Raw genomic sequence first — 72,089 nt, forward strand, 5'->3', positions numbered from 1 at the left:
CCACCCTAGCTAATCCATGACCCTCAGCAGGGAGGAGTGTTAACAATTTGGTTTAAAACTCACACTCTCAGACAAATGCATCAAAAACGGCTTTTCTTCTTTGATTTATAGGTATTACTTGTTTTTCCAAGCTCCATTAAGGACTCTTCATCATGTACTGCAAGGGGCATTAAGCACTGAAAGTTGTTCCCAGCTCTGTATTATTCAAAGGCAATTTACACTAATTATTGGAGTCCATGGTGTTACCCATACTCATAGAATGATCCATCTCAGCAGGCTAAAGTACTTTTGAAATGTTAATTTATTACTGAGGTATAAAAACGTCCTTACATTAAAGCTCAATTCTTCCTTAAATGCCAAAAGTTTTTCTATTACTGATATATTACGTACTTACTGTTTATCTTAGATACAAGAATAAAGATATAATTTAATTTACTATATAACAGGGCCTGTAAAAGCCACTATTAACACAAATTGTGCTGCATTTAAACTCAGTTATGACACAGATATTATTCTTGTTTTTCTTGTTTAGTGATTTTCAATACACACATGCAAACAGAGCTATTTCATGGAGACAAGCTTTTCAGGCAAACAGCTGCACAGCAAAATGAAAGAAGTGATTAACTGGAGAAATATTTCACCAATTCCAAAATAATCTCATTCATGTTAAAGTACAGATATCAGTGATATCAGTGCTCTGAGGAAAATGCATTCATGAACCAGCATGAGAGTGCACCCCTCTATCAAATGCCAACAAAAACCTGCTAAAAGTACCTGGTGTTCAGTTAAATCTTGGCACAGAAGGTGCTGATTTTAGCAAGAATTGTTTTGCCAGTGCTGAGCCACTGCTTGCAGGTTTTGTTTTTCTTGGTTGCAATATGTGAAAATAGAGCCACGCCAACAAAAATTTATTTGACCTTGTGTTGACAAAAGCTCTTGAACAATCAAGGGGATTATTTCTTAACTAGCTCAATCAACAACTTTTACTTCACTTGAGAAGCCACTGGATTGCAGTCAGTGGTTGGAGGAATCCCTGCCTTGGAAGTGTCAGCGCCTTGGGATGCACAAAGAGTTTGTTGTAAATAAAAAAAACGCTCCCTTTGCCTTCCTAAATCCTCTCCAGGGTCTCAAAGATAGTCCTCACCCATTAAATTCATACTGCTGGGAATTAAGACCATCTGCTTTATATCTGAAAAAATCTAAATAATATCACATAAACAAAGCTAAACATGATAGGCTAAAATCCTTTTTTATCCAAAAATTTTTGGCAACTTGAGATTTGCTTGTGTAGCTGAAATACAAAGCACAGCTTTGGAATAGAAATTCTCTTGCTCCTAAACTCTGTCAAGATTTCATACAACCTTGCCCTAGATTTCATGTACTTCTCCAGGTCTCTGTCTAGCGATGCAAAGAACTCCTTCCTTGTGCACAGCAGTTCCTGAAACAAAAGGAATTATGAAATAAAGTTTTATGCCAGACTAAATCTTGATTGCCACAATCAGTTTACCCAAATAAATCTGAATTCCAGAGCAATGACTTGGCTCCATAAACTACTCCATGCACTGTAGGTGCTCAGGAGTGAGATGATTTTCAAAGCAGGAGCAATTCCATGTGGGAAGCACTGCACTCCTTTGCATGCCTAAATTCCACATGCAGGGCTATAATTTGCATGCACAACAGTTTGCATACATTAAAGATTTTTCCTTTTTTGCATAAAAGGCCCAGTAGATGCCAAAGCAATGACTTGTGTACAAAACCACAGTAATTCTACCTGCAAGTCAGACCTTTAGATAAACAAGCTTTACTTATTTAAAGCAGCTCTTAAACTATGGAAATCTGCTTTAAATGAACACATGTTCTCACAAAGCATGTAACTGGTCATGAAAATGATTCCCATCAGAAAAGGCAACATCCCACAAATTTCTCCTATAAAATTTATGTCATGAATTAGAAGTGAGGCATATTATTATTTTGCAGCACAAGCAGGGAAAAAAACCTATACTTTTCAGTCATGTTTAATCTTCATTTAGTCACAGAGTATGTATTACCTATGGTATCTCTTTTATTTTGGGAATAGGTGGGCACAGCTAATCCCAGGCCACTGAGCCATGGATCACCACAAATGTTTTGGAGAGAAGTCATCCTGATGTAAACACCCATTTTACAGAGTAATCCCATTTTTCCATAACACAACGACTTTTTGCTATGCAGATAAGCCTGTAGGTTATTCAAATTTCTATTTTATTCCTCACTGAAAGTTTGCCAGCCCTTGACAATTAGGACCATGGGTTGTCTCCATATAGAAGTTACTGCCAAATATGAAAAGCCTTTTGCTTCTGCACTCTAGAAAAGCAATTTGTAGGAACCCCATGTCCCACAGAAACCAAATCAATTCTCTTCAGCAGAATAACAGTTTGGGAGATAAATATAGCTCAGGTGTCCTTTTAGGCAATGAAGTGAATTCCATGCTGGTCCAGACTCACCTTTATCCAGATAAAAGTCTAGCAAAAGGAGTTTTGTGAATTTTGAGTTGTCACTGGCATTGGCTTAGCAGCACAAAGGGTAATTTAAGCAATTTGTGATGAGTTAGACAAATTTAGGACCTATGAAAACCATTCTGCACATCTCTGTAGGAAATAATTCCTGCTTTTGAATTAGTGGAAATTCCCTCAGAAAATCAGCACAAAACCAAATCCTCAGCTTTGCCTCTAAAAGTTTAATTTTAAAGATAATGTACCTTGTTTACTGGGAATACATCCAGGAGGTGACACACACCTTGGGCTGGCTAAACATTCAGCAAATTGTAACATCTGGGACTTAGGGAATTTTAAGTAGCAAACTGGAAATCGATACCTTGTTTTCCCCTATAATCACTGTCCATGGCTCAATCCCCACTCCCCTTCCCCCAGCTGTGTTTTTTTGTAATACCAGCAATGGCTTAAAATCTTCTTAGAAACACCTCCAAGAAAACAAGATTCAAGCTAAAGAAAGTGGAAAATTCTCCTTAGTTCTCAAGAAAAACCAGGAGTTTCTCCCAGGTTTATGCACTCACTGCAAGCAGTGACCCACCAGTTTTCAATGGCCTTGGCTTCATACAGATAAAGATCTCATTGCAGGGCCATATGAAGCATTTCAGAAGAGACACAAACAGCAATCTAACCTAGATTCCAGTCAGTCAAATGGCTGTCAGATCAGGTACCTAAGGAATATGTTTTGTCTTTATAGACAGAACAATTTTTTTATAAATGCAGTCACCTGTTAGCACTCTTACTTGTATTCATTTAATTTTCAGCCATAGCAGCACATTTCATTAGAAGGGTACATTTGCCTCAGACTATATCAACAGGTTTGCCAACAGCATCAAGACAGATATTATTTTGTAAATTCACCAGGATATTGCCATGATGCCGTTCAGATCACATAGCACCTATGTATTATATATGCAAGGCTAGTGGCACCAGGCAGTTCTTTTTCCAATTAATACATGTCAAAGCAAATTGTTTGGAGGAGGGAAATAAACCAAAAATGAAAGAAAAGGAGATTTCTGCACAATTGCCCATTGCATCATGAAAACTCACCTCATCTGCATAATATTAATGATATGAAATATGCAAACAGATGTTTCTCTCATTAAATGCTGTATGCAAATAACACTAGGAGGAGTGCTAATGTTGTTTCAGGGTTGAGAGATCATGGGGGGTAATTAAAGGTTAATCCAGTTTTCAGTTCACAGATTGTGAGACATGAGTGGTTGTAAAGAAAAATTGTCACTTAACCTTCATTATCCAGAGCATATGGATTTTTCCTCTAGAATAGCAAAAACATATATATGTATTTATCTGTACTCTAGTCCCAAGTATGGTGCATATCATTAGAGAAGAAATTATTTGTTGAAATGAATGTCATTAAGGAGGTGCCGGAATGCATTAATTAGGAAAAGCAGGATTTGGTCGGAAGTTCTCAGACAGCAATCTAAACCCTGCAATTTCACTGACTATACTTCAATTGCTGAGATGCTGTCAAATGTTAATAGAAAAGCACCTGAAGTACTCGTGGAACAAGTCCCCTAAAATAATTAAAAGCCTAATGTTAGAGATCCCGTGCAGTTTCCTCATCAGCCCTGTGAGGCGGATGGTTCCATCAGCAGCAGGCTCACAACCCTCTCTTTCTCTCAGAGCATCCTGCTGGGCAGATTGGAAGCAGTAAACATTTTAGCACTTAGATCTGAGTTCAACATGCCAGATGAGACATTCCCACTCCGTGCTCATAGGAGAAAATAAAGTGATAAGTGCCTGCGCTGCAGTCAAGCCCTGCTCTTCAGCAGTGAGGATTTGTGCCGAGGGAAAGGCAAGGCCAGTGTGAACCACAGCAGCCACAGGTGGGAAGAAGTAGAAAGAAGCAAAGAAATATCTTGATTTGTGCAACCCTCTCTATACAATATCTGGGTGAAAATCGATGTGGGCTTGGGATAGTGAGAGTGAGAAATCAGAGAGGAGGTGAGAGTTGGTTCTGTTCACCCTTGTGTCCAGGGACTGTAGCATTCTCTGCTTCCGAGGCTATGTGGCATGTTTGGATATTTTGGTGTTTTACTTAAAAAGTAGTCTTGCAGTCTCAAAGTTCTACAATCACCTTTAAGTATGGAACAAGAGCAAGGGTTTCTGTGTGTCTCTGCAGTGTCTTTCACCATCTGGCTGTCCCCACTGTCTCTGACACTCCTCCCCCAGTAACAGCACTAGACCTTCCATCTGTGCCTCACTGGTTCTTTGGGCTCAAAAACCATTTTCCCTCCCTTGTGACATCGCAAATTCCTTTTTGTGCACTACACAACATCAAAGAACCACAATCACACCAGCCTGGCCTCAACATTTACCTTGGTTTCCTGAGCTGAATAGCTCAGATTTGGCCCAAAAGTTTCAAACAGCACTGAGTAGAATATAGCCTCATTTTGAGCTATCATGATCTTCTAGCTATAGAATTTCTCTACAGAATTAGGTTTAAGAACTCCTCATTAACCGAGGCTACAAAAAAACCCAACTATTAAATTGTATTATATGAGATAAAAATCAACAAATTTATATATCTGTGTCTGCATTCATGTGACATCCCGTCATAAATTGTGCTTTGTAGAAATTCCCCTTTTCAATGATTTTTCACAGCTGTTTACAGCCTGCTCCCATTTGAAAAAGGTCTGATTTCCAAGAAGAAAAAGTCTGTGAAAGTATCACTTTTTCTGAAGCTGAGCACTGCAGAAAGATTTTGCTTTATGCTACTTTGCCATGAATGGCTGCAGTGAAACACCAGTGTTGTCTTCCTCCTCTTGAGCGTGGGCCTTACCTTCCCTTGGGTCGCAAACTTTTGTAAGGATATTACATTTAGCCAGCTGCAAATTCAAGGGCAACACAGGGCTCATCTCCAGCACCACAGAAAAGACTTTCAAACACCAAAAGCCCACAGCAGAAACAAGGCACGGGGGGAAATCTCACCTTCCACCCTGACCCTGTGCGAGCCATGGCCGCCTCCAGCTGCACATCCGTGGCCACCAGCGGCAGCTGCTGGCCCTCGGCAGCCGCCTGAACAAACAGGGGGATTGAGGATTACCCTGTGCCGGGAGCAGCCTGTGGCACGGTGGGTTCTGTCACCCCGGGCTGTGGGGCAGGACGTGGCACCGCCACAAAGGAGCGGGGCCGGCAGGTGCAGGAGCCCCGCGGGTCTGTTCGGGGCTGATAGCATTGAATCAGCACAAAGGTGCTCCCACGCCTTCCCCAGCAGCCTCACCGAGCATGGGGAGAGACAATTCCGCCTGGAAATCTCCCCATCAGCAAAAGGGGCTGTCAGCCTCATCTCTGCCTTATCACAGCCGAGGGCCGGCCCAGCGCCCGGACTCTGGGAGATTTAAACTTGCACCCGTGAAGTCTGAGCGAGTTCTGGTAAACACCACCTGATCCTTATTAAAGCAGATTACAAGTATTCCCCATGAAATGTCAGTGTGCATTTACAGAGACAGCCCTACAAAAACACCCGGCCATCAGATTTTGCCCTGCAAAATGTATGTTCAGGGAAATTGAAGGCAGGTAGCTGTGAGAGCAAACGGGGCCTGGAAAACACGGAGGACCAAGCTGAGGGTTTGGTCCAACACTCACAAAAGCCTAAGGAAAATTCTAACAAAATTTGCATTTAAATGGCTCTGTGCAACCCCTCATTAGTGTCTCACACATGTGTGTGCACACAGGTCCTGACAAATGGAAACACACTCCAACATCTCACCTGCAAGGACCTGTGGCTGAAGGGTGCAAGGGATTTGGGCCTGCAAAAAGAGAATAAAAAGGTATTAAAATCTATTTATCATGAGCAGAGTTTTGGACATCTAATTGCTGCAGTTTGTTAGAGGAACAAAAAGATCTTCCCTGACTTCAGCCATATCCAAGGGGATTAATTTGCCACTCTTCAAAAACAACTCATTGGAGGAATGCTCTCTTTGATTCTTTATTCTCACATTAATTAGGAGCAATAAGTACACTAGATACACTCAGCACTTAAAACATTAGTAGAAATAAATCTGCCACACATCTCAGGAGGGTAGCAAAGATCTGCCTGTTTGGGGTGGGAACCTCCAAAGTGAATCCTATTAATGGGAGAACCCATCCAGCTCCCATCCCTTCCAGCACGGCCAGTGCTGCCCCATCCCACCTGCCATGGCCACAAGCTGGGCGTGACCGTCCATCAGGGCCGTGGTGGGGGCTGCAGGAGGCAGAAAGGCCATGAGTGGGGCCCAGAAGGTCTCTTCACCATTTTTAAGGACCATGCTTTCTTCTGCACTGAACCCACAAAGCAGCATGTGCTCCCTATCAAACCTCCCAGCCTGTGTCCCGTGCCCAGGTCCTTTGTGGTGGATTTGCTTCTGTCAGCAAATTCCCCATTGCAGAGAAGCCGTGTCTAGGAAGAAAGGGAAAAAATAAAGAAGAATATTTTGTTCTGAAATATGAAATTAAAGTCAATTTGATCCTTATTCAAGAAAGAAAAAAAAAAAAAAAACCACACCAAAAAGTGAGGTGACTGAAGATTTCTAAAGATAATTATTCTGAGAGGATTGAGCCAAACTCTGTCTTCTCCACAGCTGATTTTCAAGATGCTTTGTCATTTCTCTCACTCAAGGACACCCTGCCCATCAGTGGGATCGCTCACCTGAACAAAGCCATCCACTGGCTCTGGGGACCAAGGTCCTGCAGTATCCCAGCCAGGACTCCTGCCCACAGGAGAGGGCTGGAGAAGCAGAATGTCAGATTTCCAGCCTCTTGTCCTGGGCTGTGAGTGCTGACACCTCAACCTTTCCTCGTACCCTTCAAGCACCCGGCTGGAGAGGCGGCTGCCTTTATCTCCTGCTTGTTTAACGTAATTACTACTTGTATTTCCTCCCTGCTGGTTCTGCTGGAGCGGAAAAGGCTTTGGCCTTCACTTCACTATACAAAATAAAGAAAAAAAAAAATCTGGTTTATAAACACCACTTTTTCTATACTTTCAAAGGCAGGTTGTAGGGTGAGAGTCAGGAGAATGGTCCCTATTTGGGAATCAGGCTAATAATAATGATGAAGTTGCTGCAGGGAAATCTCTTGTCGAGCCTCCCTGAGCACTCTTTGTTCCCTTAGTAGTAAACAATTATCTTTTAAAGATGTTCTGCTGTCTCCACCACTCACCCTGCTATGAGATATTAAACAACCCCAAAAAGCAGCCCAATTGTGTGCAAAGAGTGGATTTCCTTTCAGAAAGGGTGGGAATTTGCAACTCTTTAAAGACACTTAGTGTTAATTAAAAGCTATGCAACCCAAAGAGAAATATAGCACCGTTTTTCAAGGAGGGATGAAGTCAGTATGATTAGCAAGTGTTTTGTTACCATGCTAAAATATGCTTTTTGATTCTTAAAATTCAGTGCCTGCTACTGATGGAAAACAATTGTTTGTGCTCCATAGCAATGAAAGTTCAAGTGACTTAAAAATACTCCACAATATGCTAAAAAAAAAAAAAATGTATGTTTTACAAGGAAATCTTAAAACTAAGACTTCTTTTTAAAGTACATTTTGGAGGAAAACATATAAGCAATATGGAATATGGCAATACTTAATTTAAAATCTGCCTCACAGTCAGCAGTGTGTTGATTTGAAATGCTTTGCCCTTCTAACTGTTCCCTTCCTCCTAATAAGCACTGCATCCAATTTGTATGTTATTCTGATGAAATGGTTTAAGCGAGAGAAAATGAGTAGTTTGAAAAATAAAGGAAAGTTCTACAGAAGAAATGAAGTGCTATCATTGAAATCTTTATTTATGTGAAAAGAAAGGGCTAAAACATTACCTCAGAATTCAAGATTACAACATCAGTAGGATATAAAGTAAATCCATTCTCGTAGTGAAACATCAGAAACCATAATCCTTTTTCAAAGACCTTTTGTTATTTTAATGTCTGACAAATTATGCTTTTTTTAAAAGAAGAAAAACACTTAGATTTAAGAGGTTTCTTTTACTTCAGTAAAAGTAGTTTCACTATTTAAAAGTTTTAATTTTCTGTAACCAATAGTATTTACTATGCTGGCTAAGTATTAACACAAGAGCAAGGTTATTTTAGCCTCAGAAGGACCAAATACAAAGTTGCCACCAAAGACTTTTGCATCAAGTTGTTATGGCAACTTAGTGCTCTAAAAAGTATTAAGTTTGAGCAAAAGGTTTTGTTTTGTTAATTTGGTTGCTTTCCTTCAGGTTTTGAAGTCGCTAAGTGTTATAAAAATGTTACATCATTATCATTCAAATGATGGGAGCTCTCAGAACATATTTAAAACTTGTTTATGTTGCAGGACTTTCCAGGATGATGTCCAAGGACCCCCAGCCCTGCCTTTTGGGGGAAACCCTTGACCTCAGTATGAGCACAGGAGTCATTCCACAATGATCCTAGCACTAAGAAACAAGGATAAGAAGAAAAAAAACCTGCATTACTTGCCTTCAATGGCTAAATTGGAGCCATTTAGGAGAGACAGGACGGATAAAGGGATGGAAGGAGGTACCCTTCCCTTGTGCATTCAGCACCTCTCTTTCATGTGTTCATGTTTAAAAGCATAAACAACAAGTTCCTCATGGTATTCTGGACTCTTGAAATCACATGAAGACCTGGAAGAGTGAAATAAGCTCCAGAGAGCTCTGCAGCCAAAGGACAGGTTTTGGCTGGTGCAGACATGGCAGGAAACTGCTGTCAGAAGCCTGTTCTAGGTCCCGTGCCACAGGTAGGGAAGAGACCGAATTATGGGCTTAAAATGAACAAGAGCTCAGGATCATCAGTTTTCTGTCACAGCCATTCCTCTTGGAATGTTTCCAGTGCTGGGAGTCCCAGCTCAGACCCCAAACCCTCACCCTGCCCCAGATTGCAGCACAAATCTCACAAACCCGAGTGTGCTGTGAGCTCTGGCACCATCCTGACTCCAGCACTTGTCCCACCCTGCCAGTTTGGGCAGGGGAGAGCTGGAGTTCCCCCAGGTGAGAAGGAACAGCCATGGCAATGTGCAGGGTGGCCTGGGCTGATCTGCCTGGGCAGCCTCATGGGCCTATGGCCAAAAGGTTCTGCTGCTTCCTCTCCAACTGGGTCTGAGGGCTTTCCTGTATGTGGTAAAAGAAGGGGAAATAAGAGCAAATTTTTTCTGTCCCTCATGAAATGAGTGCTTCTTTCTACATTGACCAGTTTTCTGAGTTTTTAAATGAAGCTGGACACTATGGAGATGTTGTGTTGCTTTAATTAGAACTTTGATTCATTGTTTTTCCTCGCTATACCTCTCAACTCTTTCCTCTCCTAGTTTTCCTACTCAACTCTTTTTAAAGAGAAAGGTGGGTGGGAATAAACAGGGGAAATTGAAAAGAAAACCAAAATTTTTAGATATAAAATCCTGACATTCATGTGACCATAACAGATTTAGAGGACAAAAAAATAAATTTATTTCTTAAATCTGAAATTATTTTGCCACTTAAAACCATGCTTACTTTCTTTTGCACTACCTACCTACATGGCAAAAAAAAAATAAAAAAAATAAGAATTTCCTGCCAAATTCTGCCAAATCTCACATGAACTTGGGCAAATGATTTAATTTGCCAGTTTCTCAGTGCACTGTTTGTGCAGTGAGAACAATACCAATTCCTTTTTCTCATCCCTTTGTCTTGTTTGTTGAGATAGTCACTACTCCAGGGAGTACACAATCTCTAATTATGAGCAACTGGCACAATAGTACCCTGATCTCTAGGACCTACCGCAATACAAAGGACTAATAATCATCACAAGTCTTCTGTTCTGATGCATGGTCTGCAAGAGTTATGAATACTAACATATGCTGGAAAGTTCTGTTTAATTTTATGTCTTTGAAAGAAAATAAAAGCCTATTTTTCCCATTGGTGCCATTTATACAGGCTTCTACTTTCCAGGAAGCTTCTGCTTTTCCATGTCTTCCTTCTCCCTTTCAAAACAGAAATAAAAGTCTCACTAAATAAAATAAAGATTATGAATGGCCAGTCTTTTCCTTCCTACTAGTTATTGTCACCCAGGAACACACAGCAAAGGATGTCTACGTTACCATTCAGTTTCACAGGGATCTGCCAGCTGCTGGCCATATGCTAAATCCTAAAAGGAATTATCCATGTTCTGTGCTGTCTGTACATGTCTGATTCCCTGATTATGTGTTTTTACTTGATTATGACATATTATAAATCCAGCTAACTTAACTTTTATGGTTAGAATCCAAATCCTCTGGTTGTTGAGGGTGTTTTTTTTATTCAAATTAAGTTCCACTGCCGCTGTGGAAAGTTTATGCGGCAGTAAACGGGATGAAAACAGTCAGATTTCATAAAAATGCATCAAAAAATCTGTGGGGTTTAATTTGCAATGACAGCCCTTCTTTAGAGTTTGTTTTTTAATGATGTGATAGCATTTCACAGCAGACAGAATTTCCCATCAGCTTCCATGGCCCTGTCCAGAACCTCTGTCCCCAAAGTGACTCTTACGGTTTCCACCTTGGAGATCCCATCACAGCCACTGCAAGGCCAGGAATACATTCCTTCACCCTCCTCACCATCCTTAATGAGAGGGGACAGTGGAGCAGGGAAGGATGAAGTGAATTGCTCACAGTCAGAGGAAATAGCTGACCTGGGAATTGAGCTCCAGTTGCTCAGCCCTCGAACAGGAGCCAAACCACAGGCTATTGTTTGCTACAGAATCCTCTGGACATCCCCAGATATTTGAAGTTGGATCTTGTGAGTGATCTCGCTATGAACACACTCATCTTAAAATGATACAACACTGTACAACACCGAGGCAGGCTTTTATACACCCAGGCCATGGTAAATCTTTACTACAAAAGCATTCTAAAATGCCTTTTACATAGGAGAGTTATTTTTCAGAATGCAGGAACATATCCCTTGGGGATGCAGATTGTTTCCTCAGGACTCAAACATTCCCACGTGGTAAAATGAAGTAGGAGGATCCAGTGAAAGGAGCTCTTGCTTCTCATTTAATTTACTACCTAATACTCAGCAGCCCAAGATTTATAAGACACCACAGAATTGTCTACACGTTTCCCCTTGTGGCAGATAGCAGATAACTGTTAATAGACTTGCTCAGAAAGTTTATTTAAAGGAAGAACTTAACTGTATTATTTTTCATGGAGGTGTGAACATTGCTTAAGGAGCTTAAGTCTCCATGTATAAGTATTATCAGATAGGTTCATGAGGATGCTAATGTGCATTAATATGAAACTCCAAAACCAGCTTTCACTGGTGTACATAGATAGGGCCATTTTGTAAATAATGCCCTTTCTGATATTGCAGAGTTCTGGGATTGCTGAATGCATTATTATTTCCAAATACAATAATATTAACCCATACTACACACCTTCTCTATCCTCCTTCTGAAGCTCCTGTTAAATCAACAAAGCCACTCATGCAGAATCCAGTCTCCTCTACAGCTGCGCCTGGCATCTGCCTGGGTAAGATTTTGTCTGCCCTTCTACTCAGGACCATGAAGATGTTGTAGAAAAGCCAAGGTGCTGAAGGGGCTTCACATCTCATTTTCACTTTTCAGATGTACCCACATATTTTCCTGCCCTGCCCTGCTCCTAATTTAAATCCTTTACCACAAGAGTCAGTAGCTCACCGAGCAGGGCTGAGCTCCGGTTTCCAAACACTGTGACAGAGATGTCTGACCCCTTTCCATGCAACTGAGCACCTTTAGAACCTTTGGCCTCCAGTGAGGGGGGAAGGCACACACACCTCACTGCTCAGCACTTTCCAGGATTTAACCCGCCCTGCACATGCTGTGTGGTGATGAAAACGTGATTAAAGAAGAGTATATTACATTATGTCCAGCTTAAGAGAAATATTTTAATGGAATAAAGAAAGAGCCATACATTTTCTTTTTCTGGTTTAGATGTAAGGTTCACCTCTTGGTATTTACAACCTAAAGCTCTCCAATATTGGGTTAGCTAATAGGATCCAGACAATGAAGCTGACTACAGGGAAAAGCAAGAGACTGTTTTAGTTTCACCAGCCAAGGAGAAGAAAAGACCCAGCTTGATAAATGGTGAGAAGTATATTAGATGTTAAAAAATATTTCATTTTTAATAATCCTAGGTGTTACTGACAACCCAGGTAAAAAAGCAAAGTTCATTTCTTCAAAATATATTTAATCTGACAGTATCCCTTTAATTAAGTAGCAATTTAGATTTTCTTCTCCTCCACATACAAAGCTTTAATGAAACATGAAAGCCACAAAAGAAATTTGAGTGTGTTTCATGGCGAGGCATGAGGAATGATTTTCTGTTTAAATTCACAGACAGTAGCTATACAAATAACATTTAATATTTGTCGGAAGTATTATCTGCCTTTTTCCCTCACAGCATTCCATTACTAAGGTAATAAGTACATGAGAATACACGATTTCCTGGCTACTGTATTGAATATGCACCTTTAAACAAAGTTAGACTTGGGAATTTACCCATATCTTAAAATGCTAATCTAACACTAATTAAAAGGCCAGTGAATACGCTTTGATGGATTCCAGTTCCTGGAATATGACAAATGAATTCCGATGGCATGCGCGACTGCAGCAGAATTACAATGGCAGAGCTGCAGCCACCGGGGGAAGCCAGGAAAGCACATCCCTGCACTGGCACAGGCCAGGGAGCAGGCACTGCTGGAGCTTGCCGTGGTTTGTGTGGGTGCTGCCATCCTCTCAAGGTGGGGCCAGCCACAACCCTTGTTTCTCATTTTGTAGCTGCTTCCAGGCTATGCTGGAGCAAAAATTTGGCTGTTTCTGCACCCCACCCTCCCTCCCTCTAATACATGAACCTCTCTGATGTTCCCTGTGCGCTGCTGGGCTCTTCAGGGAGGACAACAGCCTCCCTGGGGAAGAAAAGACAAGGTAGCATTACCTTTCTCCCACAAAAATAGCTCATTTCATAGACTTCTACAACCCCATAAGCCCCATTGTTAAAGAAGAATAAGGAGATCAGATAAATATTCCTAAATGAGATTCTATGTCCAATATCTCCTGCAAATAACCGTCTTGTTGATCTTCCTGTCTTAGAATTAGAAGAAAATTAAAACCCTGGTTGCAATACAATTTGGAAGTATGGCCTATGAGCTCTCAAGTGCAAGCCTCTTTTGAACTGAGTGCAGCCCTCTTCAGAGGTACTTATTGCATGATGATATCCAAAAATTGCCTTTACATTCCTTCTTCCCACACAAGCAAATCCAAAATTTAATTCATGCTAATTAAAAAGTTTGCTTAAAAAAAAATAAAAGGTCATATTTTTTGAAGCAGTCTTCTTAGATGTCATCTTGAAAGGATTTGAAAGTTGAGATTTCCGTGAACCTTTACTTGCCTCCCTGTGTAAAGCAGACTCAATTCTACCTTCTTCCACAGATTTTTGTTTAAATCACGGCAGAATTGACCATGTGTCCCCCTTACAGAGAACCTGAAGAGCTCAACTGTGGAGAAAGCAGTTTGAGATCGTACAAATAAGCCTGAAAACAGGCATTTTGCTCAGACCAAACAGGAGGTCCTTTCTCACCAGGGTTCTCCCTATAGGCAGCAGTTGAATTTTCAGCTTCCCATCTGAACTGGAGTCTGGAGGACACCATTTCCACAGCTAAGGAAATATCCAGCCACTGAGGCACCAGATACCCAGGGTTGACTGATCGTCCCTAAAAGTGTCAAGTTGGTTTGTGTAAATGATTAAATTTCCAGCAGATCTGAACAAGAACACCAGTGCTCAGGGGTTAATGCAGGAGTTCATTCGTAGCCTCCCCTGAGGCAGTGTCAGGGTTTGAGTGGCTTTGCACACCCCTCTGGCAAAACCAGACTGCAGCTGAGCAGGAGCGTTTAAAAGATCAGCAGAATTTCACCAGTGGGCTCTGAGATGGTTCTGTGTGCCTCAAAACCTGGCTCAGAGCACTTTTTCCAGGGTCTCACAGTGAAATGGTGCCAGTGCTGGATACTGAACTGTGCTCGAGGAATGTCAATCCAGATTTTTTCTCAGAAGGTTTAATGGAGTGGACACAGCACCACATTAATAGAGCTGCACAGACTTGGGAGTGGAGCTGGCTGGTTGCCAGCTTGGACAGAATGATCTGTCCATGGCCCACAAAAGACCATGGAAAAATATCCAGAGTTCCAATCCATACCTTAAAAACAATATCAGACTGTCATTTCAAGGGGGTGAGGAAGACTTTTTATTTTCCAGATTGTTCTTTTTTTTTTTCTTTGTGAGGGAAGATCTTATTATGAGCACAGCTGAGTTTCTAGATGAGGTAAATTCTCCCTGCTACAAGTTCTGCTTGATCTCACTATCACAAACTGTATACACACCTCTAACATGTTCCTTGACTGCCACTTCTATGTTCCCCTGCTCTTCAATCAGAGATAAATAAATGAGAGGCAGCATGATGCCTGTTATCTAAAAAGATTCAGGTAGAGCAAGTATCATAGCACAATCAGGGCGCTTGAAAATTGTATTTTCCTGGAAAGGACTTCTACTTGCCTTCTTGGATCATACACAGAGGAAGTCCAAGGTCTAGAGGGAGAAAATAACTCTTAGTAACCAAATGTTTGAACATGCATACAGGATTAATTACTTGTTTTATTTTTTTTCTTTAATTTTAAATGACTGGACTGCTAGCAAAAGTGAGAAGTAAAGACTCTGATCTATGCCAGGCACTTAGTACATGCAAATACTCCACAAGTTTTTTCCTATCTTGAAGAATTTCAGCATAAACTACAAAGGCAAAGTGGACTGAACTGATCCCTGGAGAAAACATGTGCAACTCCACTTACATAAAAAGACTGCTTGCTTCAATAGATCTGTGCCCATTTATCCTCGGGATGAATTCACACATTTTTTTCTATTATTAGATGGACATCCTATTTCTAATGGAGTCTATGTGATCTAAGCACTTCTACTTATTTTTTCTAGAAGTACGATTCTGTGCTTAGAGGATGAATTGCACTGCTGAGCAGTGCTGGAAGGATCAATTGAGGTGCATTAACATTTGCAGTGCCATTATGCTCCACCTGAAATACTGGGCTCTGTAAGAGATTTCAAACAAAGCATCTGCTCAGTCTTGGTAAAGCAAATCTTTTGTCTGTGGCATATTCCACCAGCAAATTAGTGCAACAAGGATTAAACAGCTCTTGAAATGTCATCAGAATGGATGAATTTCAAAACAAATAACAAAAGAATTGTGAATGTCTAACAATTATTCCCCAAAACCGATTTCAATAAAAATTTGCATCCTTGCTGTCATGATGGCTCATAAAGTTCCAGTTAACATTTACTTAGGACAATAGTTAAGTCAATTGAAACACTCAATACAAGATGCAGCCAGAACGTGTAAGAGGGTTAGGAGTGGTGGAAAATAGGTGCTCACTGCAGGGTAGGTGTGAATCACGAGAGCTGCAGCCAGGTTTTCACCATGTAAAAGTCAAATGTCAGAGTGCCTATGCTTGGTTACAATTATGTGAGATCAACTCTCTCTACCCTGTGAGTCATATTCTCCACAGCCTTGGCCAACTTTCCTAATCTGTCTGTGCTATTATTTGGGAATTAAAACAAGGAGTTTTCACTACAATACTTGGGCCCTTGTGAGTGAATGGTCCTGACTGAGCTGTGGGCATGGCCAGTGTGGCAGCAATGAACAGCACTAAGGGGCAATCCAGCTCCAGGAGTATTTAGCTCACTTCTGTGCAAGCAGCACAAGTTCTGTCTACACCAGAGGGAGCTCAGGGACGAGGTTATGCTACAGCTTTATTTTCCATATTGCATGACCACAGGGAGACATTTACAGAAATGTTCTCACTAGATTGCACTGACAACCTGAACAGTTTGTATAATCCATGAACGTCCTCCTAAATTAAGGGGCTTTGCTGATGAAGGTGCCTGCATTTCACATCAGCACCAAAAATGTGTCCCGCATGATCCTTCTGGGAGCTTTTCCAGCTCTTCCCAGTCTCTCTACAGAGGTGGCAGTGGTGACTGGTAAGGTTCTGCTAGCAGTCATCTGGTTATCTTATGTGACAGTAACAAAAGTGATGTGTCAGCTGTGATAAGCTCTCGTTGAACAACAAAAAAAACATTTCTGGGAAGGTTTTTTTTTTGTTATGACAGCAGTAGTTGTGCTGAATTTCACAGAGATCACATGCTGAAGTATAAACAACATCCAGACAGCCCTGAAGAAGGTGTTTAGTACTGTCCTGTACCTAAATAATACAAGTTATGCACCCCCAACTTGCACAAAGGATTCATTTTTTTTTAACACTCACCATTGACATCAGTGCAGCTGGAAGAGTTTCCACAAGACATTTGCCTTTATCTCTGGTCCTCCAGCCTTTTCTGATCTCTGTCACTCTCCACTCCTCCCCCTGCTTCAATATATCCTTTTCCTTGCATCAAAGAAATAGGATCTGAAGACATCTCACAACAGTCTCTTCTCCAGAACTCATTCCACTTTGGCTTCCTCAAGACTGTGAGAAAGCAAATATTCCAAGAACTTCAGAGCTGAGGCACAGATTTTTTGATGGAGCCCCTTAAATCCACTGGGAATCTCAGTCTGAGGATCTGTAAACACCTGCTAGAACTCTGACAACATGCAGTGCTGGGACCAATGAAAATTAATGCAGAAGAAGAGCTCAGACACCTGCAGGCAGTTAAAATGTGGGAGAGCTCTTTCTATACAGGCTGTGTCAGCACTGAAGTGCTAGATTATTTAGCAGCACCAAGTACAGCACTGCTTAATTTTCTCCACCTAACAGTTGCCTTCAGATTTTAAAGATTTATACACCCTTCTGCAGTCAGCATTGAAATAGGAGCTAATATCCACACCCCATAGCAAATGCAGGTCCATGTCTCCAGTCCTTTGTTTTCATACAAATTTTGTCACTCTTATTTGTTCCTAGTTTGACAAGCTTTGGAGTAAAGGCTCTCCTTGATTGAGGGCAGCAGAATATGATCCCCAGAGATTAGTCTGTGGCTGAATTGTGCCACTTCCATCATGAAAAAATCCAGGAATATATTCCTAGAGCTAAGGCTTTTTGATTAAATCAGAAAATTAATTACATCAGATAATTCTATGCTTCAAATCCATAATTATATTTAACAACAACAGTGTCCAGCATTATCATCAGCTATCCAAAACAATGAAGGTGACTCCAGTGGGAATGCTGTGAGGCTAAAACTGAGCACAGGGCCCTTGAGTACAGTATGACCTGAAATAATGCCAGTTTAAGACATTTTTCCCTCCCTCTTTCCTCTTCTACAGGAATCTCATCTTTTTGCTCTCACTCCTCAACCCATTCTCTACCACTCCCCAAAAAAGCTCTGAGCAATTATTTGTGGATGCACATTCTAAACCATATCACTGAAGGAGTGTCTTAAAAGAAGACACTTTTCCTTTAGGAAGAGGAGATTGGAAAGGAAGCAGTGACTGCTCAAACACACCCGAGACAGCTAACCTTGAGGCCTGACGCCAGTGGCAGGCAGAGCACACCAGCCTGTGAGATGTGTCTGTGATCTCTAAAAAGCCTGCTAAAAGTATGGCATGAAACAGCAGCCCCACGGAGCTGGGAAAAATGTGCTGTTGCTTAAAGTGCACCCAAATCCCTTCCCTGAGCTGATCTTTAAAAATTAAAGTGACCTAAAGCTAAGCATATTTTAAAGTGTTGTTTGTTAAACAAACAAACAAACAACATAGCAAGAGAAGCAAAGGCAGTAATTCTTAACAAAGAGCATTCTGTGATGTCTGTATTTCTGTGAGAACAGCCCTTGGCATTGCTGTGCCGAGAGCAGAGGACATTTTATAAATGTATTTCTAAAAAGAGGAAGTATTCAAATTGAAAATGCCTGTTTGGCTGACTCTCCCCCTTCGCAGCTTGTGTACTCCTCCAGCAGATAACAGAGAGGACAGCTCTTTCTAGCAGGCTGCTCTCAACATTCTCTTAACTTGCAAAAAATAAAAGCTCCATCCTACATTGTTTGATAGTAATTAGAAGCTGAATCATGAGATACGTCAACTTTCTGATGTTCTTTGTGTGTTTACACTTTATACAGCACATTACACCTAGTTTTACTCAGGGCTTTCTTACAATCCTGTGCTATTACAGAGTGAATTTTGAGGAGGTGGTGACATACTTCAAATAAAATTGTGGAAAACGTATTTTTGTATGTTCCACAGAAGAGGAATCAATGTTAAAACAATCTCAGTGATCCTTGGTAATGCTGGGAATCTTTTCAATTCATAAAAGAATGCAATGATTCTTTTTCATCACAGGTGCAGATGACTGGACAGAATCAGAGTAATCAGAGAGGATGCAGATTATTTTTCTATCTTTGAGCAGTAGTGATAAATTCAGGGCACTACTAGTTTGGAATTAATATTGGTCTGTACCAGCAGAGGCCAACTGGCATTTCAGCATTAAAGATCTGACAAAGTCAGCAACCACTTCTTCACAGAGAAATCCTGAAAATACCATAAACACTATCTAGAGAAGAGACTCCACAGACACCTTTACACTTTGCTTGATATCTGAATTTGCAGTTTGGGCTACATGAATGTATGGTTCACTTAGAAAGGCTGTGAAAAAAGGATGAACAAAATTCCCTCTTTTGCTATCAGAAAGCAGTCCGCTCTCATTTGGGTAAAAACTCTTATTTCTGTATCTATCTTTTCTCTTATATCTCATCTGTTTTCCTCAGCAAAAGCTGCCAAAGGCTGACCCACCAAGACACATAACATGGAAATACAAAAGCTCATTTCAATCTGTGGTCACTTCATGCCAGCCTGAAGTCACTTCCATCTGTGAATCAGGCAGCCAGCACACCTGGGAAACTCCAAGATAAATGAACATACTATTTAAGTCAGGATGATGATTCAATATCAGAGAATGAACATGACAAGCATCACATGTAAAATAGGTAGGACTCCTTTTATAAAGCTGGCTGTTTGCATTCCTCATGTCTGTTTAACTCCTATGCTTTTTCAGGGTAAAATGTTTTATTCCAGGTCCTATTTATTACAAGTAAAGAAATTGAAACTCAACTCTGTTACAATCCCACGGAAACTGGGAAGACAAGATTTGATGATAAAATAAACACAGCTGGAGACAGATCAAAGCAATGCAGACATTTTTCAACAAGAAAAATGACAACTTTTCTCAAATGAAATTTGGGCTTTTACTTACTCTTGTGATGCTCAGAACATCTGCATTCAATATCGCAGTTCTTTTACTCTCTTGGTGGGACAGATGGTAATGAGGTGCCCAATTCCCAGTGACTTTCAAAGAGGTTCAGGCACCTGCCACAAAATTGTTCAAGACTGGTTTCTCTCTGTTATTCTCAGCTTTGACAAAACAGCAAAGCAGGACATTCCTTCCACTCACCACTTTGCTGCCAGCCAGGAGTTTGCCCTCACATAAACTGCTCAACCTTTGTACTCCTCTTTTTAGTAACCACATTTGTGAAGTAAAAATCCCACCCTATTATTAATATATTTAATACTTTTAAAGATGCTTTGAGCTTGCATTAAAGGTACACTATGAGCACATCTATCTGTACCTAAATTACCAACATTCAAATATAACAGGAAAAATACTTGTTGGTGGATTAGCTACATATGATCAATGCCAAATAAAAATCTACTCTGGTTTTGCTAAGGTCATTTAGTGCTGTGCAATTCTCATGAGGTAAATATTTTTGAAAGTGGGGAATGCTTTGAGATTTAGCAATACATTTCAGTTTTTGATCAAATGCCAGAAGCCATAGGTGAATAGGAAACAGACATCAGTAATTACAGTTTGTACTTCAGCTATTTCAAAACCCCTTGCTTCAATGAGCAAGTATTAACTGGACAGACACTCCTTCACAAATTAGAGGCTGCAAAGACTTATTACACACCACATTTATCTTTGAAACTTGTCCAACAGAATTAAACTAAAAAAATAATGATACAGATTATGGTTGCAGGCAAAAAACTATTAAAACTCTAACAACTATATATATGTTTTTATCTGTCAAACTGTCCCTGCAGCCACTCTTTGGTTAAGGAGCTCAGGAATGCGGTATTAAGAAATACAAGTAATTGTATTAGCATGCTGTTGTCAAACTTCAAACTGGCTGTATTTTATCACAGGAGCTGATAAAAGAATTTCTTGTGTAGGCCTTAAAACTCAATAGAATTGCAAGAACATGAGATGGGAGCAGAAATGAAGACATGGCACCCGAGTGAGAAGTGTTCAAGGAGCATCAACACTCAGTGTTGATCAACAGTGAAACTGTGCGGAGCCATCCAACCTGACATTGTTAGGGCTGCTGAAAACCCCAAAGCAAACCCCTCACCCTGGCACAGCACCTGAGTGATAAACCCAGCTCAGAGGCCAGACTGAAAAAGCTTGGCCCAGAACAGAGCAAGGCTGGAGCAGGCCAGGATGCTCCAGAGACAGCCTTGCTCAAACAATAACAGAAATTGTGAGAGCACGTTCTACATCCCAGGCAGCTTCATGGTTTACTCCAGAGACACACTTGGGAAGCTACACTTTTCTTCAAAAGACTTAAGGCTACTCAGGATATCCAGGAGAGTACCATGATTGATGCTGGATGAAATATGAAATTGTAGTGGAGAAAAAAACTGGAGCAAACCCAGTGCATGCATTTAAGTTTTTCAGGACTTCTGAGAGGACAGAAGCACTTCAGCGAGTCTTTAAACAGCTGCCCAACTCAAGACAGCATCAAATGAACTTCTAAATAAATATGTGGCTTCACAACAGATTTGTACTGGTACTTATAATTTAAGTACATTCCTCTAGATCAGTAATTTCACTCAAACAAGGAGATATTGTAAACTTTTCATCTGCTGAAAGAATTATATCTCAAATTTAGTTTAGTGTAAGAGGTTATATATTTAAGCTGATTAAAAAGCTTTTAGTTAAATAAAACAAGCATTTGCATAGGTTTAACACTGTTAAACAGGAAACATTAAGTCTCAGAATGCACTTTTACTTGTTGGCCAAAATTTACATTACACACCAAAACTACCAAAAAAAAAAGGTGTCAGCACAATGCAAGAAATTTAAAAACAGATCAACAATTCAGGCAGATAATTATTAAAGGTACAGTTCTCCATTAATTTATTTCTTATGTATTTATATGAACACTATAAAGCTGTAATAGGCTTTTGCATTTTCCCCATTAGAGATTTTTGAACACGGTATAATTCTGGAAATCAATTAATATTTTAAGCAAACACTTTAGCTGGATAAAATAAATGTGGTCATTTTTAAATTCATCACACAGGTGACCTGATGCAAATATTCTGCATACTTCCTAAACAGTTCCATCATTAATGGCCTAACATAAAACTAATTGATTTAGTGTAAAATATTACAGGTAGCTGGGCAATTGCTCCTTTTTGAGTGCTTAGCTTTCTGTTAATGCACTTTTTCAAACAAAGAACACCAATTCTTGCAATTAGATGAAGACCTTGATTTGACAAATACTGTTACTCTTAAGAGCAACTACTGCAAAAAAGAAAATTTTAAAAGCTGAATGGAATGCTGATGTGTTTGGCATTAATTATCAACATCATTCTACTTTTCAGTATATAACAAAGATTAACGGTATCTAACACCCATCTTCCATCTTCCAGATGCTTAAAAAAACCCAGAAATTATGGACAGAGTGCCTGTAACCTCTCGACAGGAACATTTGGAACTGAGAAAGATCCTGATGTAGGGTCATGGTGCAACCTGTGTGTTTACACATGCAAACATGCAATTTACTTTCATTACACATTTACACTTCATTAGAGATAGCACTTGCTTCCCTCCACACCAAAGTTTACAAAGCAATGTAGTTTGTAAACCATAGTGTGAGATTTATGACGTTATGCTGCAGAAACCTGTTTAGCCCCCAATTTACAATCCTGGCAATTGTATTTAACTCTGTCATCATAACTAATTACAGCTAACTGCAGATTACCATATTGCAAACTCTCATCTGTGTGAAAGAAATATGATGTTAAAAAAAAGAACTAAATATCCTGAGGGCTACTGAACAAAAATGCACTATTCCATCTTGGACTACAAACCTGAACTCTTCGAATTGCTGCCGTAAAACTTCAAATTGCTATTTGTTGGCAAGTTGTTTTAGCCTCAAGTACTTACACAGTAAATCACCATTACACTAATACCATACCTTTGGCCTGAAACATATTAATCTTGGTTAACAGTAACTGACATTTACATTACCAATTCAATTCAGGCATTGTGGTGACTAAACATATATGCAAGAGCTTCGGGGAGACAAGTTATTAGTTTTGAATGTGTACTTACTTTTCTCTGAGAACAATTTTGAAGAAACATTATCATCAATTCTTGTTATAATCTTATAACATAAACGTTCAAATCCTAATTGATCTGTAAAAGGTTTGACTTGGCGTAAAATCTGCATTTGTATCTTGGGTGCAATTAACATTACAATGTAACAGTTCAGATATTTTTCCAAGATATGTATTTATATATTTTTATCTGGAACTTTTAAAACCTGTGTTCTTAGGAAGGAAAGAAAACTGGGAATCTGAAATATTCTGAAGAACATCGCACCAGGATATGACCAATAGTACCAGAACCTTCCAGGAGAGGGAGGATGGACTTTTTTTTAAGCTTTTTTTAACAATAGTTTATATTTACTAAGGCTATAAATGCCCTTGGTTTAAAAAAGATAGGTTGGGTTTGCTCTTCCTTATTTAGTGTCTTCCCCCAACTTTCAAGCAGAAAAGAAGTACTTACTGCATTGGTCTGTGCAGCCCCAGAAGAAACATACCCTGGTCTATATACCCACACGTAATTGCAGTACAGCACAAAACACATTTGGACCAAGGATTTTATTTCAACTTCAGAGAGTTCTCTACCAGACTCCAAATGCATCCTGAAATGCATTACCTTTAGGTTTCACATCTAGAAGGAAAATTTAACACATTATTGATGTTTAGATAATATTTTTGCTGTATTATTTATAGGAGAGTGCTAAAACAAGATAGTGCAGTTTAAAAACATTAAGATAAATACAAGGCATTTTATGTGTTGTGTTTTGTTTTGGGGGGTTTTATGTTTAGCTTTAATAAGCTGCACACAAAAATTCTTCAAGTAACAACAGGTATTTGACTCCTGAGCAAAACAGGATGGATTACATGTATCCCATGTTGCTTTTTGTTTCCCATCTTTTCTTGGCTTCAAATCTGAAACAGAGCACAAAATCCACATTAGCAATGATGAGTGTATGTGTTTCAGTTATTTAACCACGTTAATCTTAACAACAACAAAAATAAAAACTTATTTTTAATACTGTAATAAAGATATGAAGACAAATATAGTGATACAACCATCACTTTATTTCTGATAAAGCCTCTGTACTTAAGTCTGATACACTCCCAAAAAAGCTCACCATAACCCAACAATGTTAAACTAAACAAATAAGATTAGCAGAAGCCTATTTCAACTAAGAAAACATTTAACTGAGAGTGTATTGTACACACTTAGTGCCAATGAAACCACAAATGTTTAATTCCATACTCAAATGACTTACCCCCAAGCAAGCTTCTTTTTCTTTTGAGCTTCTTGGGCAGCCTCTGCTTCTTGCTTGGCTTTTACAAAGTTGCGGCAAGCGGCAGCTTTGGCAATTTTCACACCAAGCTAAGACATGAAAAGGAACAAAGGAAAACTGATTAGATGCAAATGGTTCATATGAAATTTAAGCCTCACAAATTACTTAGTCTGATATTGTTTTTCGAAAGTCAATAGATACTAAAATATCTTTTAAATATTAGGCTGATGATGCACTATTAGACTGGACAAACAAGAATGTCTCTTGAGGGAAATACAAAGGCGTGTAGGATCCTGGGGCAAAGCAGTCCTTTTCACCAAATCCTTCATTTTCAAAAACAAAAGCAAAGGGCAACAGCTCACTGGATCCTTCTGTTTGTTTCTTTTACATAGACAGACATATTCAAATACAGTCTCCATTATTGGGACCAGTCTGTGACTTCAGCTATGCTAAAACAATAGAATCAGGTCTTACCAGTGTCAAAAACACCCAAAAATACATTTTTATACAGGAAGAGCTGCTACCACCACACATTTTTTAGCAGAACCACTAGACATGTTTTAATCAGTCTGTCCAAAAATAAATTATGCAATGTCCTTAGTGTCTATCTCCACATTACAAGCTTTTAGAGGTAAGGGTATGATATGCCAGCTTTCCATGTAGGTGAATAGCATTTCCATAAACTGATGCAAACTGTAAGAATTAAGTTCACTTCAGTGAATGTCAAGCACAGGAGGGAAAGGCAGGGAAAAGTAAAATAAAAAAAGATGGAAGATACAGTGAACTATGAACAGTTTATTTCCCTTAATCAGCATTCATAACTTGTAGTTACATTTTGTGGTTGCTGCCTTGACTTGACATTATGAGTTATGAAGGAATTCATTCTCAGAAGTTACTGCCATTCTCCAAGACAAGCACGCAATTCATTTACCCCAAATTGCTACAAACTGATGTGGACAAACAGGTTTTCTTTCAATCTACACCTAAATCAATTGAAAGTAGGAAACAGTTTCTGACTGGATATTCTAAATTTCCCCCAAAATGTCATGGGAGCACCAAGGAACAGGAGACCCAAGGAGAAGAATACTCTTTAACACCTTGGCTGAAGTTCCACTATTAATGGTAATATACTTGAATAATCTGCAGCATCTATGCAGACAAATATTTACTCTGAGAAATGCTTTATTCAGGTAAGATGAGAGAGAACTCAAGAACACATCTGCACTGACACATTTTCCACAACTATCCCATCAAACACACAATAGGTAGGTCATCATTCTGTTAACAAAGCTAAAAACAAAGCAACCCTAACCAGCATCACTACAAGCTCTTCTACCTTATGGTCCTCTCAGGGCTCAAGAATGAAGAAAGCAGCCTTTCTGCAGCAGCCTTTAAGGAAAGGCAGCAAGCACATCAGCTTGTGCTTTGTTTGAGGCTCTAAACACTGGCAACACGAGCAGTTAGGAGCTGAGCATAACAGTTTAAAAGGAAAATAGATATTTCCATAAACATAAAATTTAAAAAGGAAAAAAAAAAAGAATGCTGAATAAGTTTCTCATCCACTATTTGCATGTGTTATAAGGTCATAAATATGTACCTTTGCAATCACCTTGATGCATAAAATACTGTGAGCAGTTATTTCAAAACTTTTCTATTGTCTATACAATTTTCCCCTGAGCATTAACATTTTTTATTAACAGTAACTCAATGCTGACATCTGAACTGCTACATTTCAGGTCAAAGACTAAAACATAACATTCTTTTAATTGCATTGTCACTTAATAGTTAAGGGCAGCTATTAACCTTAATATAATCACAGTATAAAAAGGCTTAAGAAAACTCACCTAAAATATTCAAAAAATGTTTACTTTTAAATTGAAACAGGAGTAATTATTAGTTTAAACAATAGAGTAATCTGATGGCTGAAGTCAGTCAGCAGAACCATACCTTTATTAGAGGTATTTTACCTACTAACACACTTGAAAATTAACTTTTACTGTTTGATTAATAACAGAATCTCCTTAAAATGTATTCTAGTTGCCTATTGAGCACTTGTACACGTACAAATATACACAAGCGAGCTCTAACAGAGTGTTGCAGAAAATTCTTTTTATCTGCATTTTTGGAAGACAAGAATGAGTTCTTCCATCTTTGAAAAGTACAGAAAAAAATGGAATAATAAGATCCTCTGCAGTGTATCTGGAAGTAAAAGCAGAAACATTCTGTAGCATTGTTATAATTTTTAGGCTACACAGAGTCAAATTTTCACAACATGAAAACAAATGTTGCATACAAAAACACAGAAACATTTTAGTCAGATTAAATGTCTTCTGCTCCCACCCAAACCCAGACATATTTCTTCACTCCCTGCTCCCCCCACAGAAGAAATCCATAAAAGCTTGGTCAATGGATTTTACATTAAAAAAAAAAAAAAAAAAACCAAAAAAAACCCCACACTAACATTTCAGGTCATCAGATAACTCAGTAAAATACAATCTTAAAAGAAGTAAGAAAGCATGAATAAAAATATATACAACAATTTCTTGTGTAGTCAAAGTATCAGCATTTTCCATATAGAACATCCAATATTTTGCTGCATTTTAATTAAGGTGTCTAAACATTATCACAAAGAACTGCAAATTGGTCAGAGCACGCAGTAAGGAAAATTAAGCTCTAAAGGCTTTTTATCACCATATTTCAGGAACCAAGGGTGTAAAATGTTCTAATTTGGGATATATTAAAAGCCATAAAAGGTCTTTCAAAAAGATTAATGGTACTTTGCTTGGATTTAAGATAAGGGCTTTAGCTGGTTGGAAAAGCAGGGCCCTGGCTAGACCCTTGAGGCATTCATCTTTACAGCCACTTGGAAGATTTGTAAAAGCGTCTGCATAACCTCAAGCAAACGCACTGCGACATTTTTTTTTTTTAATTCCTTTCAATTTTACAGGTTTAAAGTGTGTAAATCATACTGGGTAGTAAAGCTGATATAATGGTTCATCCCTGTAACATCATATATGTGTATTTTGAGACAAACTTAAAAAACAACTTAGTTTCGACAGGGCAAAGCCCTTTCCATTTTGAAGTTGACCAATAATCATGTCAAATATCTTACTCTAGATGTTTAATGTAGCATAAATGAAAATGTCCTACTCATCTGAAACTGTTACCTTGTAACAAATATCTGAAGCTTTGCTTCTTTTTGAACACTTTCAAGGCATTTTTTTAAAAATACCAATTATCATACTTTAACTTTTTATGGAATAACAGGTCTCTATGAAAAATATTTATGCCATTCTCTTTTGTTCTTTAATTAAATGAAAACAGATGTTTTCTGAAGTAAAGCGGAACCATTACTGGAGTACTTAAAGTGTTAAGGTCTTTAATTTTTATATCAGTTTGGTCTACAATTCCTGATTGTCTTTACTCAAGCTCAACATTAATGTCAAGCAAGTTACCTAGGAGACGAAAGAGATCAAAGAGACAAAAAACCCTCAAATGTCTGATTAATCAAGCCTGCAAACAGCTTATTTCTTTTAGCCTGCATGCAAGTATGAAAATGAGATTCTGGGAGCCGTACATTGTGCAGATTTGTTCATTCTTATCAGAACAAAGCCAGCGGCAGCTTATTTCATGGATCATTGGCACTGTCATCAGTGCTACACAGAACGGGTGACAGCTCCTCATTTTGAGGCTTGAACAAAATTAGCAAAAAGTCGGCACAAATTAGCCTCTCATCTTTTTAGTAATATGACATTATTCATTTACTTTTTATCCAATTTTTAATTTTTTCCTTGTCAGCTATCCCTTTCTAGTGTTTCTTGCACAGCATCATAAAACACTTTTAAAACAAGCAAAGAAATGGCTGGAGTTGAAATAGAATGTAAAGTTCAGGAAGAAGAGTAAACATTTTTATTAAGTTGCAACAGAAATCTACTGTAACTTCCAGAAAACTTCCTTGCAAATCAGAAGACTTAACATTAAATATCACAAAACAAAGACTTGTCTTTAAGATAGGACTGTAAAATGTAACCACTGAATAATGCAATTACTGAGACAACGGAATCAAGAACTGCTCCAGAAATATTGAGGCACGAAATACAAAATATGAAACCCACAAAAGCTCCAACAAAACATCTATATTCAAACAGGTCCGGAAATATCCTATGATCATAGCAGAGAAGCCAAACAGCCTTTTAATATAGTGTTACAGTTTCTCATCAAATATGAATCTAGTTATTTCAGGCTTGCCTCTAGCAATGATTTTCTCCTTTTATGTTATGGAATGTTATCCATTGCTGACGTATATAAAATATATAAAGCAAACAAGAATACCGAGTGGATTTTGCAGTGAAAATTGTCCCCTTTCAATGATGTGCTCAACTTCCCCTGTAAAATACTTTGTAATACCTTTGTTGTATTTTTATGCTGTGTATTACAACATCAAATTATATTTGGATGACACAGTAATGGAGCAAGGACAGAAAACTGTTCTAATATTAAGCTCTTTGCTAGACTTAAACATTTAAATGCAAGTAACTTCCTCCATTCATGAGAAAACACAGCATTAAAAAATTAACCATAAGCTGTTAGATGCTTTACAGAGCCCCCTTATAACAAAGGCAGTTTTAAAAAAAGAACTGTAGTACTGTTTTCAGCAATTTCTTTATCTCTGTTCTTCTAAGTAAGAAAGCTTATTAACAAGCTTTGAACTTAAAATCACATTTACAATAATGTGCCATCAACAGTTTTATAAGCTAATTAGAAAAAAAGATTAATTAATGACTGGCTGCTAATAAAATGGCAATCATGAAGAAAGAAACCAAGGGTGCTAAGCTTCAACTACCACCAATTAAGAGCTAATTACAAACAAATTATATATGTGTTTTGCTGTGGGCTTTAATTTACTAAAATGGTTTTAATTAAAAGAGAAAACATGCTGATTAATTGAACTGCAGAAAAAATCTACAGTATAAACTGTGCTTTGTCTGTCTCTTTAATTAGACTTGTAACATCTGAAATCTTTTTTTAAGGTTTGTTAAGGAAAAGATATACATAATTAAGGGAGCATAAGAATGTAATTCTAGGTGATAACCCTGCCATGTTCCAAAGGTTAAAAGAAAACCACCTCAATGAAGAGTCTTTGGAAGCACCTTCACTAAGGTAAGAAAGGAAATCCTTCTCAGATTAAAAAAACTCTTTTTTTTTTTTTTTTTTTTTTTTTAGGGGGGAGCTGGTGGGCAGCTCTTCCACAACAAGAGATTCAACTTAATTTGTGCTTGGTTACACCCCATATAAAACTGCATCACTGCAGGTACACAAAAACACTGTGAGAAATTGTGAACATTGCACAGGACTTAGAAATTTTATTTTACCAACAGAGCAGCATCAAGTACTAACTCCTGTCCATCTCTAACAGTAATGTCACCACAATCAATCATTTCCTACCCAGATCCTCACACGGAAACCAGTTTCCAGAATGGTTCTCAGCAGTTATGACCAACAAACTGCCTTGTGAACTTCCTTTTCTAATTTATATGACTAGAGGTTACTTGCAGACAGGAGATACCAATTTGATCATGAGAAAATGGCCAAAACCAATGCAAAGATGACAGCAGGACTGATCTTGCTGTAACATGAGGATGATATTCCACTGAATAGCCAATTAATTTCATCAATTACAATGTAGATCTTTCACTTAAGTTTGATTAAATACCAGTGTCCCTATAAATTGCAGCTTTTTAAGTCTTTCCCCAAAATGCCAGAAGCCACCAAGCCAAGTGCTTAGGAAGTGTTGTGAACAAACCTGTGCTATTTAGAAACTGACAAGTGCTACAGCAATTTAGCACATTAAATTGCAAAATATTTTAAAGTTACATTTGACAGGAAAGTCTAATACGGTCAAGATTATTTAATCGTGTTCAAGTTACAGTCCTCAGGCTAATATGTTCTTAGACAATGTGGCACCTACCTACCTACCAGGCAGCTCACAAAAAACACCAACAAATGCAAAGTTTGAGCTTTAGTCAGATTAGTTCTCACAATATTAGAGCCAGAAGAAATCACTATTCTGCATTTTGAGATACCAAACCATGATTTGAGCACAAAAGCACTATGAAAAAAACCTGTTTCTCTAGGGTGAAAAAAGCTTGGAAAATATATTTAAGGAGTGGTGGTGGGGAATCTTTTAAGATTTTCTGGTTTACCTATGAAAATAATTTTTACAAGTATCACCCCAAATTGAAACTGATTTATAGCAGAGTGAAATTACCAGTTATCTGCACATACCATCCTTACTCAAAGAGATAAACACATCCAGCTATGCATAGTCACAGTGCTCTAATTTATCAACATTTATTCTTTCAAAAAATCTAGGTGGATTCCCACTAACACAGTAGGAACAAGTTAATTACATCTCAAGATAGAATTCCAGAAAGATTTTTACAAAGCATTAAAAAGTTGACATAATTCCAAGTGTCTGTTCCCAGCTCCATATCCCAAGTCCCTGCTACTATTAGATCTCAGCTATCTTACCCTAAGGCATCACCAAAAAACCATGTCATTTCAGCCCAGATAAGTGTTCACATAAACTTTATTCTTTTAATAACTTTCATTCTAAAAGGCTCAGATTTTTGGGGGGTAACTCCTACATTAACATTAACATTTCAATTGGCATCTCTTAAGTGAAGTCATCCTTAAATGCAATGTTCAAACAATAGCCTTAGGTATGCCAGTCTACATCTGAAAAGCACAACTATAAAACGTGAAGGACTCTGCCAATGCTGGAAGCCCTGGAATATGAAAAAGGGCAGCAGCTGGATTACAATAATAAACACTAACTGTGCATATTGTACTATGCACACTGCAATGAATTGCTCAGTTATTTAATACTAACAGTACTGTACTGCAGGTATGAAAGAAATAATTCAGTAGTCTAACTGTGCCTGAAGATCTACAGTGAATTAAGGAGTAAGACCCACCTGCATCATGTTGTTGCTCAGCACATTTATCAAAGCACTGTTGATACTGGACATTGTAATTGCATCACAGCACTGAGGTGCTCCAGCCAGAAGCTGAAGGAGCAGAGCTACTGAAGGCCTAAATTATTCTCTGCAACATAATGCAGAGATGCCCATATTTTTTTCAGTAAAAGCTTCACTCAAATATAAAATAAGGAAATCAAGAACTTCAGGATCACCAGACCTCTCAGGGAAGCAGAACAGCCCACACGAGAATGTGCTGTGGGGATGGCCAAGGATGCCACAGGTAGAGATCTGCTACCCTGATGACTGACAACAGGAGAAAAAGGGGTAATACCTGGTGGTGAGGTGTGCCCAGAGATTAGACAAAATACTCAGCAGAGTTATACATACAATTCATTTTTATAATAGAAATGCAACTGCCAACAAAAAAGGGGGAACACACCAGCCAGTCTCAAAAGCTACATATGAACCCACCCATGCAGTCACCAGTAAATACAGCCTCATGCAGGAGGTACCCAAGTTCTAATTCTCACTTCAAAACCTTTAATACTCTTGGATTGATAAGCTTTGTTTTAAAATCAGCATTTGTGTGTATTTGTCAAAGCAAAGAAAACAACAAATACTATATTGCCCAAAGCCTCATTTAATGCAGCGCAGTAACATGTTCCTTAAAGAACCTGCAACAAGTACCACTTGGAAACCTGAAGACCCAAAACCTGAAAGTGGTATCATTTAGGTTTTTAGAATGTAAAATTCCATGATGCACTGACAGCTGCTAGATTATGCATATTGCCTAAGTCATCACTGATTTTAAATGAATCTGATTTTAAAAAACCTTTTCTCACTGTGTCACAACGATACGATATTGACAGCATCATTTTGACATTCCTTTGCTTTTTAGGACATGTTTTTACCGTCTGTACTCATCATCTGTTTATTTTTGGCTTCATTTTTCTAAATACTGAAGCTGCCCTATCAGTTTCACAGGCTTATAAATGTTATACATCAAAAATTAGTTTCACTTATTAAGGCAGGAAACGGCTTTAAGAACTCTGGGATCTGTGCCTCAAAGCAAAAGCTTTATCAGCAGGTTCCAGTCACTGCTTCTTGCAAAAGAAAATGGTGCCGATTAAAACCCCATACACCTGATTTCAAAAAGAACACCTACCCACTGAACATTTCTCACATGGCTGCAAGGGGGGCTGCACCCCAAACACCAGACAGCTGTTTCTCACACACTCTCTGTCCCCAGCCCTGTAACACTGCTCAAGAAAAATGAAAACTATACATAAAGAGATGAAGTTGAGATAAAAGAACAATAATTCATCCACTTATTACTCCACTTCAGAAGCGGTGTACTTCAATACAGCCACAGTACAGTTCCATGCCTGACTTGCTCAGAGCTGTGCTGCATTTGGAAGTTAGAGGGATACAAATAGCCACCTAATTTAAAAATTAACTCACTTCTTAGAGGCACTGTATATTAAAATGGACATTTCTGTAAACTGCTAAGAGAAGAAAAGCAGCAATTCAACGAATACTATACAACATGAAAGCAATATTTTATTAACTGTACTTGTATACGAAACAATGACTGTTCAATCAATCTCTTCCATAATCAAATCCTCTTTTCATAGCTCTTCACTGAAACAGTCACTTTTACAACAATTTCCTTAGGAAAAAAAAAAGTATTTTAAAAGATCCATTAAAAGTCAATTTAAAAAGAAAAGAGGTTCTGAAAATCACAAAGCAAAATGAACCTTGCAGTGAGCAATGGAGCACATCTTTACAAGAGCAGAGAACCCCAGCGAATTCACATGGATTCTGCCTCCACAGAACTCCTCATGAGAGATCAAGCCAGTCATTTGAGTTTTCCTTCTTTCAACATACTATTTGTTCAGATAAACCCACTTAACCAAAACCAAGTCAAGGCTGTGAATACTAATAATGTTTCAAGCATTTTGTTTTCAGAATTACAACATGCTAATATTTGAAAGTCAACAATTTGGAGCTAATGTTCCACAAATAATAATACACTGCTGTAGCACCTGGGATATGCTAGATGTTGTATAATCCCATGGCTACCAAAATCAGATAACAGTTTATCATAAATATTACAAAACCTTAAAACTTCTTACATTAATTTGTTTTTATAGTCAAACAATTTGCACTAGAACCTCAGTATGTTTTATTGATTATAATACTCCAACCACTTTAGAGGAGATGGGATAATGACATTTGTGAAGGAGAACAGCAAGTGTTTTTCATGTTGTACACATGAAAGGTAATAAAACAGTCAGAAGCTGGTCACACTTAAAGGAAACATCAGGACACATTCCTATCACTGTCAATAGCTGTTATCTTTGCAGACTGAAGTTTTGTGATCACTGGTGACAAGGCAGATAAGAGTCTAGTCATTAGAAACTGCCCTGAGTGACTAAATGGAGGAGTTTAATGATTTTGTAAGAACACTCACTGAGGAATGGTTACTTTTACCTAACCTCAGAGAACCTTAAGAATTGTATTTCCCACTTCAAAAGCCATCTGTTTTTAAAGCCATCACAATATTGTAATACATTGCATTACACAGATTTAAATCTGCAATTTTACATTAAAGCTTAGTTTAAAACACTGTATTTAAGAAACATTTAAAATATTTGTATGAGAATGAGAAGCAGTCAAAATTTGTCTTTGCTTTCCTAATCCTTTTCTAATACCTTTGAATTTTGCAAGCATATACAGTGGACAGAAAATTCCCATTACCTCTATGAAGATGGAAGAATATGCAAGATAAAAGAATGAAAGCAGAAATTATATAATTATTTTTTAGTACAAATCAAGAAAATTTATAGCTTAAATCATACTACTCAGGTGACTTAAAAAAGATTGCTTCTTCACTCACTGAAATAGTATTTTATTTTTCTTACCTGGTTTCGAAACTATTCAACTATCCTTTTATCCTAATTTTTCCCTCTGCATTTTCTCCCCTATGTACAACTAGCAGTGGGGAAAACAGCCTTTCTGGACTTCAGCTATTTTTACTTCAGCTGTTACCACCTACCCTATGTGCACAAATTGAACAATTTCTTAAATGAAGTTACCAGAGCTATCTGATAAATTCCTCACCAGTTTTAAGTATTCACTAAGCAGTGAATAATATTCACTAAGCATACAGATTTAAAGTTTTTTGTGGCAAAGAGAGCACAGCTTTCATGAAATTACTCAACTACACCAACTAACAAGACAACATTTTGAAAAAATTGTGTTAAAAAATTGGACTTGTTTTTAGGTATGTATTTATACACTGAAAAATTGTGACAAGGAGAAAAAAATATCCAACACAATTTTAAAGCTACAACAGTAGTACAGAGAGACATCCATCTATTCCCATTCTTCTTCAGAATTCTTCCAGCCATTAACTCCTGAACACATGAATACACAGGAAAGTATTGGCATACAGCTTGGGGTTCATATGTCCTTATTTGCTCTAGGCTTGCTAAATCTCTACCTGTCTTCAGGTTTCCCAAGCTCATGGGTGAGGTAATGCAAAAAAAAAAACTTATCCTCATAAGTATCCTCAGGGAACTGAGAGGAAGGGAATATCCTACTCCTGCCCTCTTGGCTTGCAATGTGGAGAAAATCAAAAGCTCAGTGCAGATGACCAGATACCAGCTCCTCTGAGTTGTGGAGTGAGCAGCAAGGCTCTAAAGCAAGGTTACTGTATTGTATTGTATGTTACTGTCATGGCTGTATTTTCAGTTCTTAAACACAGCTACAGCTGTCCAAGCATTGCTAAATCAGCAGCAAAGTCCTTCAGCCACTGACAGGAATCTGCTCAGGAAACAGGAAAGATGCTGCAAACAATCTTTAATGCTGTTTTACTCATGACACTTTTAGTCCAGATGTGCAAAACTAAATGACCTCTCTGAGTTTTTGTTAACAGCTCACTTACCTCACGAATGGCTAATCTGTCACTCAGCTCCTCAGCCCTGGTAATGTCACCGTCAGCCACACACTTCTCTATGCTCAGTTCAAGGCCAGACTACGGAAAATAAAAAAAGGTAAATGCCTTTAGAACAGAAAGAACATATTTAAAGGGAATACCTCCTTTCTAAAATTATTTCTTTCATAAAATTCTTTAAGACACTGCATAAACCTGTAATTTCTGTGTACCACAAATCACTCTGTCTGTGCATTGTAATGGACAGTATAATTAAGAATTCACTGAGAGGCCACCAGAGCACAAATCATTGCATTAGTTCCACCTTATGTGCAGGATAATACTACAGGTTAAAAAAATTACACGGGCTAGTTTATGCCTGTCACAATAAAATTTCATCTGAAGATCTGGCTTATCTCTTCCATCCCTGGAGCTTTCTAAACAAAATGTGAAATATATGTGTCAGGTAACATGAAGAATGGCAATTACCACTGTATCGTTACAGCTCTAAGATCTTATCTTTACCCAAAAAACAGAGTTCTGGCACAAAGCCACTCCACTGTGTTAATAAATTAAAAATTCTAGCAGCTCTGTGGAAAACAACAAAAAAGCTTCAGGATTTAAAGGTTGTTTTCTTATTTTCAGAGGTAAACATAAGTTGTTTAATGGCAACACTTACTAATAACATAACAATAAAAAGTAACTATTTGCTGGAAATCATAGTTCTAAACTTCTGATGGAATACAGAAGGGTAGCACTGACTTCAGAATTTCACAAAAAAACCTCAGTCTCATAACAAAAGAATTTACAGCCTCACTGGTTTTAAATATTAGTGAAGCTGAAGACAATACATTTGACAGTTCCATAACATACACTTTTTTAAGAGATAAAAAGTGAAAAAGCTAATGGAATTCTTGAGAAACAGTGATCTGCAAACACTACATTTGAATTACTTCAGGGGGTAGATGAAAAAAAAGGCACAGTTGGTGGTTGCACTGATGGCAAATTCTGTTAAGATGCCTTTTCTGAAAATAACAAGACGTATCTTCCACTAGTGATAATGTCCCCGAAATTACAATGAAACCATCCGCATTTTAACACTTCAGGCCTCATTCCAGATCTATCCTGAGCACTTTAATGACAACTAAATAGCCACCAAAAGTAAGAAGCAAACAAATCTTCATGACCTGCACATAGAAACTCTAAGAAAATGAAAAAATACAGAAATTATCCTAAAGGGAGCTAACTGAACATTTCATGTAACAGAACTTACAAAGAGCTTTGTAAGAGATACTACAGAACCAACAGCCCTACCAGAAACTCACAGTATAATGAGATTCTTAACTTATCCATCATGTTTGCCAATTATTTCAGATATGACTAGTTACACTGTAATATTTATGAATATAATGTGTTATGAATCCAGTAAAAATGTATGCTAGGTTTGCCCCTTTAATTCTTGTAGCCACTGGTGACAACTGAAGGTTTATGTGACACATTTTAAAGTTAAAAAACGATGAAGCAAAACAAAAGGAAAAGTCAAACAATGCATATGATGTGTTCTCTCTCTCACAACAGGAGAAAACAAAACTAGACAGGAAACAAGCCTGGATATGGTCTTAAGAGGAAGCACAGCAACCATTTAAGGACATTTATTTTAAAAGTTCACAAAATCATCCTTCCTCAGAGTGATTGTATGTTCTACTCTCAAATAGCATCTGCTTCATTCCTATCTCAGTTAAGGACAAGCTCTTTTACTGCCACATACAAGATGACACTGCCTTTGTAAGAACAGTCACCTTTTGTGGAGCCCTGCTGTCCAAAGGTGATTCAAATCTATCATTGATTCCAAAGTATTGTGTAAGTTCTTTCCATTTGTCTTCGTTTTCCAACAGCTGACTACTAAAAACAAACACATAAACAAGTCATTACTATAACCACTTCCCCTTCCACAACCTTTCAAAGATAAAATAAACACTTCCATTTGGTGGACATGGCCTTTTCACCCATTCAGTTTTTAAATGAAGCTAAATTAATTATTCCTTCCCCTTTGTAAGTGTAATTTCACAATCTTAAAAGCAAGCTGATAGAATCATAACACCATATTTAGGCTGAAAAAGTTCTTTTAAGATCGAGTCTAACCATAAACCTAACACTGCCAAGGAGGAAAAAGAAGGGAAGGAGCAGGGTGAACAAGAACTTGTATGAAGGAACTAGCAAGAACATAGCAAGTCTGTTAAAAGTTACATTAAATATTTGTGGTGATTTTTAAAATCAAGCAATAACACTCCAACAAGAAATCATTAGTAAAAATTCAGCCTGCCCAACAGAGACACTGAAATTTAAAAGGTATTTTACACAGTGCTGAAAGCTAGGCTTTGGCTATGAATGTGGTTGAGCTTATTACAAGTTTTCCCTGCTACTAACAGACCTCAGGTAATCCCATTGACCTGGTTATACCTCTTAGCCACTTCATCGGTCTTTCTCTGTTTTGCTAAGGGGAAGAAAAAAGAAAAAAAATCCAACATTACACAGTGATACCTCACAGCATCCAGTGAAGTTAACAGAGCTGTAATTGGTCACATTTCCTTTGAAAGATCAACATACTGGGATTTTTACCCAACGTTCATGTGGATTTAAACCACTTAGCTGTAAGAAATTCCTGCAATATCTGTGAAGTTTTAACCAAATGTACAAAATTAAGTTTCATAGAACTACTGCAATACACTTCACCATTATAAATCAGTATTAATTGAGTAAGCTCTGCCTCCTTTTTAAGGAGAGGACAAATATATTACTTGCATTCTATGTAGCAATCAATAACCTCACTACAACCCTGCAAGTGATGTATGCAAGTGGAAAAATAAAAATCCTAGATAACAGCTAGAATACAATTATTAATTTAAAAAAAAAAACAACCCTCAAAAACCAAAAACACCAACCCTACAACACAGCATGTATTGATACTAATTCAATTTGAAAAATATGAATTCTGTTAATCTAAAAAAAAACACCTTTTCGGCGGCGCTTTCTTTTTCGGCATCTGTTTTCCTCTTTTACTTGCATTTTCATTTCACGGTGTTTCTTCTGAAGCTCCACAAATTTCTACAAGATTATGAAAAAGCAAGTCAGTATTTTTAATTTTTCCCCCATTTTTAAGAAATTACATAGAGAAATGTTTAATTATCCACAATGCCTTGTGTTACCTATTACATCCCAATTTATAAATTGAGACCACACGACTCTGATGGTGTTAAACTGGTATTGGTGCTAATCTTTGATCACCTCTCTCTGACTTTCTGCCCTCCCTACATGCCATGACTGTTCAGATCTGACAGTTCTCTCATGGGATGTGACATAGAACACACTTTTGCTTGTTGTGCACTCCTGAGCTACACCATGTGTTTCTATTGCCCAGCTGGCAGTCTGTAATCCACAAATCAGTGACAGCCTGGTCCTTGCACAGCAGGCTGCCTACAAGGATTGAGGGATGAAAGAGGGCAACTATTTTTTGCCAATTCTTACTTTGAATCCAAAGCCTGGAATACATTGTTTTGATAAGGGTTTTCTGCTTTCCCCAGTCTTTACATGCAACTGCAAAATCAGGAGGCTATAAGGAACTCTTGAGTCTGATTGTTTGCAATTAAGCCCTGCAGCAAGCAGCAGGGCACACCTCCCCTTCCCAGGTATGCAGCACCCCCAGAGAGGCTGAAACACTGAGCTGTAAATCCTTAATAATGCAGAAAGCCCCTACCAAGCAGCTCAGAGCCCATAAACCATTGAGAACACAAGTTCTATGCAACTGTATAGTTATGACAACTCCTTGCTGTGCTTTCAATCACCACCAAACTACCACCTAATCACTTCATAAATTCCTGTTCACCTTGCTTTAAACTATCTAAGGTTTGTATACTGAGATCATATTTTATCTAATTTCAGATCTGTATATTGACTATCCAACACTGAATTATTTTAAGCTAAAAATCAGCCATTTGAGTACACTGAATTACATTCATCTGGAGACCTGTAATGATACATACATTCCAGATATTTACAGAAACTCCAGGAGGGCACGTTTGAGATTCACTTTCTTCATCTGTCACTGGTAAAATAGGTTCACTGCTGGCATTACTGTCCTGCCCAGTCCCCTGAACTCTTTCAGTATCTTCTTTTGCTTCTTGCTTTGAACAGGAATCAGGCGATTCCTCTCCATCATCAGAACTCAGATCAACATCACTTTCATTCAGTCCTGGAGGCAACAGTCCACTCCACATCTTCCAGTTTAAGTAAGTCCAAACTATTTCAAGTCACTGCAAAGACACCAGGTTACCCAGCCCAACACAAAAACAACCTGCAGAAGAGAGAAACAGAAACAGCAAAACACGTCATCAGAAATATTTTTTCTCCTTACATAGCTATCATTACATGTTTTTGACAAGCACATTATAAAGGTCCTAATACTTACTATTTCAGAAAGAAGAAGACAACTTGATTACAGAGGCTGAGAATACTGTTTTTTTCCCCTAACTCCTTGTCCTTTTAAGCTGCGTCCCTATGCGTTTGCTGGCAGCTCCTTTCAGTTTAGGGGCGACACTGTAGCAAAGGCGTCCCGTGCCTCCGCAGGGGCAATTCCCTGAGGAGCACACGCAGCTCCCTTGGCCGCCGGGCCGGACAGGGAAGAGCCGCTCCGGGGAGACGGCAGGCCGGGGAAGCGAGGGGGGCCCGCTCCGGAGGCAGCGACGCGAAGAGAAACCCAGCTCCACGCCAGCCTAGGGGAAGGCAGCCGGCTCTCGCCGTCCCGCCAGTCCCCGCACGGCCAGCGGCGCTGCCGGAGCCCCCCCGGAGCCCCCTCAGAGCCCTCCCGGCCCCGCGCCCGCCGCCCGCGGCCGTGTTTACCTGGCCGCCATCTTGGCACCGCCGGAACACCCCGCGCGCGGATTGGGCGGGGCGGCGCAGCCAATCAGCGGGCGCGCCGGTCGCCATGGCAGCGGGGCGGGGCCGAGTTGTCCCGGGCCGAGGCGGGCGCGGCTGGCGGCGCTCGGGGGAGCTGAGGGGGCGAGCGGGAAAATGGGGGCCTGAGGGGGGCCTGAGGGGGCTGAGCGGGGATATGGGGGCCTGAGGGGGCGGCGTGTGCCGGCTAGCAGCTTTGGGAGTCTCAGAGTCATTTAGGTTGGAAAAGGCCTTCGAGATCACCCAGTCCAAGTTACGACCCAACGCTGCGGTGTCAGCCAGGCCATGACGCCGGGTGCTATGTGCAGCGTGTCCTTGAGCACAGCCAGGGCCGGTGACTCCGCCGCCTTCCTGGACAGCCCATTCCAATGTTCAGTCATTCTTTCAGTGTAACAATTACTCCTAATGTCCGGTTTAAATGTCAATTGATGCAGCAGAAGGCCATCATATCTTCCCATCATACCTCTTTTTCCCTGGGGGCAGACCCTGACACCAGATTGGCTCCACAGTCCTGCCAGGGAGTTGTAGAGAGCAATAAGGTTCCCCCTTGAATCTCTTTTTCTCCAGAATAAACACCCCCAGCTCCCTCAGCTGCTCCTCATCAGACTTGAGCTTCTTTCAGGACAAGCATCAAGTTGTACAGCAATCCTTGCTGCCATAAAGGAATATGAAATCTCTTCCAACAGTAAGTCTTGTAGTTAAGCCACAGCAAAATGTTTAAACTGGGACAGAATGATGAGGGTCATAATCTTCAGGAACTGAAAAATCCTTCCAAAGTTCCAAGTAGTGCCTTGGATTAATGTGGTAAAGAGAAAACCACAAAAATGCAAAGTCTGTGCAGAGCAAAGGACTTGTTTATCTGGAAGATTCTGTTGCACCTTGTCCTTTCAGCTTTCACAGGTGAGGCAGACAACACAAGTATTTAAGAGCAGCCTGAATTTGATTCAGCAAGAACATCTTGAACAGAAGGAGCAACAGGAAGGGAGGCACAGGGAAAAGATGAAGGGACAAGGCTGACATCACTAGCACTGAAATGTGTCTGAAAGACAGGAGGTTCCCATCTTCCAAATAATTTGTGAGAAGATGTACTTTTGAGTGGCAATTTGACAGGTTGAAAACTGTATCTCAATATGATAATGAGACTTTTGAGAAAGGAATTGCTGACCCCAAACCACAACACAACCCAGCTGTGGACAAGCAAGAGGGGAGTGAGGAAGGGGCAAGTGTTATGAATATGGATAATTTGGATTATGGATTTGAGTAGGGATTTCTTGGTTGATCCCAGCTTCTGGGATTGGCTGTGCATGGAAGGAAAAATTAAATGCCTTTCTCATGGACATAAAACAGATCTTCAGATTGCTTTCCTTTTTATGCCATAGTTTTACATCCTCAGATTCATTTCTAAAATCAATTAATTCCGTAAGTAATCATTTTTTCATGAACTACATGTAAATTTCACACTCAGCTTGCTAACTAGATTTTCCTCTCATCTGGGAAATCAATTTTTAAGAGAGTTATTTTATTTACATTGAATAATTGGTTGTATTTGGTACACAGATAACTGGTAATTAATAACTGTATTGATACTGGATATTCACTGCCATTTGTTCTAATGAGCTGTTAGACCATTAAGCTCCATGAGATTTTCTTAATGTGACCAAATTTGAACACACTCAAAAAAATTAAAAGGTGTGTGATACTTTTATGACCTGTAAATTTATATATTTGGTAGGGATGCATTTTCAGAAGGCATATTTAATTTCATTACTTAATCTGTATCCAAACATCGTGCTCTTTATTTAGTATCCACAACCAATTTGTAGCGAGCATGGCACTGGTAGTGCACACAAATGAAGTACTCAAATATCCACATTAATTGCATTTTATAATTACAAATTAAATGTACTTGTCATTTTAAAAGCCACATTTTCATGGTAATCTCCAGTCCTCCCACTAAAAAATTCTGACTTCTTGCAGGTTTTTCCACAGGAAAAATGGTGGCAAGAGGTCAAAAATGGTGCTGCTGGACTTTCATCAGTCCAGAAGTATTGGTATTCACGTAGTCAATGCTTGATGAAACAACAAAAGAGATTATTGGCTGCTTATCAGAATTTGCAACATACTGCTGGGTTTTTATGTTGAAATAATATATAAAGTCTTTTTATCTGCAGAAGAAAATACAAGGCAGCACAACTTTGTGACCAATCCTGATGTCCTTACATCAAATTTGTGAGCGTTGCTATTGTGGCCAACATTGGATTCAGTGTCGAATTTTTCTGATGGCAATTTACTGTTCCCCATTGAGCAAATATTCAAATAATCTGATTTATTTCCTTTTGGTCAACTGATCTAATTTCCTTTCTCACTTGAATTCCTGTCCTGGAGACCTGCCAAACAACAACTCTCATGAATGAAACGAGTCATGCCTTTGAGATTCCTGTGGAACATCAAACTGGCACAACACAGTAATTACAGCTTAGCTATTTCTGATGCTGTTATTAAAAATGACTTGAACTTTAGAAGGAAGGACTACTGCAATTAAACTCTACGATTTGTCAAGTTCTAGGCAATTTTCTCTTTATCTCTTCCTCTACCTGCTGTTGGATATTTACAGATACTACCAGGAGTCCCAGTTCTGATGGTGTATTTTTTCAGATTTCTTTTTGAACCTCTCTTAATGGGTACCAGTCACAGAGATGGTCAGAGTTATCAGATCCCAGAAAAGCTGATGGCTGTGTATGTGCCAGGTCCCCACGGCAGGTTCTCACTGTGTAATTCACATTTTCAGGCCAGTTATAGAACATACGGAAGGCCTGTACTAGTTCCTTGGATATAGGTTTGAAAACATGTTTAGCTAATCACAAAGACTCCTGTACATGCTTGTTTCCACAAAATATACACAATTTCCTAGTGCAGAAATGAAATCTACTCCAACATAAATTTTTCATTATTATCTGTTTTTTTAGCAGTAAATGAGGACATAAGAAACTTTCTTAAGCAGAAGATATGCCACATTCTATCCTTTTGAAACAGTGTTTTCAAACTGTGTCAAAATGATCAAGAACTGGATTCTTCTTTAAACATAATAGGAAGGCCTTATTGTATTAGCAGATTACAGTCATTGTGTTAGTATACTATCTACCTTGTATTCATTTTTGCTAACATAATGAGAAATTTTTCTAGCATGGTTATATTTTATTGCAATAAAATAGTGTTGGAAAGGAAAATTAGTGTGATTTTAAAGAGAGATGTAAAGACAATAATGTAGTCTCTGAGTTTTCTTTCCTAAACTTTTAATTTGTTGCTAACTTAAAATACACTTTTTATCAATCCTTTGAAATAATTACAGTCAAATGAACATTAAAAGGTTTACAGATGATTTTTTCCACATACTCTGCTGTATAAGATCTCAGCAAGTCTGCCCAGATGTTTTTAAATTTTCTTATTTTAGAGAATTACATAACTCTTTAATCAAGCCCTGAGCTTTAATGTGAATATTTTTGTGTCACCATTTACAATGTCCTTGCTTCTCAGAGGTTTGCATTCTGATGAAAATTTTGACCATAGAATCAGAAAGAAATGTCTGTGGTTTTAAGCATCAGCAACCAATGAACAAGCTTTGTCTACTCTGTAAAAAAGGCATTTCTAAAGCACTAACACACAGTGAGTACTCAGGGAGGAAGTAAGACCTGTTCAAAATTCCAGATTGAAGCTTGGAATATCTGTACTCCGTTCCCATTCTTGCCACAGGCTTCCTGTGAAGAATGAAGGAGGTATTTTCAACTTTAACATCTCATGGTGTGGGTGGAAGAGTTTTCATCACCCTTGTTTGTTGTGAGCATAAACTCGGAAGGTTTTGAGCCCTTTTGGACTCCAGGGCATCAACAGACACTGGCCAGGGCTGCACTGGATTTCAGAGGGTCAAGCCAAGGAACAAATAACAATTGCACAAGTTAATCTGGCAGTGTAGGTCTGACAAAAAAGTCTTCACTTTTGTGAAATAAGTAAGCACTTCAAGGTGCTGATGATGTGGGTTCTCTAGAATAAGTTTTTTGTGGAAGGCAGAAGCACAAGCGAGCTGTTGTAGATGTGCCCATACCAACCTTAACCTGACTCGACTGGATCCCAGCAGGGGCAGGCTGTGTGAGTGAGGCTGTGAAGTTCACTGCTCACTGGCCACAGCACTTACTCATCCCTTTGGTGTTCCTTTGGGGCGTGAGGACTGTTGTCGTTTCTGACCTGACCCCTCTGCTGCTGTATGTGTTGTTTTGAGTGCAGGATATGGTTTATGGAACCTGAAGTCATGTAATTCACTACGCTGTGAGGTTTTTCACCTAGTATTGGACAAATTTCATTGATCCAAATATATCAATCCCAAATATCTTTATGCTGGATTGGGATCTTGGATGCATTTCTCTGGAACAGAAGAGAAACACCCTTCTGCCATATCACCAAAGTGAGTAGCACCTGACTTTTTTTACACAAAAAGACTCAGAAAGCAGTTTTCTTAACCTCTCAGAGAGTTTTGCTTCCTGAATTAATGGATGTTGTTTGGAAGTACAATAGGGAGTTTTACAGCTCATGTGGCACTCAGATACGGAGCTAGGGCAAGGTACTTAACCTCTCCTTGGTTTAGTTTGTGAAACAAACAACACTATTTTAACTACTTTTCAAGGATATTAGATAAAATTAATTAGTTTGGTATTTGTACTGCAATGAAGGTCTATATAATTGGAAAGTCTTATAAGAATCTCAATCGTTTTATTTTTGGGTTGATTTAACTTTGAAGAGCTGGTTTTGTTACTTTGTACTGTATTTGAAGTGTGTTATTGTTTCATTTTTATAAATAACAGCTGATTTTTCAAGCTCCTGTAACGAACCTATTTAGTCTCTGTGTATGCCAATGCCCTCTACTGGTTTGAAACACAATCGCTCAACAGAGGGTATTGCTGTTCTCCTTTATTGAGGAAACTGTAATATTTAAATTATTTTCCTTTTGAGAGCAGTAGAATTTTGGTTGTGTAGCCAGGCTTTCTGTGAAGTGCAAGAAGCTGCACCATAGTCAAGCTGACACCTGAGTGACTCTTGTGCTACACGCGTGATTCCGTGCCAGTTTTTTCATTGCCTCCTGTGTTTTTGTTTCAGTGGATTTGCTATGAAGGCTCACAGGTAGCAGTCCTGAGAGGGAAGAAGACACACACCTGAGACTTGCTCAGTATGGAGCTGCTGTGTAGATGTTCCCTCAACACAATGGTCACCGCTCCAAGGAGCCTCCCTGCTCTTCAGCCTGGTCCAGGGCCTGCCAAAAGTGCGGGCTGGTTGTGTTGACAGGCTGTGATATAAACAGCCCTTGAGGCACAGGAGCTGCAGAGATAATGAAGTGCCTTGAGGAAAAAGTCTTAACTATCAAGGGATGGATCCACTCCCCCCTGCCACAAACCAGGGGTCACGTGGCTGAGGAATGTGTATCCACAGATAGTGCTACCTTCAGAGAACTCTACTTACAGGTAAGTAACTCTTCTTTAAAGGAGGTATCTTTGTGTGGCAGACTGTTTATGGGAGCAATTTGAATTGAACTTTAAATGAAAAAGGCATATCTCTGTAAGTGGTAATAATTTTAGTCATCTCGCTGTGGCTAGGGGTTGTGGAATTCATTAGCACAGATTAACATATAAAGTGGGTGAGATATCTAATAGCAAACGTAGAGGTTTAGGGACCTTAATTCATCACTGAATGAACAGCGTGTACAGTATTAGGGACTATGAAATTTTTAATTTACACAAAGTGTCCAAGAATATAGGGAATAAATTTAAACCCAAAACAGATAATGGAGCTGTGCCCTGCCTAGCTGGCAAGTTGAATTGTTTTTACACTGAGTGAAGAAAGCTAATTATCCCAAGCACAAGGAGACTGCTAAAAATAATAAGATTATAAAGAATAATTTGCTGATATAATTACAACAAAATTGGGTACACACAATCGTCAGATACATGTATTGCTTGACCTGGGCGAGAAAGTGAAATAAATCCTTCCTCTATAGCCTTCGTAAATTTGTTTTTATCATCTCCAAGTGGTGTTTGCACAGGCAGCACAATTTGCATGTGTAATGTGGCTGTACAAATTGACAACAAGTAAATTATTCAAGGAAATAGGCTGGTCGTGGGTCTGAACTATCTCGCAAAGCCTATTCATTTTGAAGAATCACTGAGACGTGAAGCTCATACATCAACCATTTTCTGACAATCCTCAGACTTATTGTCTCCTAAAATGTCATTATGGCTATTATTTATGAAGCTAATTCATTTATTAATATATATTTAACTCTGACTTGTCATGCACCTTAGCAGGCATTCTGTGCACTGCATATTTTTGAATAGATGAAAGAGTTTTGCATGCTTTAATGATTACTGTAAGCTGCTATAGATTTATAGAATGCAGCTTTATTATCTACTTGCATTAATACCTTTTTGTAACTTTTTTTTTTCCTTAAGGCCATCAAATATAAATGGCAAATGACATATCCGAAAGATTGTATAAAAAAAGAGATTTTCTCAGAGTTTGTTGAATTTTAGAAAAAAATGAGGTAGCTAACTGTTAAGGCCTAACTCGTTTCTAAGAATCTGTAATAATTATGTTGATTTTTTGTGAATTTTGCTGAAAAATATGGAATAAACAATATAAATTTAAATGTTTACTGTATTTTTCTCTTTGAGGTCAAGTGGCCATCTTTTGATTATACCAACAGAGGGAGTAGAGCTTGAAGGGGGGAAAATGTAGCAGATGGAAAATAGATCTGTTCTGCTATAGTATATATATAATATAGATAATTTCCCTCATACAGAACACTCCTTAGGAAATGAACAGCACAGGAGTATGGATTATGAGGTTGCCTATGATTCTTGGATTTTTTCATCTTGATTCACTTATCTTTAGGGCATATTAAAAGACATAAGGATCATAGTAACCCTTTCCTGACATCTATGCAGTGTCAAGAAACTAAACATTGCAATCTGCTATAAGAGATATATTTGAGGTACTTCTAAATTTTATTACACACACAGAATTCAGATTAGACTTGTAATTATAACAAACTGGCAAATTTAAATGCATAGTTATTATGACTGTATGGTCAATTTGACTATTTTCAAGGGGCCTGTGATGACAGTTGGAGGTTACTGGCCTGATTTGGAAGTTATGAGCTTCTATCAGCTTGTGATGCTGCTATCACCCACAGATTTGATAGGTCACTTGGTCCTGCTTCCTCAATGCTTGTTCCCATCTTTAAGAAGAGGATCAGAAGTTTGCCTTGTTTCCTGATGGCACAAAGGAATAACATATAGGGGTAAAAGAACTCTCTAGGTTTTCTTTAGTATTAAAATTGGGAATTGCCATATTTTTCACCTGCTCCCAGGATGTGCCAGGTAGTAAAAGGCATGGGATTGTTACACCATGGAGTGGACAGTCTATGACCAAGGAGGAATTTCATATTCTATCATTACCTTTCCATCTTCCAGGGCTAGGTTCTTCATGGCCAGAGCTATTTCACCTTCAGCAGAAAAACACAGGAAAGTTTTCAATGTCAAGACAAGGAGTCTGTAAAACAAAGGATGACCAATGCTTTAGGTAGCATGAAGGTCTTTTAAAGCTAACTTTGTAGTGGTAAATATTATAGATCTTCATATTGGAAAACTTAATACTTTGAATTCTTCAACTTCTTTAGAGTGTGAATAAGAACACAAAAAGTTATATAGGAGCAAACTCAAGTGACCCAAATAAGGGCACCATGAAAATACAACTCAATCCAGACCAGGGCAAAGAAAGTAGTCATGTGTTTCTGAGTATGTTTGGTGAATAAATAAGGCTTTTTCATGTCTGGAAGTCAGTAAGAATAATAACTTTCTGTGCTTTGGAAATAGAAGCTTATGTTTTCTAAACTATTCTGGTACTTGCAATTTCAGGTGCTTGCCTTGAGACATCTTAGAAAGTAACCCCAGACTTGTAGAATACTTTTTTTAAGCAGAACCTTGTCAGGTGATCTAAATTTGTCCTATGGCAACTCCAAATGGTTTAAAATTGAAAAAAAAACAACCCCCATTATTGAGCTTTTGGAGCTTAAATATATTTTGCCACTTCAAAAGCTTCCAGTGTTTGTCTTCCAGTCAGACATCAATCATTCAGTAACCAATGCTTTTATAGTTTTTGATCTTGATGGCCAGTTTCAACTAAGAGAGGAGATTCACAAGCTCTCTGAAGGCTTGTTGAAGGCAGTCAGTTAGAGACTGAAATTAATGCTACCACTGAATCAGTGTGAAAGGTGGATTTCTAGCATATTTTGTGTTTATATTTAATGTGAATATTTAAATAATCCCAAAATAGCATGTTAAAGAAGAAAATTCAGTGAGTGTTTCCTTGTTACATTGCAGTGCTAGAGACTTCCCACTTACATTTTTTACAAATAAAAAAAAAGAAAGAAAGAAGGGATTGACTGAATTGTTTAAAAAGAGCTTTTATTTTTTTTATCTGACAAGAGATTAGAGACTTCTGCAAAGACCCAGTATGGCACATCAAACTCTAGTTCATGCCTTTGCTGTTTATGGTAGTGGAGCTATTTTTTTCTTGTTGGGAGATCGAAATTCCACCTGCTACATAAGATATTCATTCATCTTTATTCAGTAACCTGTAAAATTCAGAGTGTAGAGAAGGTGCAAATCTTCTTGATAGTTCTGGACAAAATTTTTTCAGCTGTGATTTTCTGAGTGGATCAGCTGTAGAGCCTCAGAATGATGTGCGAAGAAAGTGCCCCATCAGACTGCCTGTGCAGCTCTTGCTGCTGCTCCTGATGACACTAATCCATATTCCACTTCTAAGTTGGCTGCTTCTCAGGGAAACGCTGCTGCTTCAACATCTTTTACTGCTGATCCTGTTTTACATTCCTACGAATTCTCGTATCCTCTTTTATAACCAGGGAAAGTAAACACCATTTATTGTTTCGTAAAACACAATTTGTGAGTCACACAATCATTGGGCATCCCAGCTGCAATGCTTCGTGCTGGGTTTTTAGTGTATGCTGTGATAGTCCTTGTTGGCTACCAGCGTGTCAGGCTGTATGGACAGCCTGAGTGACCAGTTTGAGATTCTTCCAAAGTGTCAGGTCTCTGTAGCTGCAATAATCAACTCATTTTGCTGTCAGCAGTGTGTCAGGAACATGCTAGCTGATACCAGGGGACTGCCTGGAGCTGGCTGCTGCTAATCCCTTCAAAGGGGCCATGTCCAGAAAGGAGGTGGAGTGAGCAGCTTCCAGATGCTACAGCTGCAACTAGCCTACCTATCCCTACCCCAAAACTGCTTTCCTTTTAGTTATACCAAAAGGTATTTTGGGAAAAAAATTTGAACTCTTATATTAAAGTAGAACAAAAAAGGAAAACATAACCCAGGCTTTTCCATTGTGAATTATCCTTCCTTCTGATGCAGTCACCCAATCAAACATCATTATTCTTCGTGCAGCTAAAGGATGCTAACCATCAAGATACCTTGGGAATGCAATAGGAAGAGCAGGGTTGTAAACCCCAGGGCTTAATCCCGATCAAATTCCAAATTCAATGATTATATTTTCCCCCTAGACTGATAACCAATTCTTCACTTTAGTTTTAAACATTTACACAGTATTGCCAAGTGCTGACAGCTTCAGAAATAGCAGTTGCATATCAACAGTGGACGTTGACATGCCATATTGTTAATTATATTTGCGAAGCATGTTGGGATTCTTTGGGATAGAAGAGTCACTGCAAAAGGTAAGGTAATTGGTGTGTATATTTGGGGGGGATGATAGGGTCCTGAACACACATTGTTAAGTGAGTGCTGTTTAATTTCTTTTAATATCTTAAATGGTCTTTGATTAGAAATAAACATGTCAGGAAGAATTATTTACTTAAATAAAGAAAGGAATTAATGGTTGTAAATCAACACATATTTTGGAAAATGTTTCTTCTTAAGAAACTTGAGACAGATCATCATAATTTAGCGCATTTAACCATAGGTTTACTGTGTCTCATCATTTTTCAAGAGTAATTTTCCAAAAGCTTTAGGTTGGAACGTTGTTTAAAAATTGAATGTGATGCTTAAAATAAATAAATAAAACCCTATTCTTTTCTCATTAAGCTTTGTCTTGCCTACTTGCAGTTTACTCAGAGCTGGATTCCAAGAGAAGGATGTAGTTTAAGCGATGGAGACATCATCTATACCACCTCTTATCTTTTAACAGCCCATCATTTATGTTGTAAGAACCCAGGATATTTTCTTCATCCCCCCCTTTTTTTTTTCTTCAAAACTGCATAGTATTGCTCTGCTTCTTCCTTTTTCTTTTTTTTTTTTATCCCTGAAAAATACATGCTTTGATAAGGGCTTACTTAAATTAGTGCTGAGTATTTTAAGTTCTGAATTTAGTGTTCCTACTCTAAATTCTTCATATATTTAGTTTCATCTATTTCAAAGTGTCAGAAAGCCCCAGTACATATTTTCTGTATATTGAACTATATATAAACAGCAGAAGTCTATCTGAAGTGGATTTCTGAGTGGTTTGGGGTTCTTTTTAAGGTTTGCACCTTCTTTACCGCCATGGTTTTATTACGGGTAGACACCAGTAAGATTGATTGCTCTAGCTGGTATTTTGGTGTAGGAATCAAATCCATGCTGGTTTGTGTCAGGCCCTTGATGAAACTCAGAAATTCTAAATCAGTGGTTAGGTTCCCAAATTGAATTCAATGCTTTTAACCAAGAGTCTCAAAGAATGGATGCCTCTTTTGAGGCGCAGGCACCCCTTGGCAAATAAAATATTGATTTTTAAGAGTGCTTTGAATTTCTTCATTAAGTGGCTGCTGCATTTTGCAGATGGTTGGATCAGCAGTGAGATCTGTGCAGCTGTGTGTGGTTGGCAGCCAGGTGTGTAATTTTTGCATTTGTGAGTTAACCATCAGCAAGGAATAGATTTTAGCAACAATGGGAAAGGGAGGGGTTGAGTGCAAGGTTCACCTTGCTGTTCACACTTCTACACAGCCAGTGTCAAATTTTGTTTTGTATTGGAAAGCTCAATTGCCTCCCCTATGGTGCTTTCATGCATTCATATTGTCACTTTCTTAACAGTAAAGAGTTGTTAAAATATTTCATGTTTATGAGAATGCAGAGTAATACAGTGTGTTTTGGAAGTAACTGAAACATGCAGTACATGAGTCATGAAGTGGAAAGGGACAGTGAACTTCTACAAAACTTGTTTACATTGTGTTGGGTAGTGGCAGGTTTATGTATAATCATGGAACAAGCTGAATTTCTTGAAAACATAAACGGGTTTTTACCAAAAAATTTTTAAAAAATTACCTTTACATTCTTTATCTTTTTCTGGTTTGACACTCTGATTAGGGAAACACCTCGAAAGCACAAATTGCCTGAAGTTTTCCCATTTCTTGTATAGCAGTGAGGTAAGTGCCAAAGAAGTGCTATACAGCAGTCCTCTCAAGTATTCTCTTCACACTTATAAAAAATATAAACAAAAAGGGATGACAGAGAAAAAAAAACAATTACTTGTGCAAAAGTCCATGCATTGAAATGAAAGAAATTATCCACAGCAGTCACTTTGGGAAGCCATCTGTACTATATCTTATCCTCCTGAAAGTTAGGAATATACTCAAGATTGAAATTTTTAAAAAACACGCTAAAATAGAGATGGTTTAGGGAGTAATTATGTATTTATTAGTTGTCTTTAGTGAATAATCCACTCCCCTTTCCCATATACTTGTTTTCCACTGATTCACATAGAAAATGTTCAGAGATGGTTGTTAAATTGAACCTGCCCCATACATTATTACTGCAGGACTGTGTTATTTGGTGTACTAATCTCAATAATATGTATGTATGTATATATTTTCTTAAACTTCCAGAGTCATGTTTCTAAGCATTTGAAGCATAGATCCTATAGGATTACCTAAATCTGACATTTATCTGGGTAAAAGCTAACATATAAAGCGTCATAGCTAATCACATGTTTTTTACACTTTCTCTTGGAAAAGAAAGAGTTCTGGAAGTGACACACTAACAAATAGTGCATAATCTGTACACGTGAGGTAATCTTTACTGCTTTGTTACTTCTTAAAAATGCGACATGCACCACTCACAAATGCAGCTTGTTATCTTTGTAGTTGAGAATCATGATATTTATTGTAAGTAGCACAATAAGTAAATCATCACTGAAAATTTGGATTGGGGGAAATTAGCTGATTGGGATTCCAAGGCACACTGTTATTTTTTCCGTCATGTAAAAGTACAGATCAGTGACAAAACTTTGTTCTTTGTAACTTTGTTACCCATATGGAAAGAGAATATGTAATCATGAGATTACATGAGAGATCAAAACACCAGAAGTCCTATTTTGCACACTTTCCTAAAATCTGAGGTCTGGAAGGAACTTTTAAAATTCATCTATTCTATCTTGCACAACCCAAAAAAAGATTAATTATATCATCTTTATCTTACTCTACCTCATTGTTGTTAATAGTCAGAAGCTTTCCCTAAATACTTAACTGATGTCATTTGGACTGACAGTTGAACCTATTCTCCCTTCTAAACCAAGCCTGACCCATAACCATTCTCTAACTTTCCTGTTCACAAGACAAAACTCCAAACACAAATATATCAAGAAATAGGTTTGCTTCTTATACTCAATATGTCATGAAATGCCCTGTGCAAATTTTGACTGAAAAAAATAAAACCATAAACAGAGATAGTAAAAAGCAAGGTCTATTACTTCTCCTATTTCTGTGCTGAGACTATGGAATAATAAATGGAACATTGTGTCACACACAATCCAGTATGTATTCTAGTCAGATATTGTTCAAGTGTGGCAAGACAATCTAGCTTCCTAAAAGAGTGTTAAAATTAACCCTACCTTGCTTGTGCCCAAAGAAGCCCAATTACATGTGCTATTAGTGTATAGCTATCATAAAAATAAATGAGCCAGTCTGCATTTTCAGGTTAATCTTCAATTTCATAATTGAATCAGTAATTACTATAAGTTAATATAATTAGGTGCTAACACTTAATTGAGAATTATTTATTCAGGAATCTTCACTATTGTAACATTTTTTTATAGCTCTAAATGATTCTGAGTAATGGACTGCATCAAATAAGCTTAACCAGAAACTGAATGGACATTACTTAGAATCTTGCATTCAGCTATTCTGAACTACATTTTATCACTAAGGTTTTTTGTGGAAACAAAAGTAGAACCAGTGGTTTTGGCAGTCCTTCTAATTCTACCCACGGCTGAAGTGCCACCTGAGCATTTTCAAAGGATTGAGTGAAATTATAAACTGCTGTGTCCAGGAGTTGTTGATGAACATCCTGAGAAGACGCTTTAAATCTCTCAGAATAAGTGACATGCAAACCCTGATCAGTATCTGGTGATTGCATGTCTGCTTCTACCTTTAGCCTCATATCCAAACATGGATTCATAACGTGTTTGTTTCACAAGAAATGAGTCTTTATATCATAGTATGTAGGTGCTGTGGCTAATAAACCTGAATACACAGTGATGCAGTTTAAAGATCATCTCAAAGATCAGTGAGATTTTCTCTGAGAGTTTTTCTTTTATTTGGATTAAATTAATCCCTGCAAGTAATTTAGTGAAGATAAACCAGTTGAACTCTGTGGCTTCATCTTTGTTGTCTGTGCTTGAGTCAAGGTTCATTTTTTCTCTACCATACGGTTTGAAGAAGTTGCATTTCTTCTATGTACTTGAATTTGCTGGAGTTGGTCTCATCCTTCTCTTTGCGTGCTGCATCTGGTGACTCATTCCAGTGCTGGCCAAACAATAAATCAATGTGTATCACTTGTGTGGTCTGTCAGGGGAGTTTGGGCTTGAGTGTGAGCACGAGTCTGGAGCTAACATGACAATAGATTAAGAGAATATGCTTAACTCTGGTATATAATACTCAATATGAAAAATTAAAGCAATATGGAATAATCAACTTTTTACCTATAAATCAAGTCACTTGCATAGAAGGAAATACAAAAATTCAGAAAGCAACTCGTGTGTTGCATCCAAATCTTACGTTGCTGATTCAGTCTATTCCAAACCAAGATGTGTCTTGGTGAGCAGTTCACAATGGTTTCATTTGCTGGTTCAGCAGGGAAAAAATGCATTTTTCAAAATGGTGTGAGTGTTAAGCTGACTCCCAGAGAAATCAGTGTTAGTTATGCTCTTAGATGTCTGTTTCCCACTTTATAAAGTAACAATGAAGGGCAGTAGGTTCAACAGAACTTCAGAATTACTTTGATAAATTTGTCAGAGGGAAGAAATATTAAAATCTGTGTACTGTCTGCCTTTTTTCTTGAAATATAAATTAATTATGACTATATAAAAACCTTTTACCAAGCTAATTAATCAGAATCTCCTAATAAACTATGTGTCGACAGCACTGTATGTCTAATTAACTTTTTCACTTCAGAATTGTGCAGTTGAATAATGAAGAAAACATTACCTGATGAATTCTTTTATTTTATGATGATATCTCTAGAGACAGAAAAGACAGAGCAGCTTAAATGCCATCTTAAATTACATCTTGGCCTTGGCAAGCTTTCAGCTGGTTTTGATTTGCATGGAAACCATTTTTGTAAGACTCGTATTCTCTGAAAAACAGAACTTAAAGCTATAACTAGAATAAATTATCTATAGCTATTTAGGGCTCTATTAAATCTAGATGCTAGGCACCCTTTTCACATGCAGAATGCAATGGAACAGCTTTTAATACCCTGTCAACCTGTTCTGTGAAAAGTCGATTGGGCAGGGAAGGTTTGATTTGGCTGGTTTTATTAAAATATCTTTCCTCTCCTTACACCATCATGAACCACTCAGCCTAATTTAAACCAGGCAAATTCACCAATCTGTCTTGCATGTCTGTAGAAACAGCTTTTATTTTTTGAAGTGATGACATCTACCCATAACTGTTGGCATGCAAGCTCAAGACACAGTTATTCATACACTGCTGATAGGGAATTGTTCTTTCTATGATATACCAATATAGAGAGCACATTGATGGATTAACTGCATCCATGCCTTCTCTTTTGATTGCATCATCCTCTCTGCAGCCAGTTGACTTATCCCTGGGACACAGGGGAAGGGTCAAATCAAATCCCCTTAGACTCTTGTTAGTCAACCTTTTAAGTTTGTTATGCTTTCATAATTTAGAATATGTCCACCTGCAGTATCACTGTGGAATGTAAGTCTCGTCACACCACACAGGAGTTCATAGGAAGATCTCTTAGTACAGTAAAATTATGATCTGTTCAAGTCTTAATAATTATTTATATCACAGTTTAATTTGATCTCTCTGAATTCAGTGCTCATTTACTGTTGTGCAGACCACCTAAACTGAGGAAACTTCTTTGGGTGTGTAGTCATGAGAAAAAGGCAAAGTTATAAATATCTCAAAAGCAAATTTGCACTAAATACTTCAAAAACTTAAAAAGACAGTTGTTCTCTATTTCATCTGCTGTGCTTCCTGGAAATATTGATCTAGATCATATTGTCAAATGGGCTTTAAAAGTAGGAATGTCTTGTCTAAGCATTGGATTTCCATCTGCCAAGTCTTTTCTCTGCAGATCCTTACAAAGTTATCAGGGAAAGTTGCAATAATACAAAGTGTTTTTTTCTTGGGGTGCACAGAGGAAAAATAACCCTGAGACAAGACTAACCCTTGCTCTGAAATAGTGACACTCAGGGATATGTAGAGATGTGAAAAACTATTGCAACTTAGTAGAGATAAACATATACCTTTTATACATCCTGAAAATGTGTACCTTAAGTTCAGATTTAGAGCATGTTAGAGAGTCAGCCAGTCTGACCTCCATGGTTAATGAATTCCATGAGGAGCGAGCAAACACTAAAAATGCCCTGTAGCTCAATGTCTTCAGCCAAAAAGAACTAATCCAATTGACTGAGACCAAAGAAAACGACTGGGGATGTATGGTTCCAGAATGTCTCTGAGGTATTCAAACCCAAGTCAATTTAAGGACTTGTAAGTTAATAACTAGGACTTTACACATAATCCTGTACTTTACAGGTAGCCAGAGAAGGTTTTTTACAACCAGAGTAATGTGATTTTCATGCATGGTGTCAGTCAAAATTTCAGCAGCTGAGTTCCAGACTAACTGAAGTTTCTTCACCAGTGCAATAGTGAGGCTGACAGAATGCTGACATGGAATTGCATTATCGAGTTCTAGAGTGGGCACAGCCTTGCAAACCTGTATCAGCAAGGGCAGATACCGCGGGGGTTTCTCTGTGTTTTAAAACAGAAGGAAATAAACCTGTCAGTAACTACCTCAATATGAATGCTAGAATATGCAACAGCCTCATTTATTGTCTGCTATTATGTCATTTAGTCTCACCAATCAAATATGTTAAACCAGTGCCTTTTGAACCTTGAATCTATAAAAGTTTGGATTCTCTGTTAGAACAAACTAGTCACATTTTTAGTACATACGTGTTAGCTGTACCAGACATGTATTGAGAGAGGGGGTGGGAAATGGTTTTCTGACAGAAAAAATGTCAGTGATAAAGGGTTTTTCCTTTTCATGTTCAGAAAAGTTAAACTCTTATTTCCAGACACTTGATTCCTGCTTTAGAATTGACTGAGTGAAGGATATCGTTTTCATCTTCAGTGGTTGTTGTTGTAATGATGAGCTGTTTGTACCTTAACAGATGATAAATAGATACACAGACATTTAAGTATAGAGCCACCTGAGTTCATCTTTAAACTTGCCTTGGCAGATGAAACTTGCTTTTCAATGGCTCTCCTCAGATATATTGCTGAAAGTTAAGATACGAGAATCAATCATTAGGGATGAAAGCGCTGGGTATTTATCGGAGAAAGGGTTATTAAAAGAACATCAGCAATGGTTTTACCAAGAATAAATCCTGTCAGACAGAATATGACCGAGTTCTTTGAAGGAATGACAAAAGAAATAAATGATGGGAACGTGGTGGACATAATTTATGTAGACTTCAGTCAGGGGTGTAGCCAGCAATTTGAAGTTTGTACACATCCTGGCTGATCCCTTGCCCCCTGCCTGCAGTATCCCCATAATCTCACACAGCAGACAGGCCATTGCGTATGATCACTAATGCAGCAGGCACACAGAGATGTAGATTTGTATCAAAAGCTGTGCTTTCAGAGCCCAGAAAAAAAAGCTGGCCCCAGGAAAAAAAACCAGATTGTATTTTGCACGTGCTGCTTAAAATGACAGTTTTAGAAAATGTCTTTAGTAAGACAAAATCAGAAACACAGGTATCAGCATAATGAAGGCAGAATGGCCTAGGTCATTTAAAAATGTATTTTTGTTGGACATGTAATAATATTTGTTCTGAAGTTTTTCATCCCTTTTATACAGACTGAAAATAAAATATTGATTTGGAGAATTTATCTTTTCTTTTTATGAGTTTTTATGCATTTAGTAACTCTCCCCTCTAGTTCCTGCTTCCAACACCAGATCAATAACACAGTTCCCTGTGTCCAAAGGTCTCCTCTGCTATGATTACATCATCATATGTAAAATGCAGATGTTTTCACCATGTTTGGTAAGTATTGCTAACCCAATGAGTCATAAAATCTTCAAATAGTTTTTGTCCTGCCTTCTCTGAAAAACTGAGTGGGAATTACACAGAATTTCAGCCATCATCCCTGTGCTATATTCTAAAGCAGTTTCCATATCACATCCATAGGTGGGAATCTACATAGTGGTTACTTTCTTGTAGCCTTTTCTGAATGCGTTGAGAAGAGTCTTCTTCCACTTATCTCATATAATCTGTGATGTATTAGTGGATGTTATTACCTTCAATACTGTCATGCTCCTAATTCATATTATTTCTATTCTCCTGCATGTAATTAACTAGACATCATTCTTCCATATTTACCTACATCTTAACATTACGCTTTGTCCTACATTTTCTCGCAATTCCTCTGGCTAACTTAGTCTTTTAATTACTATTTCTTCATAATAATAATGTTTCAGCTAAGCTTGAAATAAATCTATGGCTTTGAAGAGCTACACGTGTACAATTTGAATTAGGTTTGAGATCTGAACTTTACAGGTGAGCTACACTGGGTTACTGAGTCCTGAAAATTTGCATCTGTGTTTCAATTTATAGTTCACCTTAATATCTGAATAATGTATATATTAGGCACTTGCTGTTTCTTTACAGAATTATCTGGAACTGAAGCAAAGGAGAATGTATTTGTTTGAAGCTGGTTTTGTTTGAAGATCTTGAAAATGTAAGCCATGTACTGCTTCCTAATCTTGCACTACTAAGATTCTGCCACGTGGAATAACATCAAATGTAATACAGAGTACACTGGTGATTTTGGTAACACACAATTTGCAGAAGGTCCAGTAATTCTGCCCTCAGGTGCCCAAACCTGTGTATTTTTGACCACAAAGGACCTGTATTCTTGGGCTTTTTGGAACCTAATTTGAACCTAACATGACAAGTACTTTACTTGTTTCAGCCTCTAACACTCACTTTGCTTTTAGCTTTTGTCTAGATCTTCAATCTCTACAAAAAATTGTTTTCACTCCTCAGTATTTTGATACAGGAAAGATTGGAACGACATAAGGAATGTCTGCCATGAAAATCATTGCTTTTTTTTTTGCTTTTTTTTTTTTTTTTGTAGCATCATATCTGTTTGTTTCCTCACATTGCTACTAATGCTCACCACTAGACAGCCAGGGAGATTTGTTCAAGTAAGCATGTAATCACATCCTCTAAGAAGTGGTGAACCAGATTACCACAAGGCGTGCAAATGTTTGACAGATTATTACTAGCTGTGTGCTTGCTCACAGGAGTCAGGCCAAGCTCTTTTGCCTGTGCTGTGTGCTTTAAACCCTGGCTGAATGTGGGTCTGATTGTACAGGCTCCCCACAATGGCACTGATATGTGGTGGTCTCTCCACCTAAATTCAAACATCAAATGTCCTGAAGGTTTGCCTTGAATGGCAGCAGCTGGGATTTTGTTCTGTGTTCATCCTTCTACCAGTTCTATCCTTCAGGGTGTCATTGTCAAAGTAGAGCATACTTCTCAACCTCAAACAGTGTGAGTCTTGTGGAAAAAAAAAAAACAAGCGGCGAGATATGTGAAATTCTCATTGAATTAATGGGCTTCTTTGATTTTTTGCCCAAGAGAATACAAAAATCAAAAAAATTTTAAGCCAAAAAAATCTGGCGTCTCCTGGGTAAAATGTGAGAGTTGAGAAGTATGACATAAGCATTAGTAGCCTTTGTGCCTCTTGATAGCTCTGCTGAATCTCCCAAGACTCTAAAAGTTGATTTGTCAGCTTAACATTAGCTTCAGCCTTAGCTGCAGCAGTAGCTGTTGTTTCACCTTTATCAGCAGAAATGGTACAGCTACTGGAGGGACTGATGTGGTAAATCTTTTTGTGACACCATTTTGTTTTTGCCACTATCTCTAATTGGTTTGCTCGTGCACTCTGCATCCCTAGCTAGATAGGCTGAAAGCTTCATCACACTTTAATTAGAAAAGAGCTATTTTAAAGTTACAGAGTTGACTAATTTTATTCATCAAGTCTCTAAGGGTCACATTTTCAAACTGGACCACTAAAAATGCCATTGGTGATATTTTGCAGAGGCTGAATCCACAATACTGCATTATAAGCATCATAATTTGACACATTCACAAAAATTAATGTAGGTCTGCAGCTACAAGCAAAACACGGTGGATTTTGTGTATGAAAAATTAACTGACAGCTTCCATCTATTTGACCAAGTCTGGATGCCCAATATTGAGTGACTGGAGATAAAGTTACTTTGGCATGACTCCCTCTTTCTTTCTTTTTCTTCTACTTCCTATTCACATTAACTGGAATTAATATATTCGTTTACAAAATAAGGCAAAAAATCATACTAGAAGTACATGTGGCCTCATGAGGATGTGGAAGATTCCTAGGACAGCCTTAGAATGTCTGATGGAAAGATCAAAGCTGATGGCACTGAACTTTCTGAATGTCCACATCCTCATCTCTGAGCCAGGGTGTGGGAGGGAGAGAGGGACAAAGATCAGGGCGATCACCTGAGGTGAGCCACACACCCAGTGCAGGGAAATCTTGCAATGTCCTGCAGTGACTTGTGGCACTACAGAGCAGTTACTGCAATCCCTCCCTGGCTTCAGTGTAGTCAGAAACATTTCTTACCACAGCAGAATCCAGCTGTTCATTGTTCTGAAGATATTATACCTTCAGACTGTCTCCAGGACAGCCTTTATGTGAGAAGGGATTTTCAGTTTGGTGAAGCATGTTGGGATTTTTGTTGTTCTGGGTCCTGACATAGGGGTCTCTGATGCAGCCTGTTCATTCTGTGTTTAGCTTTGTTCCTTCTGTGTTTAGCTTATTTTTTTCTGCCAAATAAAATCCATTTCTGTTATACAATCTAGTACCATTGCTGTTCAGGAGGCATCTCTGGCTTGATATTCTAGATAGGTGGTAGGTCTCAAACAGCCACATCACAAATTAAAAACACACCTTACTTATGCAGATACGCTGAATGTTTTCCTCCTGGTGCATTTTTCTTCTATCAGGTACTATAATAAAGCTAAACTGGACAGCCTATAATCCAGTTTTGAAGATAAAGCCAGTCAGCCCAGGGCTGGTATGAGGTGGTGGTAGTAGGAAGCCACTGCTGACATGCTGGAAACAGTGAGAGTTCTGTGATCTACCTGCAACAAGGGGAGGCAGCTCTTTATTAGTCCTTTTGTGTTTGTGTAGAACTGCTACATTAAATTGCCCTTTGATTTCCAAAGCCTTCAATTTGTTTGTTACTCTGATACAAAGAAATTTCTTCAGCAACAGTTAATATAATCTCTTTTCCTTACTATGGTTTTAGATGTTATCTCAGTATCTTTCTTCATGTACAACAACAGAGAGAGTGGAGCAAGAAATCTATCCTTGCTTGATAATCATCAGAGGGATTCACCTTGATTAAATGCAGTTATGTTACCTCATATTTCCCATCTCTCACTGTAAGGATTTGTGCTAACAGAATAGGGGGCTTCAAGAGGTATTCAAGCAATTTGGATGGCACTTACCACTTTTTGTTTCTTTGTTTATGTGTTGTGAGGGTGTGTCTTCTTTTTCTCTAAAACCCCTAATTTTTTCCTGTATTTTTTCCTCTATTATTTCCCTGTTCCTAATTTTCCCAAATACAAAGCCTAGGAGAAAGTATTTTGGAAAGAACAGCTGAAGGTGCATTTTTGCTGTGTCCTGTTATGCTAAAATGTTTGTTACATGCACAGAAAAAGATCTGCAGTTTATAGTAAGGTAGAGTTTTGGTACACTTGGCATTCTGCATTTCCAGCAGTGATTCTGATGCTACATGCTGAAACACTGAAATTTTGTGACAAAATTTCATCTTTTAATCTCATTTCAAATGTGTAATGCAGGTGGATATGTGCTGCTGCTTCTAGTTTCCTTTCTTTCATACTGTTCTATTTATTTATGGGGAGCAGCAAAATGAAAATTGGATGGTCATTGCTGGGCTGTTGGAATGCTGCCATGGCTTTGCACCTTCTTACCATCCAGCCACCTGTAAACCAATTTGATTTCTGGATCTAAATTTGTGTGTGTGGGTGGAGAAACTGGCTGAAAACAGAAACATCTACTATGCTTAAGTTTCGATGTATCTTGGTTCATTATATCACACTGTTTTATCAGTTTAATAGAAATAAAAGAAATAATCTAAAAATGTTAAAATGTTTCATTTTAGTTTGTTACACTGAACAGATGTTTTCTATGGTGTAGTTTGAACTGTTTTTCTTCACAATACACTGCAGTGACTCATGGGAAGTATAATTCAGAAGTTTTCAATTAATCAGTTTCAGTTTCATTTTAAAACAAAAGCAATCCCCAAACCTCCTCCCATTATTTCAAAGGGAGTTCCTGCCTGACAGATACATTCAGATTTTATAAGAAAATCACAATGTTTTGATTCTTATGACAAAAGCACAATTTTTCCTGGAAACAGTATTTTGTAAAAAATTCTCACCCGGCTGTAGTGAGATATTTTCATGATTACAGCCTTGCAGAGAGAGTGAAACATGAATGGCAATTGTTTTCCTAGAATCCTTTCCAGTGTCCTCTACATCTATATCCTGCTGTGTATTTAGGTTCTCATTTTCTTCTGAGTTTAGGGCCCTTCCTTTGTGGCTTTCAGGAAGATTTATTCAATGAGAAGGTTGGGCTGCCAGGAAAGTCAGACTGTACAGTACTAATATGTTATGGAGACAGCTCCATTAATGAGCATGTGGTTATTTCATATCTGAAAGGTGAGGAAAAAGGTTCAGTTTGGGACCAGTTTGGAAGAGGCAAACAAGTCTGTGACAGGACACGTCTGTCTGCCAAAAAACCAGCTCTAGTGGAGGCTTGGATGATGCTCAGAGGAGAATCAAAACCAAAAGAGGATTATACAGATCTCCCCAGCCTCTGAAATGGGTTTGATCTATGCATCACAAAATGCAAGTTTCTCTGTTTCTTCTGTGAAGATCTCATTGTGACAAGTTCCTTAGTGATTCTGGAACCTAAGTAGTGTTGGGCCATGGCAATGAACTACTTAAAACTCAATTGTTTGGAAAAAAATCTGAAATTATCAATAAACAGAAACCCTCAGATGAACCTCTTATTTATTCTGGGTATGTAGGACTTCTGTTTCACTCTCTGAGATCTACTTATAATGGGTAATTAAAGTGTCCTTAGAAAAGAAGAAAGCTGTGCACAATTTGCTGGGGTTGAGGGCTGATTAGATTGGCTTGAAGCTCACATTGTTTAGATTTTTGTAGAGGGTAAAGACAGGTTACAAATTAGCTTACTTTATTTTACCAGCCTTTTAGAACCAAGGTATTGGTGTAGAGGAACAGACACCCAAATTTTCATTCATAGCTAATGAAAAAGTATGTCTTTCACTGATCAGTCCTGTGCATTTTGTGTTGGATGTCTTGGGTTCTACCTCCAGCATGTTCCAATGGCCTGAAAATAAATGCCAAAGTAATCAAAGGTATTAAAGCAGTTTAGAAACCTGAACATCTTAGAAAATCGAGGCCCTGGAGCCTTAGATGAGAACGCTTTATAAATGCAGCTGTTAAATATTATCCTAAGAGTGAAGGAAGTTTGCATTGTGAGATGCTTGTGCTCCCAGGAATCAGTGTCACCACAGGCACCACAGCAAGAGCCCTGGCCTGGGGCTGCTTCTGCTCCCATTTCCAGCCCAGAAATGGTTCAGGGCTCCTGAACTTCCATCAGCTGAGCCATGACATGGCAACACACAGGGCACTGCTGAACTGCTCTTCTCAAGGTACATTTACAGGCTTCCAATATTACTGACAGAAGAATAAAAATTAATTTTGAATATTTTATTTTGGTTTGTGGTTTTTTTTGGTCGTATTCACTTGGTACAATATTAAACTTGCATGTGTATGTCTGTATATATATGCATGTGTGCATAGATGCATGTTTACCTTGTATTAAATACTTGAGACATGCCTGACATGGAAATTGTGGCAACATGTATTAAACAAACACTGAAATTTCTGAAGGTTAAATTGAATAGATTATAACAAAAATCTTTGAAAAATAGCAATGTCCACATCTTGCACTTCTTTCATGCACCTTTGCTGTCCTGAGTTATACTCAGAGTGAGATTTGAAGCCTCTACCCTTGCATTTCTAAACAATATTTTCTGTTTTAGCTTTCAACTCCAGTCTCTACATACCCTGAAGAAATAGCATATATGAAACAAATTAAAAATAGGGGGGAAAAAACCTATCTGAAAGAAAATTTCTTGCTAATTAAATTTAGCCTTTTGTATCAGAGTCAGACCAAGAGCCTTTTGAATATCAATAAAACATCTTGAACTGTTTTTAATTTCCACTGAAGTTATCATCTAGATCTGCAGAAACACTTGGACTGAATCTGGCCAAGTGTTGTTGCTGTGGTTTCCTCTATTGGAACATTCCCTCCTTGCTCTCCTCTCTGCCAAGCAGGGCAGCGCCTTCTATTCCAATGGCAGCGACATGATCAGAAAGCAATCCATATTGTGTGTGACATGTGAAACACAGCTCCACACAATGTACTTGGATAACCATTGATTTCTGACTTCTGGAGATAATTCTTCACTAAAATTCTGCAACTGGAAAAAAATTTCTTCTTCTGCGTGACAGAAAAAAAGACAAGTATTTTTTTTAGCAGAAAAAGAATTTTTATTAGGATCTGATATTTGTATTTTGTAAATACAACTGCATCTGCTTAAGAAAGAAATATTAGCAATTTTTATCCAGAATCAAAATGCTAAAAAAATATTTTTTTCTCATCCCGTCTTTTAGCTTTCTTTGAAGTCACAATATTAAACCTCCTTAAAAATATTTATGTGTATTTAGTTAACAAAAGCTCCTGTAAGTTGAATCCATGCTGGCAAAAGGTTCAGGTAAGCTCTCTATATAAGCTTACAGACAATTGTGTAAATCTTCAGCCATTAAAGAGAAAGGAGAAAAAAGCCATCCTCATTACACTGCTGTCATTTACTCTTCATCTCCTGTCCTCTTTAGCAGCATTAAGATGGGATGTAAATTTGCCAGTTAATGCTGTTAGAAAATGGATGGTTCAAGAAGGGCAGGAATTAGAGATCAGTATTAGGTGCAGATAAGCTCCTTTTCCTCCGCAGTGGCGGCTGTTTAACATTCATGGGAAAATCATCATCAAACAGCGTTATCACAGCTCTGTTGATGGCTGAGGAACTTCATCACTATGATAATTTTTTTTTTTTATAGCTGTGAGCCAAAAAGCTCCCTTTTATTTCTGCTGTCTATAACTGCGATAGAAGCTTGTTTGTATGGGTAGGGTATTGCAAACTCTTAGCTCTTCAGCCAGGTTTGATTTCTTTCCACCATCGCTCCCCCACTCAACCCCTTGTGTACGTTGCACTAAACAGTAATGCTGATAAAAAAAAAATAAAAAATAAAGAGTGCTCAAACAATGATTCAAACAATAACCGATATTTTTATGATCAGTAATTCAAAGTTTGACAAGATGCCGTTCTGCAATGAAACTGTCATCCATTTTGTGAGTTAAGGGTAGAGACTAAAAAGCAAACATCCAGGGATGAAGTGGATATCTGATGCCACGTGAACTTGACCACGAGGTGTTTCAAGGATCACAACATGGCTAAGAGCTACTTTGTTTTGCTTTTTCCACCATCAGGTGAAAAGGTTTGTAGCCTGTTACATCCTTTTATCCCCTCCAGCCTGAGAAAGGCACTGTACTTATCTGTATTTTCTTGAATTTCTTGTAACTTAAAGTTACCATAGTTCATCTGTAGGTATTTTACCACAACACGCAATGTCCAACTTTAAACTCATCAAATCTGTGTAAGGACTCACCTCTAAATGGTATTTCTACCCCATGCTCAGCCATCTTCAAATGTATCTGAGATGTAGATCATGGTTCTTTGGCTCATCCTCGTGAGGAGGGGAGATACCCAGTTCCAGACTGTATGCATTCTTCCAGGGGAGATAAGGTGCTATTCAAGGAAATTTTTTAATTTATTAAGGTTCTCAGCTAATGCTTCTTTGCAGCTTTGACCTCATTTTTTGTAGTTTATCTGCTCTAAATGACATTTCTCATTTTGAATATAGCTGGAAAACATTGTGCTAAACAGCAATTTTGTAGTCTCCACAGCACCACCTGATAATTTTGATATTTCCACTTTGAATTCAGTATTGATTTGATTACTTAGGTAATTTACTTCTGACACAAGCTCATTCCTTGTCTTTTCCTGAGCAGGGAATTCCAATCATGACATGTTGTGCTGAATTATGTTTGGAGTTTAGAGATAAGGACTTTTGTCTACTTGAGACTCCGCTTAGGCCACCAAACTCATTTCCCATAGGAAGAGGGTTTGAATCCAGTCAGGAACCTAAAGGCGAAAGGCCAGCGCTTTATAATTTAAATATTGCCATATAAACATAAGTTTAAAGTAGATATTGTGTGGTTGGGGGAACAGTAGAGTTATTTTGAGTGAAATTCGAAGGAACTGTTGCCTAAAAGAAGGGGGCCCGAGAGACTCCCTGCTGACTTCCAAAGGTCCCAGTTGCCTCCAGGGTTCCCCCTTGCCTCTGGAAAAGGCTGCCAGGCTCCTCCTCAGCATCACTGGGAATGGTGCCAGGAGAGCCTGCCTGGGCTGCTGCCCTGCTCTCCCCAGTGCTGACACCAAGCTGCTGCCAGAGACCAAGGAGACCAAAGTGAACCTTCCTCTGCTGAGCTTCAAGCCAAGGGAGCTCTCAGCCATGGCCAGGGTGGGGTGGTGCTCCCAACTATTACTATCCTCTTGCATGAAATCATTTTCATCAGTGATTCAGTCATTCTTCAAGGCAAAACAAGGGTGTACTCAAATAAAAAGTCATTCTAGTCCAGATTGCTGCTGGGTGAGAAGCTACCAGCTCCTGTGGGCATCCAGCTAAGGCAGCTGTACTCTTGTGTGTAACAGCCTCAAGGACTAAAGATGGGTTAATTTTATTTCAGAGTTTGTTTCTTCTTCTGAGTTTCTGAAAGAAATAGTCACAGTATAACCAAGATTTTTTTCAGGAACCATCAAAGGCTTTTGAAAAAGTGGAGGACTTGTGATGTTTGGATTTGAGGCGGTTGGTTTGTTTCAGTAGGGTGATAATAAGCATTATGGAAAAATTGTAAGTGCCAAGCAAGGTCTGTTTCAGAGCTGTTCTGCCACCATCACATGCTTTTCTTCCTTAGTTCTTGCTTTTCTAAGCTGGAAAGCCCATCTAGTTTCATCAGCAAGCATTATAAAAAAAAATAAATTTAATTTTTGGACTACTGAACTAGATGAGATTTTGTATTGCAGTAGCTGTACAATTTCCTCTCTGTGTTCAAAGGGGAAGAAGCTTGTTTCTCCATAACATTGACCTTAAGATACTGTAGGACTGTTACAAAAACATTTGAATGTTTTCTTGTCTTTTCCAAACTGCATGAAGCCTCTGAAATGTGCAAACATATTGGGGTGTTTCAGTATTGCTCCAGGTTGGCTTTGTGACCCATTTAAATATCCTGGGCTATATTCACTTTTTCCTAGGACATCATAGTTTCTTGAATGGTTCATTTTAAAATAACTTGACTACAAAAAAAAAAAAAAAATAAAAAAAAAGGAATGCCTTGGGTTCACAAGAACAAAAGACAATGATTGTAATTTGCCTCTGCCCTTTAGCAAAGCAATCAGCAATTTTCTAGTATTTTACAGTCATCCATCTAGCTATCTGTTCATCTTGTAATACCCTTACTTTTTCTTGGAAATATTCAAATTTATTAACCTTTTAGTAACTGGCAACCACCAAAACGCTGTATTGAATTAATGAAGAGGAAACTTGTCTGTGCCAATCTTTGTGTGCTAATTTATTGCTTTACTATGTGCTAATTTATTGGTTTACCCCCCCTTTTTATTGGCAAAAATTGTCCAAATATTGCCAATGGCAGCTGCTACCTGCACTGCCTTGACTTCCACCTGGGCAGGGTGGTAGAAGGCAAGTTATTCTCTTTAAAAGGATCTTTCACAGCAGTGGAACGAGGCACAAGGCAGTTGGTGTTGGCTCACTGGAGCCCACTGGAATGTGGAAAACATGGGAGGATCCTTGGTTGAGGCGAGGCTGAGTGCTACTCATGTACAGATTTTGTCTTGATTATTTGAGGGTTCTTTCTCAAGCAATAATAGCATATTTATCTGTATTCGTATTAATTGACTCTGTATTGTTGGTAAGAGAGGCATTTTTTTGAAAAATTACAATTCATCATTCATTGTTTTCTGAAGGATCATGCAAAGATATCTGATCAGGTGCTGCATGACCTAACTCAGATACTGACAGCAAAGCACCTACATCAACAGAGTGCTGAGCTGGCTGAGGAGCCCTGGGCAAGGTCAGGATTGCAAGGCTGTGCAGAGATACCCAACAGTTTCACCCTTGATGGCTGGGGAAATCTGGCTCTTCTGATCTGAAAAGGAAGGTGCTTTGAGCTTGTTTGTTCCCACATACTGCAAACTCACTGACTGCTCTTAGCTGAGTCTGGAAAATTTGCAGTGCAGACTCAAAAGTGGCCCAGACTGCATCAGAAAGATTGATTTGAATGAAGCTGAGGTCCTAGTTATAGAAATTATAAAACTAGGCACAGATGAAGTGGTTGTAGAGGACAGAACCATAAGAACTTGGGGTTGGGTAGTTACTGAGAAAACGAACCACTCTTGGATGGAAACAGGACTGTTTTGAGTAAGAACATCCTAAATACTGACCACAAATGGCAACAACTCATCTGCATTCCAGAAAGGTGAACCTAATCAAATTCAGTTCAAGTTTGATCTTAAATCTTTCATTGATTTTTTTTCTTTCTCTCTGCCCAGGGAATCTGTCAGACACTTTTCTGGGCAGCAGCTTCTAGGGCTTAGGCTCACCTGAGCTGACATTGCCCAATGATGGTATTTAGGAATTCTGCAGTGTCCAGAACTGTGAGTCTCGTCTTGCTCCCTTCTTCCTCACCTTCTTCCAGGCATGATTCTTTATCAGAGGAGTTTGCATTTGCTAATCTCTGTGGCTAGAGTTCGTGCTGCAGCCTGTGGACTTGTGTGTGTTTGTTCATGCTTCACTTAGGCACTAGAGCTGGAAAGATGCAAACAAGTAATTGCACAGCACTGCTGAGCTTTGTGCTCTGATACCTCTGGCTGCCTCAGCCACTGTATTCTGCAGGGGCAGGGACCACGTGTCATCTCCTCTCATGACTTCTGAATGTACCAGGACAACCAGAAACTAAGCAAGTTTTGGACATTTATCTGTAACCTTTAATAATTTGCTATGCATATCCACTCATTCCTTTGTTATATTATCAATATTCTGCAGTGCCACTGGTTTTAATAAGAAGCCTTTTCACTGGTTTTCTTTGTTCTAGTCATCTAATCTCCTAATGGAAGTTTCTAATTAAATTCCTACAGCCATTTTCAAACTGTGTTTTGAATAACAAAGTCTTGCAAACGCTCAAAGTGTATCTCTTCCCCTGGCTTGGATGCTCTACCTTCCAAGTAGCCACAGAGAAGTGATGTGGGTCACTGTGGAGAAATGTTGCTGAGAACCTCTCTCAGCTGAATGAGAGGTATGTGAAATATACATTTCCTATACAGGAAATAATGTAGAAGGTGTATGAAATGTAAAAAAATTCTTCTAGAGTCTCACTTAGAGTTTTAATGAATTTTGAACTGATGAGGAAGAAACACCAGGTGTTCCTCAAGCAGCCAGCACTTTCCTGATGGACCTGGTGCTTCACAGAAGCTGAGAAACCAGGATCACCAGTGAAATTTATTACTTCTGTACCCAAACCCCTCTCATTTGGGTTTGAACTTCATGCACTGGGTGCAGCTAAGGGTTGAGTTACTGTCATTCATATCTCATCAGCATTCTTCAGCTACTTCTGCAGCAGAAAGGAGAAAAGTGGAAAGAAAAAGAAATGTCAGAATCAGCTCATAAATATGGTGATTATGATAAATATGAAAGACTATGTTTGTCTAATTGAGCCTTCTTTTATTAATCCCAGGGAATTTTGCTACTGGCATGTGCTGCCATTTCCAGCTGGGTCAGCAGAAGTACTCAGAGAAATGTTTCTGGCGAAAAGGTATTTCTTGGTGCCCCCACCTGCACGTGGCTCTGCACACTGAGATTTCTGCATACAGACCTGCTCATCCTTTGCTGTGCAGCTCAAAGTTCCTTTACTGCACACTTGATGTGAAAGGCTCAGCCAAAGCTGCCACTTTCTCCCCTTTCTCTAAAGCACTGTTACATTCCTGCTTCTCCTGCACTCCTGCAGAGGATATTGTTTTGGACAGAATAAGATGAGCCCAGGTGGTAACATAATGCACATTGCATCTAGGTTTGACACCTGTTGCACAAAGGGCTTATAAGTTTTTAATCAGTTTTATGCAAGTTTTTGGCACTTTGGTTTTCTATTTTTTAATTTTAATTCTATTTAATATGTGGACAAAGAGCAGAAATAGATTTATTTAGAGGGAATTCAGATTGGTTATCAGGGGCTGCTCACCGAGGGTCTGTGTTTCAGAAATATTTATTTCCTTTTGCAAAAGCATATATGCATAAATAAAAAGGTGTTTGAATTCTACAGATGTACAAATTCATCTTTTCTATGTTATAATAGTACCCAAGTTGTCTGTGGTCAGCTATAACCCACTACTCAGAAATGTCAACATTTCTAGTTCCTCAACATTCACCACAGAGACTTCTGTCCAGCATGGCACCCTGGCACCTGTGCCAATTTTTTTTGTTTAGTAATATCTTTGACTCTTTAACAGGGAGTTTTGTGATCTACTAGAAAAATAACTTCCAGGAAAAATATTCAGAAAAGTTTTTTAATCTTACAGTCTTTTAAATTCCATGTAGTTCCACTGACAGTACTCTTCATCATCACCTGAAAAAAACCCTGAGCTTTTTCTGAGCTTGGAAATTTTATTCCCATTCTAGGAGAAAACTTTGAAATTGCAACGTTCTTTTAAAAGTAAAAACAGATAGAAAAGCTGTCAGTTTCCCAGTATGTTTGTGAATAAATTCCTTTCCCTTTTTCCCCAAATAAAAGACTGGTTATCTCTGTGGAGGAGACTCTCCAATACAGAAACCCAAATGCCTTATCAGAGATGTAGATTTCAGGACAGACAGTACACTGCCTGTAAACTTGCAGCTCAGATGACAGATGGAAACCTGATAAAGTGAGTGTGCTGATCAATGCACACAGATTAGACTCTCTAATTTGCATCGTGTCTTCCAATAATGTTTGCTCTGTTTTTGACTTCAAATGTACCTGAGCTTTAAACACAGGCATTTGGGGCCTGAGCTTATTTAAACTTTATTTTTTCAAGTGGGATATTTCTGTTTAGCTGGATTTTAGTCCTGTGTCTAACAAGATACAAACACCTCAAGGAACACGTGTCAGCATTTCTGCTCGCTCAGAACTCACTTGGGGGCTTTGTCTGCACCCTAGCAGCCATGCTTCCAAGTTTTTGTGCTTAGCAAAGTCTCTCAAGTATCTCTTTGAGAATTCCACTCTGAAGCATATTCCACTCTGAGAAATTTCTCCTCTTCCCCAAAGTGCTGGGGCATTTTCTGGCTGAATGAGCCTGTTCCCCTTGAGAGACAGATGAGGTCCTTCTTTAGGGCCATCCCCCAGGCACTGTGGAGGTAGGTTGACATTAGCTAGCCTGCACAAATATTTGCTTGCATCTTTGCCATTTTCAAATTCTGTCTCTCTTGTTTACTCTTCTCTGTCCCTGCCTATCGTGTTTCTTTCCTGGCTGTTGCCATTAGCATGTAATCTTTCTGTTCCGTGCCCTAAACTAAAGCGCATTTGTCGGTCATTATCTGAAAGTCTCTTTATAAATAGGCATAAATGCCAGTGCCAGTGCCTAATGCACAAAGCTCTAGTGTCAGTACTGCTCCTATGAGGTGCCCAAAGGCTTTTCCTGCTGGGCATTGCAAGGCCAGTGTGCAGCTGAATGCAGGTTAAAAACTTCATTTCATCCATTCAGTACGTAAAGATTTGTAGGAGCAGAAGAGAGGAGGCTGAAGGAGGGACAGCAATGAAAAGCTGGATCTCCTTACTTTCCCATCATTTTCACTGGAGTACTGTGAAATTCCACAGGGTAGGAGATGTTCATGTCATTTAGCCTGTATGAATGGCAGGGGGTGTTTGTGGTGTTGTACATGTCAACAGAACATGGCTTGAGATGCTTAAAAATTGCTCTGGGATGGTAGAAGTAGGTTGTGCTCTTTAAACAGGCTCCTGTAAATTTGAGTAAGATCATGTCAAGCAGTTTGAATATATCCCCTCTCATCTTGAACAGTAGAAAAATTAATTTCAAGCAGTTCTGCTTTCGTGTGAGTTGAAGACATTCACCACCCTTGGGACAGAG

General features: G+C 38.5%; 1 protein-coding gene across 3 annotated transcripts; it reads right to left on the reverse strand.

Annotated features, from left to right (window-relative positions):
- Window positions 1-23,427: 23,427 nt before the first annotated feature.
- Window positions 23,428-40,016, reverse strand: FAM204A (family with sequence similarity 204 member A). 3 transcript variants are annotated; one of them, XM_058841593.1, is made up of 8 exons: window positions 39,978-40,016; window positions 39,122-39,432; window positions 38,096-38,186; window positions 37,542-37,575; window positions 36,881-36,983; window positions 35,094-35,183; window positions 24,144-24,250; window positions 23,428-23,796 (listed from the first exon to the last, which is right to left on the reverse strand). In XM_058841593.1, exons 2-8 carry the CDS (start codon window positions 39,353-39,355, stop codon window positions 23,745-23,747), a joined length of 711 nt encoding a protein of 236 aa, XP_058697576.1. In that variant the 5' UTR covers window positions 39,356-39,432; window positions 39,978-40,016; the 3' UTR covers window positions 23,428-23,744. The 3 variants fall into 3 exon arrangements, with proteins under 3 accessions (XP_058697576.1, XP_058697577.1, XP_058697575.1); XM_058841594.1 differs by lacking the exon at window positions 39,978-40,016 and adding an exon at window positions 39,547-39,971 and having other exon boundaries at window positions 36,881-36,980; XM_058841592.1 differs by lacking the exon at window positions 39,978-40,016 and adding an exon at window positions 39,547-39,971.
- Between the last annotated feature and the right edge of the window lie 32,073 nt (window positions 40,017-72,089).

Source organism: Poecile atricapillus, chromosome 6 (genome assembly GCF_030490865.1).
Source record: "Poecile atricapillus isolate bPoeAtr1 chromosome 6, bPoeAtr1.hap1, whole genome shotgun sequence".
NCBI lineage: Eukaryota > Metazoa > Chordata > Aves > Passeriformes > Paridae > Poecile > Poecile atricapillus.

Bases quoted from the DNA above. Each gene is read 5' to 3' on its own strand.
- FAM204A (XM_058841593.1), bottom strand. From the start codon at position 39,355: ATGTGGAGTGGACTGTTGCCTCCAGGACTGAATGAAAGTGATGTTGAT. The intron at 24,251-35,093 runs GTAAGTGAGCTG...TTCATGTCTTAG, and splicing joins ACAGATTAGCCATTCGTGAG to CTTGGTGTGAAAATTGCCAA. The intron at 23,797-24,143 runs GTAAGTCATTTG...GCTCTGTTTCAG, and splicing joins AAAAAGAAGCTTGCTTGGGG to ATTTGAAGCCAAGAAAAGAT.